The 72,089-nt window shown below is 37.3% G+C and overlaps 3 protein-coding genes and 1 long non-coding RNA gene across 7 annotated transcripts; 2 read left to right on the plus strand and 2 right to left on the minus strand.

Annotated features, from left to right (window-relative positions):
* Positions 1-4,230: 4,230 nt before the first annotated feature.
* On the minus strand, positions 4,231-22,414 carry LOC116179864 (the record flags this gene model as incomplete). 3 transcript variants are annotated; one of them, XM_031499727.1, is given in 3 exon segments in its annotated part: positions 4,231-4,513; positions 4,563-6,812; positions 22,162-22,414. In XM_031499727.1, coding segments are annotated over 2 exon segments (2,374 nt in total), but the record flags the coding sequence as incomplete, so codon positions are not given.
* On the plus strand, positions 10,586-25,469 carry LOC116179867. The gene is made up of 12 exons (XR_004147060.1): positions 10,586-11,014; positions 11,063-11,156; positions 22,938-23,035; positions 23,096-23,196; positions 23,257-23,358; positions 23,419-23,520; positions 23,737-23,838; positions 23,899-24,162; positions 24,223-24,459; positions 24,843-24,944; positions 25,005-25,262; positions 25,335-25,469. It is a non-coding gene; the product is annotated as an uncharacterized LOC116179867 (long non-coding RNA).
* LOC116179865 lies at positions 25,420-28,315 on the minus strand. 2 transcript variants are annotated; one of them, XM_031499731.1, is made up of 4 exons: positions 27,685-28,315; positions 27,551-27,639; positions 25,936-26,102; positions 25,420-25,887 (listed from the first exon to the last, which is right to left on the minus strand). In XM_031499731.1, the coding sequence occupies exons 1-4, from the start codon at positions 28,175-28,177 to the stop codon at positions 25,497-25,499; spliced, it is 1,140 nt and encodes a 379-aa protein (XP_031355591.1). In that variant the 5' UTR covers positions 28,178-28,315; the 3' UTR covers positions 25,420-25,496. The 2 variants fall into 2 exon arrangements, with proteins under 2 accessions (XP_031355591.1, XP_031355590.1); XM_031499730.1 differs by having other exon boundaries at positions 27,335-27,639; positions 27,685-28,314.
* A 2,034-nt stretch (positions 28,316-30,349) lies between these two features.
* Positions 30,350-33,214, plus strand: LOC116179747. Its single transcript, XM_031499567.1, has 4 exons — positions 30,350-32,059; positions 32,107-32,408; positions 32,453-32,622; positions 32,671-33,214. The coding sequence occupies exons 1-4, from the start codon at positions 31,468-31,470 to the stop codon at positions 33,062-33,064; spliced, it is 1,458 nt and encodes a 485-aa protein (XP_031355427.1). The 5' UTR covers positions 30,350-31,467; the 3' UTR covers positions 33,065-33,214.
* The last annotated feature ends 38,875 nt before the right edge of the window (positions 33,215-72,089 follow it).

A 72,089-nucleotide genomic window follows, 5' to 3' on the forward strand; every position in this document is an offset into this window, starting at 1 on the left:
CCTTCCTTTTTTTACCAAAAATCGAATGCACCAAAATTTCTCGGGAAAACACTTTTTCTTATTAATTTTGGTGCGTAGAATCCAAAACAAGTCGTACTTTTTCGATCAGACTTCTCAATCAAAAGTTATGGACTAGAAACCAATTTCCAAAGAAAATTCAAAGGGCTGTAACTTTTGAACTAGTAGCCCAATCTTGGAACTGTTTGAAATTATGGATTCTACAGGCCACATTCTATAAGAAAATTTTTTTCCGGGTCGATCTGAGACAATTTTTTTTTCGTGGCTCAAAAAAAGGCAGTGTATAACCTTCCTTTTTTACCAAAAATCGACTGCACCAAAATTTCTCGGGAAAACACTTTTTCTTATTAATTTGGTGCGTAGAATCCAAAACAATTCGTACTTTTTCGATCAGACTTCTCAATCAAAAGTTATAGACTAGAAACCAATTTCGAAAAAAAATTCAAAGGGCTGTAACTTTTGAACTAGTAGCCCAATCTTGGAACTGTTTGAAATTATGAATTCTACAGGCCACATTCTATAAGAAAAATTTTTTTCCGGGTCGATCTGAGACAATTTTTTTTTCAGGGCTCAAAAAAAGGCAGTGGTATAACCTTCCTTTTTTTTTACCAAAAATCGACTGCACCAAAATTTCTCGGTGTCTTAAGGGGGGGGGGGCCTCCCCATGAATTATTTCCTGAGAAGCTGTTTTAAAAGTAAGACATGCGACAACCAGTTGATCACAGATTTTGCATCCGTAATGCCTTTAGTGGGGCCAAGTAAAACTTACAAAATGAGAGGAACTGTTTGAAATTATGAATTCTACAGGCCACATTCTATAAGAAAAATTTTTTTCCGGGTCGATCTGAGACAATTTTTTTTTCAGGGCTCAAAAAAAGGCAGTGGTATAACCTTCCTTTTTTTTTACCAAAAATCGACTGCACCAAAATTTCTCGGTGTCTTAAGGGGGGGGGGGCCTCCCCATGAATTATTTCCTGAGAAGCTGTTTTAAAAGTAAGACATGCGACAACCAGTTGATCACAGATTTTGCATCCGTAATGCCTTTAGTGGGGCCAAGTAAAACTTACAAAATGAGAGGGGGAGGGAGGGGGTAACACACATTCTACCGCTCATGGTATTCTAATGAAAGGTCTCATTGAAATGAATTGGTTTGTACAAACTATATAACTTTCCCGCGCGACTCCTTTTCGCGATTAGTTACTTTTTTATTTGGAAAAAAAAATCAGGGAATGAAAAAGAGGTCCCCTATTTAGGCAGAAATATTTTAAAGCGTCCAGTACACTTTCAACTCAACTCAAGATCAAGAAGAATTCCGCTAAAAATAGTTTCAAACTGCAGAAGTTTAGGACGGACAAATCGCAAGTAATAGAATCCCATGTACTCGCTAGCGGCATTTTTGGAATATTGTATTACATATTGGTTTAGTACCACTTAGATACTATGGGCAATAATGGCACCTATTTATGTAGTGGGTCGCTATCCCATCTAGTGACTAGTGGTATTTGGTATAGCTACACGCTACAGTACAGGCATATCCATAAGGTTATGGCCTTTGTTTTGCAAGTACCTGGGAAGTAAGTAATGTTACTCTTGCTTGCCTATTTATACGTTAGACATCAATATCCCCTGTATAATGAGGCTGTGAAAAGATATTTATCAGACGGATACAAGCACCAAATTTTGCCTCAGATTCTAACAAACAAATTCTGGAGGGTTACCTGCACTTCGAGGGATAAGTGGGAACCCGTTTTATAAGGGTTCGAATTTCTGAAAATTGACATTTTGCCATTTTAAACATATGTCCACAGAATAAGACCTTCACAGAACAGAAACATAAATGGCGCTAAATTGTCACTGATTACAGCGTTTCCCGTGGTTGTACGGAGAACTATTTATCGCAGACTCAAATATTTTTTTGCAAAACCTGTAATTTTGCTCGTTACAGGAAATATTTTTACCGTCGATTTTATACGTACACAGGTTTTACACATGTCAATTTTGACTTTTGAAAGATTTAAAAATATGAACAAGTTATGTGACCGTAAAAAGTGTTGTGTGGCGGATTGTAACAATAAAATATCAAAAAGGCATCGTTTCCCACATTTTGAAACAGATTGTTTTGTGCTTGAAACGCGAAGAGGGTTAAAATGTGCTGTTATTTCTTTTCTATTTATGCAAGGTAAGTAACAGGTACAAATTGAGGCAGAATTATTACCAACTGTACCTATAGCCGCAAAAGGGTGTAGACTTGAGTTTTATGTTTATATAGATGTAGGTAGATACTTATATTGTAATTCGTTTTAGATAATTCAACAACTTCCACCCTCGCTTCTCAAGTAACCAGTAAGCACCAGGATCAAGTTAACATTTGTTGTCAAAAACTTGTGTGACAATTTGCTGAAACCGTTTTATCACCTCTTGGAACAAAAAATTTAGTTCTAAAGATATTTTTTAACAAAAATATGTAGTCCAAACAGCAATTAAAACCAAATATTTCGTAGGACAACTCGTTACGTAAGGATCTTTTTGCAAAGTGTTAACTTACAAAGCGTAAGTTGCACTTACTTCTGAGTTTTATATGTAATTTGTAAACATGTAATTTAAGATGTCTGTGTTAAATAATGTAATGTGATTGTATCTAAATACACTTGCAATTTAACAACTGTGTATTCTTTATCTATATTTGTGATTTAGATCGAATTAGGGAAATTACTTCATGGATTTAGAAGCCGGTCACCAGATGGCGCTACTCTGATTTTGATGCTTTAGTTCACAGTACACCCACCAGGGTCCGCCAAAATACCATACAAATTTGTAACATTGCTGTTTCTATTCTGAGAAGGCCGTATTCTGTGCATATGTCTACAGTCCAATACTGATTCCTTAATGTTTAGTCGTATACGGAACCAGTACTGCATTATACAGGGTGGTGACATGCGTCACGCATCATAGGGATTTCAATGTAAAATTCATAACATGCAATGCATTCAATAAACCGTATTAGTTTTCAATTTTTTACATAGTAAAGACGGAAAATTGAGAAAATAAAACCCGCATCTTTTTGAATAATCTGCGATGCCATGGAATTTTCTAAAACAAAAAGATGTCAAGTTGTCAATTAGCAGCTGGATTTTATTATCAACTTGGTTACTGTCTTGCAGTTAATGGTGAGTTATTCGAACATTTACTGTCAATTGTTGTATTAGCAAACCGTTTTTAGTAATTTGGTCTTTCTTTATGTTGAATTCGCTGTTCTAAATATAATACTTTTTGATAGAATTTGATTTGTTTTATAGCAGACATTCCATGGCATGACGGATATTGTAGTTTTTGTATTATAAAATTCCATGGCATCACAGATTATTGAAAAAGATGCAGGTTTTATTTTTACAATTTTCTGTCTTCATTATGTAAAAAATTGGAAACTAACGCGGTTGATTGACGTAAAAAATTTTTGTCTATAAAAAACCTTAATACATTTTTGCTCTAAAATAATTTGGGGAGCCAATAATGGCATATTATGAATTTTACATTGAAATCCCTATGATGCGACGCAAGTCACCACCCTGTATAATATACTACCTACTGGAAGCACTCTTTAAGCGTCATTATGTGTTTCTCTACAAATCATGACTTTAATTTTACTAGTTTTGCTCGCCAAGAGAGAATGCCGGTTACAGAACACCTGATGCTGGTCTACAATAGTATGTTTTGCATATTAAACCATACTATTGTAGGTGTTCTGTGCCCGGTATCTGCCGCCTGGGTGCGAGAATAATCAGATAACAACACAAACAAACAAATATAAGAGTGGTAGTGAATAGCGCGGCACATAAAATATTGCGAAAACAATCGTCAGATACTCGGCAATCGGATATTAAACTGGAATTAATACCAATCAATAATTCAATTCACGTTCACTAACCAAAAGCAAAAATTTGACTCGACCACTGATTGCTAGAATTTTGAATATGATTTGAAAAAAATTATTGCTAGAGCAATCAGTTATAAATTCAAGAAAACTATTTCACAATAATCCAAATGTAGATCCAATTTAAATTAAAAGTATGTGGGGGATACAAGGCTTAGAATTTTGTTAAATTCTGAGTGACGTCTGTTGTCTGAAGAAATCTTTCTGCTTACCACGAATTACCACTTTTTTTATATTTTGAAGTTGCCTAACTACGTAATGAAAATACTTAGATCGCATACCTGCAATTGGTGGTCCTATCAGATTAGCAACACCTTGTACAAGTAATAAAAGTCCATAGGCATTTGTAAATCGTTCCAACGTTATCAGCTCGACTAATATAATACAAGTCAATGAATAATTGGCTGCAATAAAAAATCCAAATCCTCCGGCGACCAAACATAGCGACAAATAGCTATCCAATAGCGGCACAAGCGCAATAACCGCACCGCACAAGCACATGCAAATCGCGTAAACTACGCTAGGATTAATCCAAGGACGATCTCCGGCCCATCCTAGGATAATCTGAAACCAAAATGGTTAGTCATATAGTCGTGTAATATCCACCGATTACCTCTCCAAACATATTAACGATGCCTATAACCGAAATGAGCATCGAAGCGTCCTCCTCCGAGATCTTCAAGCCCAGCGCGTGATCGTTTAAGTACATGTATTCGACGTCGTACCACGTGTACAAAAGGAAATTCGAAATTGCGAACAGTAAATATTTTGCGTTGGCGAAATGGGAGAAATCGATTATGTCGACCACCAGATCCCAAAGATCCCACAGTCCCGCGTACCACTGCATTTTCTCCTTGGCGATCGTCGTCATCGAATTTCGGTAAATGTCCGGACAGGAGGAGGCCCTCAAGCGGTACCTGTTTATGTTGAGCATCGCCCCTCGGTAGGTCAGTGACAATCTGTGCACTCGCAAATCTTTTAAATAGGCAGTGGGCAGTCTTTTTTGCGGAGGTAATCTAGGTGGTGTTATTTCGTTCCTCTTCAACCACCATAGGTAAGCACCGTCGGTTGTTGTCGGTGATATTGAAGGCACTGGAGGAACTTTATCGGTAAGAGGCGAAGGTGGTAGAGGTGTTTTAACAGCCAAGTGAGCTTTGTGTAACCTACCGGAATCACTAAAACTCCTCGATGGAGCTAGAAGGCTCGGGTAATTTTGTAGAAGAACGTTGTAAACATTTTTGTGGGTCGACAGTAACTCTAAAACTTCTATTGGCACTTTTTCTCCATTGCGTACGAAAGTGGGCAAGTTCACCAATGAGCTGGACATTCGATCTTGTTCAGTCTGTTTGTCTTCGTCAGTTTCACCGTTTTCGTTACTTTCAACTATCGGCTGTAAAGCGCTGGCAGTGTTAGTGCTGTTGCTCACTGAAAACGTATCCGCCGATGAGTCGTTTCTTTTCCTTCGTATGCTACGCTTCCGTTTCCGTTCGCGCGCGGCGGATTTGTTTTTGTAGGAAGTCCAAGGCAAGTCTCGCATTAATGCTCCGCACACAGCCAAGTTTAAAAATATTCCGGCTAAAATTAAAGTTGTACCTCGCCATCCGTACTCCTTCAGCAACCCTTGAATCAAAGGCGCGAAGATAAAAGTCCCGATTCCGCTTCCGCAAACGGCAAGCCCAGTCGCAAACGATCTCTTCTTGTCGAAGTAATAGGCGACAATCACGACGGAAGCCACGTAACACAAACTCAATCCGCAACCGGCCAGCACTCCGAAAGTTAGATACAGAACTTCGGTGCTGTTCGCGAACGAGCTTAAGACAAACCCGGAGGATGCCAGTAGAGAACCGACAATCGTGACCGATCTACATCCGTATCTGTCCGTCAGGAAACTGGCAATCGGACCAGACAATAACGGCATTGCCATGAATAAGCTCCCAATCCAAGCAGTTTTGCTACGATCTTCCCCAAAATAATTCAGAAACTCAGGGAATATGACACCGAAACTAAAAGTGATCCCATCGGCAATCACGTTGACTATAAAAGAAACTGCGACTATCACCCAGCCCCAACCTCCATCTGGCGGTCGGGCTTCTGATAATTCTATGGATTCGCTACTGGAACTAGAGCTCGAACTAGAGGATACGCTAGCGGTGGGTGTAAGGCATGGTTCCTTGGCCGGCAGGCTACTATCCGCCTCTCGCTCTTCGCTGTCGAACTGCACGTGAAGAACTGGCCGATCTTCTTCGTCCGCCGCTTTCCTTTGCGGGCTCTCCCGTGCACGATGAATGGGATTCTCGTGAATCGTTTTAATTACCAGCTTCGGCTTGCTACTGACCGAGTTTTCGTTTAACTGCAGTTTCAAAGCGGCGCGATTCTCCTTCGACTGTTTGCCAGTTTGTAGGAGAGGTGCCATTTCCGCCGAGCTACTTAGTATGTTGCTCGTGTAAAGACTGCCGTTAGATTTAATACTAGGTACGTTACTTTCAAGATCGTTATTGCTACATTTAAAGCTTCTACTAGATAATTTAGAATTAGCGCACGTGCTGGACTCATGGAAGGCTTCTGTTGTATTATTTACACTAGAATTACCAAATACATTTTCACTACAAGCACTTTTATTCATTTGCTTATTATTATTATTATTCACTCGATTAATGTCGGAAGCCGAAAGTTGAGATATAGAGTCCATGGTGTATTTGGCCATTCTAGGAGATCCCTACGAAACTGTCTGCGCAAAAACGCAAGACGTATTAGAGTTATCAGTGATATCATGCGGCTGATCATCGGCGGACGCCGATTTTTAATGCTTTGAGGATGTAGTGCCATACGTGGGACGGTCAAACCACGGAGACTGCAGGCTATCCTGAAACAAGAAAAATCCTTATTAATTTTCGATATCCTATACATTTCCTAATATTGACACATCAGAAGATAAATTATAATTTGGGCTCTTCGGTATTAAAACAAAGTCTGATACTGAAGCTGATTATTAAATTTAGAATTATGTGTGTTTAAACCTAATTGTTTACCACTGGAGGTGTGGTCTGACTATTGGAAGCACCAAATGGCATTCAGTGAGTGTGAAAATGTTTATACTTTTTACAGAAGAAATTTAGACACAAGAAAGAACTTCTTTCTGTTTTAATAATTAAAAAAAACCAATTTCTACAGTGATATTTATTGTAGACACAGGGATTTACGTGTATTGTTTTTCCCTATGTCTACTTTTAAAAGACAAAATCCTTCTAAAGGGCGCCTAATTTTATGCAACCAAAATAACTTCTTAAAAAAAATAAAGATCTGGCAGTCATATATTAATTAATTTCAATAATTGCTCTGGCTTCACAAAATCTCTTGCGGTCCTTAAACTGTTACCGGCACTATGCCAATTAACACTAGGCCCTTATTTGTTTTAAGAAGTTATTTTGGTTGCATAAAATTAGGCGCACTTCAGAAGAGCTTTTGTCATTTAAAAGTAGAAATAGGAGGAAATAGTACATGTAAATTCCTATGTCTATTTCTTAATAAATATCACTGTATATGTTCTACTTACAAGGAAAAACTTCATTTGTTCATTAACCGCTTTTTCTTATTTAACAAAATTTCCACGCTGGTTTGTTTTTTTTTTTCTCAAAAAATGTGTGCTCTCGAAATAATTGGGTAGATTACCCTACAGCAGAGCGCAACGCCGCGAAATTTTTTTAAATTAAACTAAATTGTAATGCTAGCTAGTAGTTGCTAAGAAATCGTTTACTGAGGACTAATACTAATTTGAGTCAAAATAAAGGTCAATAGCAAACTGGAATCGATAAAACTTCTCGAGCCCGAAATACGTTCCTTATCAACGGACTGGTGATTCGTCAAGATGATTTTTGATAGTACAAGTCAAGTATTTCAAAAACTAAACACTTCACTTGATCTCCCACACGTAGGTAGGTACCCACTACTCGACTAGATATCAAGTAAGTTATTTTAAGGTACTTGACTACTTGATATGTAAATAATACAGAATTAAAATACCTACCCATTCCCTTATAGCCCAGTGTAGGATTGAAATCCAAATCAGATTTAAATCCTACCAAAAGTCTCTCCCGGGTATTTTTGTGATTTTACGGTTATATCTTGTAACAGACTCACAATATCGAAAACATAGCCCTATTAAAAGTGTTAGTGCATTAAATTCTGCATTGAATGAGACCAAATCCAACTTATTTGGACCCAAACTCACTTGCGACGTAGGAATTTTCGGAAATCCTTTTTTAGTGCTCCCCTAAAATTTCCATGGAACTTACATGCCACATTTCAGCTTTCTACCCCTAGTAGTGTCAGTTTTGCAGACCTTCAGAAGATTGATTGAGTAGTTTCAATTCCATGAATCTTTCCCTGTTTCCTACTAACAGGTGATCAAAAATGAGTTGCTATCGAGACGCATTTGTAAGTTCAAATTAAGTACGATTTCCCATGTAAACAAAAATTCCAAAGCTGACTCGACAGCAACTCAATTTTGATCGCATTGTATATCAGAACAGGAGTCGTCGCCTGAGCGCCGCCGCCGAAGCAAAAGACACACTACTCCTGAGGTCAACTTTACCGGGTTAATGGTAGTGACTATGACATGGGAGATACTTTAGATCAGGAATGTCAAACTCGTGGCTCCCCGTTCTGAAACCTGCGGCCTTGCCTGCGGCCCATCACGATTTTTGTAAATTATAAAATTTAATTGTACCGTGTGTCCTATTTTGGTTGAGACTGCAGTGTATCTCAGCTGTTTTTAAAGATAGACTTGGGGTTTTGTGAAACGTATAATACCACAAACAGAACCAATCTAGCTGCGTCTCAGATCGACCCGGAAAAAAATGTTCTTATAGAATGTGGTCTGTAGAATCCATAATTTCAAACAGTTCCAAGATTGGGCTACTAGTTCAAAAGTTACAGCCCTTTGAATTTTCTTTCGAAATTGATTTCAAGTCTATAACTTTTGATTGAGAAGTCTGATCGAAAAAGTACGAATTGTTTTGGATTCTACGCACCAAAATTAATAAGAAAAAGTGTTTTCCCGAGAAATTTTGGTGCAGTCGATTTTTGGTAAAAAAGGAAGGTTATACACTGCCTTTTTTTGAGCCCCGAAAAAAAAATTGTCTCAGATCGACCCGGAAAAAAATTTTCTTATAGAATGTGGCCTGTAGAATCCATAATTTCAAACAGTTCCAAGATTGGGCTACTAGTTCAAAAGTTACAGCCCTTTGAATTTTCTTTCGAAATTGGTTTCTAGTCTATAACTTTTGATTGAGAAGTCTGATCGAAAAAGTACGAATTGTTTTGGATTCTACGCACCAAAATTAATAAGAAAAAGTGTTTTCCCGAGAAATTTTGGTGCAGTCGATTTTTGGTAAAAAAGGAAGGTTGTACACTGCCTTTTTTTGAGGCCCGAAGAAAAAATTGTCTCAGATCGACCCGGAAAAAAATTTTCTTATAGAATGTGGCCTGTAGAATCCATAATTTGAAACAGTTCCAAGATTGGGCTACTGGTTCAAAAATTACAGCCCTTTGAATTTTCTTTTTAAATTTGTTTCTAGTCTATAACTTTTGATTGAGAAGGGTGAAAACGAAAAGTTTCCGAGGTTTGACCCAAACTTGGTATTTAGTAAATGCAACACTTTGTATATCTTAACGTCAATTTCTTATCATTCCTTTTCCTGATTACATTGATTTATCACAACCTATTTTTTTAATTTTAGCGATGAAACAATAAACAATAAAAACCTTTTTTACTTCTTTAAATAGTCGGCCATGGATTCATGGAGATTTTGTTTTGTTAATTGTCTCCATTGTAACTAAAGCAGTCGCTGCCAATCGACAAAAATGGCTGACGGAACACGTCATTTCAAAATTTTGAAAAATGGTAAATAAATATAGGATGATGCAACAAAATTGACGTTAACATACAATACAAGGTGTTGCATTTAAAAAATATCAAATTTGCGGACAACCTTCACTTTGTCAAGGGTTTTATTAACTAGGGCGATCATTGAAGAATTGCCAACTTCAAAGGCCCTATGGCAGTTGCTAGAGAAATGTCTGATGACTTCTATGCTGATACATAACAAAATTAGTAACAGGGAAAAGACTCAATAATCTTCTGAATTTGTAGGGGAGTTCCTACGGGAAGGGGAAAAATGGCATTTAAGGTTTGACATATACAACGTGGATTTCTTTGAAGGTTTTAAGGTATACTCCGAAAATTCTTTCCGAAATTCCCACGGAAACGAGGAAAAAGACCGAAGCTAGTTTTTCATGGATATGTAAAATTTGTTCAACTTCGATGAGCACTAATGGGAAAGGGTGGTCGAAATAATATGCCGAGTCTGGTCTTATTCAACGATACCTTAAAACTTTTAATAGGGGCACGTTTCCGATATTGCGGGTCTTTAACAAGATATAACCGTAAAACCGCAAAAATACCCTTTTTGTAGGTACATGTTTACCCCCCACTTAATCACAACTCCGCCGAGGGGGAAAACGTCGGATAGTTATATTGAGCAACAAATGCGGCCATTAAAACAAAAAATCTTTTGTACGGTTTAAATCCGATTCGTCTAATTTGATGGTTTTATTCTAGGTACTGGCCTACTAGGAAAGAAAGAACATTTGCTCGCAGTTTTTCACAGATCCTCTGCCTCTTGTAGAGTAGGTTAAGGCGAGTTCGTAGTGACCGTCCCAGAAAGAAATGGCCAGGAGACGTCCCGGTATTGACGAAGAAATTCATTCAGGTTAGGTATGTTGTATGGATCCAGTTGTATTGGCCATTATTTTTAGGGGGTTCTTGGCGGTTTGAACATATCTCTCGACTTGGCCGTTGGTAAGGAGCAGTGAACTTATGGTACTTAACATTAAGAAATAGAAATGCGTAAGATAGCCAGCATTACTTGCCATACGACTGATGCAGAGCACGGGAAGCAAGTGGTTTTGTACAGTGCAAAATGTGCATATAAATAAAAAAAAAATTTCTGTACTGCCCATACTATGTCCAGTGCCTCTTTGTCGATTTGAGTGTACCTTGGCTTGGTAATACATAGTTGTCCCAGCGTCGAAAAATGCCTCATCAGTCTTTAGTTTTAGCAATATATTGGATGGTGGAAACGGAAACACACGGCATAACGCAGAAAAGTAAGGGCATGGTTGGTGTACGATATTTGCGGATAGAAAAGTAAGTGAATTTTTAAGAATGTTTTTTTTAGTCACAAAAAGGGGCCTTTTAACCCACACAATGGCCCGTATGAATAAAAATAAGCAAATGCTTATACTTGCAAAATTCAAAGTAACTACTCGTAACTGTCCCTTCATACTGATTTGTTTAGCAGTGCTGCACTGCGTCCTGTCCTGCTGCTCAGCAGCGCTGCTAAGTCGCCCAGTGCGAAGGAGCACTTACGAGTATTTACTTTGAATTTTGCAATTATAAGCATTTGCTTACTTTTATTCATACGGGCCTGTATCTCCCACCTTTCCGGAGATCCCAATGCTGAAATTATGTGCTATGGTACACACTGTCCGTCCGTCCGAACTTCTGTTTACTGATAGAGGTATCGATCGGAAATTCTCTGTAGTGATGGACTATAGAGCGTGTTGCTAACTCTTCAGGTATAAGAAGCGCAAAAATGAAAATAAGCTGAAACTCTGCCAAAAGTCAACGAACCTTATGTAATAAAAAAATACATACGGCGATGTTCCTCATAAAAAGTGAAAGCAAAACAGGTCTAAAATTGCAACCTCTCACCTTGAGGATGGACGTCATTCTTCCAGATTATAGTTGCCTACTGGATTAGAAAACATGTCATTTAATCGACGATATCAGTTTATTGGGAATCACATTATAATTATAGTGATGCCATCAAGCAATTCACACGATCCACTAAGTTTAAACAACATAAAGTTACATTATACTCGTACTGATTAAATGTTATAAATAACGTTAACAAAGTCACGCTTTGATGAAAAAAAAAATGACACTGCACCCTTAACGTAGCTTCACATCCGAACAATGCATATGCAAAAACGAAAATATAACATACCGCAAATGAGCGAATTCTATTTTTTCAGATTAAAAAAATAATAATCGAAAGGTTGAATAAACTTTATAAACTAAAATCGCCAGCACTCTCAAAAACGCACCCCCAATAATGCAAACCGATGCGCGCGAATTTTAATTGGATTGGTATTTTTATTAATTGTGAGTATTTAAAACAACCTTTATGAGCACCAATGTCAAATGTTTGGCAACTCTTTTTTGGCATTATTGACGTCGGCTATAAAAAGGGGTTTTTGCCAAAATGCTCCAAATAAACATCGACGTGCAAAAACGAGGACTAATTAAATACGATCGATTTCAAAATATTTGTAGGGACACGGACTTTGTTTTATTAGTTTAATTTTGGGCCATTTCGATACTACGACGAAAAAATTGAAACCCTGGAAAGGCCCTGCATAGTCCATATATGGTTCCTATCGAAATTTTCTTGTGGTCCCTCCCATGTTCTGGATTCTTTCTTATGAGAGCACAGCTTTCACTTGATTTGATTGTTCAATTTTTTCAATAGCGGTATTTTCTTGCATTTTCTCATTGTAACTATGCAGTTCCTTTAGTACTTCTATAGACGAAGGTTTACCATTCGTTTACCTTTGAATAGTATTCCACTTTGCACACTGTATTCAGTAGTTTTGAAATTTCCTTCAATGATGTCGTTTTTTATTTTAGAAAGTTCTTTATTTTGTTGCTATTGACGTAGGTAGGCATATGTGTGATTGAATGGGTGGATAATTTGCTTTATAATTTGATCGCATAGTAGTTCTTCATCTAGCAGTGTTTCTATACCTGGAACTTTTGGCCGATGTGTTGATCTTGACAAAAATCAACATTTTGATGGTCTTCCGCTTTGCTATGTTGAACATTGTGGTTAAAATTGTGTAAGAATGTTGCATAACGCAATGAACAGCTTGATGGTATGGTCCATAATTTAGAATCTTAGTGAAAAATACGTGTTAATGGCTTATTGTCCGTGATTAGTGTAAATGATTGCCCATAAAATTTGTTCACTGTAAAGATTATTACGAGCGTTTCTCTGTCGAGTTGGCTATGGTTTTTTTTGTTTTGAAAAAATCACATTTATCTTTGTTAAGTTGTAGATTATTTGCTGTTAGCCATTCCTGGCCTTTCTAAACATCTTATCAGTCGTTTACCATGTTGCATGTATGGGTATATCTAATGATATCGTTAAAGTAGGTCATGGTTTGGTGTAGGTCTTGCTCTTGCAAAATTTCATTAAAATTCTTAATTGGTGCTGGTGATCTCTGATTTTTCTGTAAGTGCATAGGGTATGTCCCGATGTTTGATAAAAGTTGGTGTAGCGTTTTCTGTTAGGTATTCATATACCACCTTTCCTTTGGTTCAAATATATCCTTATACCATTGAATTTATAAATTCAATGCTTATACCCACAAAATACGTTTGAAATAAGGTTAATTGCAAAAACGTCCGACTTTGATAAATTTGCGTTATTTTTATCGATTTCCGCTAAATTAATTTGTAAGTGGCGTATCCAGACCCTTCTCAAAATTGGGGGATATTTTGAAGGTATTATATATGTCGTAGTCTTTTAGTGAAATCCGTCATTTCACGAAACGCCTAGTCCGAGGCCTAGTCATTTAGTGAAACGCTGAAAATTTGTACGTGTGGGGTAATTTCCCTTCCCCTTCTAGATCGATAAGGATACCATTTATCGATTTCCAATGGGAACGGAATCCAATTGCTTGGCCCTGGAAAGTACACTGTGCCACAGTTTCATATAAATGACTAGGCGTTTCGTGAAATGACGGATTTCACTAAAAGACTACGACATATACATCTCTTCTCCTGGTTTTCATCCTACAACCAATTGGGGTGAAAACTTCTCTCATATATGAGAGAAGGCTGAAGTTTTTTATTATAGTTTTTCTTTTAGAAATCGATTTCGGGACTAGTCCCCATCATCAGGTTTGGCTGAAAGTATTTTGCATATTTACAGTCGTAGTAATATAAAGCATGAAACGAAAGATAGTGGTGAGTAGTCTCAAAAGTCATTGCTAAAAGAAAAACTATAAACTTCAGCCGGGTTTTTATTCAACTTTTGATCACTTTTTCTAACATAACACAAGTGCGTCGAAGTTGGAACTGAAGTGCAATGCGATTTGCTTAAGCTTCATGAAGTTATCTGTCAATTTATTGAACAATTTCTTGCGCAAGTTACTTGGCTTTATATTGCTGTTTACTTGATCAATTTTTTGATGTTTTAATGTCATTGCACAATTTCACCAACCTTTAATTATTATTTTAAGGGTAGGTTCTCATTTTTACTTGTGTAGAAAAAAAAGTAAAGTGTCAAAAATGTTTCCCTGTCTTGAATAGAAGATTACGGAATAAAAAAAAAAGATCGCTATATTCGCTATAATTATAAATATGAAATAACCTCATTTTTCATCTTGTTTTTATTATTTATATTGGTTCACTGTTGGTACTACCGAATTGACATGAAATCTAATCCGACAAGAAATTGATCAAGTTATTGTTCATATAAAAGCAGCTTTATACAGGGTGTTTTTTGGGAGCTTTAGTTAAACGTTTCTGGGAAAGTAAAATAGGTAGGTAGGTTTTTAAAAATTTGTACTTAGGAGTTACTCTGAAGATCGAAACGATGTAAAATATTTTCAAAATGGCCGCACTTCCAGAAATCCCGGAAGTAGCTAGTAACTTCGTTATTTTAAATGTCAACCCCTATTTTTCGATTCGATTGTTATAAAATAATGGCCAACTACTAAAAACTAAATGCGAAAAAAAAAATGGTATCAATTCAATGAAATGGGAATAAGTCAGAAACTGTTAAAGATAGCTAGTAATATCAAAATATGCCAATTTCGATTCTCTATCTCATGCAATAGTAAGAACATGGTCATTCCTTAAAAAAAACTGAGTTTTTAGTCTTTGAAGTTTCTTAAATTTGGATCTCCATAGGTGCGGTTGTACGCATCTTAACTTTTTTTTAAGTAGGTACACTAAACGAAAGCCCTATTTATTCTCTATAAACTGATAAAAATCGGTTGCCATGACTACAACCGTTTTCAAGTAATCAATTATCAAGGTACCATCTGCATCCGCCATTTTTTTTCTTAAAGTCAAAATAACTTAAAAACCATAAATGGCAGATATCGATATGTGGGTATCAAAACAACTGAAATTTCATGTAGAATCCAAAAATGCAATAAAAATAGGAGTTGCCATTTAAAATAGCGAAGTTTCTATCTACTTCCAGTATAGTGCAGCCATTTTGAAAATATTTTACATCGATTCGGCCTTCAGTCAGTACAAATTTTTTAAAACCTACTTATTTTACTTTCCCAAAAACGTTTAACTAAAGCTCCCAAAAAAACACCCTGTATAGTAAACTCGAGTCTTCGCGAGTCTGTTCGAATGTTCTAGAAGAAAACACGTCATATTTCCGGGAAAGATTACGTTACATCTGCCTTCGTTCCTTATCGCCGATGACCAATCTTTTACGGCGCCTCGATGGCTATCGAGATTTCTGGAATGTTCGCTACACTGACCACTTCTCTTCTAGGATAGCTGAGCACTGGAGCAGTAACGAAAGCTTAGCTTTTGGCTGGGGCCATTCTAGTACTGCACGAATTTTGTCCGGGACCCACTGTCACTCCATTATCCGAAACCAGATGACCAAGGTATTTAACTTCCTTTTGAAAAAGGTGATGTACTTCTTTGTACTAAGTTGCAGTTTGGCACTGCGCAACCTCATACGTCTTCGAGATTCTGGAGGTGATCTTCGAACGTTCAACCAATCACAATTACATAGTCCAAATACACAAGACACGTCATTCCGGATAAACTTTTCACAAACTAAAGGGGTGGAAAACCATGTAAGTGAATATAGCGTCATCTATTCGGGGCAACAGATAACTATATTTCTTTGTTAAGTAGTTCAGTTGCCTATAATCTACGGCAGGCTTGGACAACCTTTTTTCCAAGGTGCCCAAACAAAATTTTTCATATGGGCCACAGTGAAAAATTCAAAACGGGTATATTTAAAGAAATCGCTAATTATTTATTTCTTTTTGGTATTCGGTCCTATCTAAAATTCTTAATACTTATTACTTTCGTAAAATTAATTTTTGAAAAAACTACTTCCAAAAAGACACGATTTTGCATACAAAATTGGATAATAAATCCCCCATATTAAGCTATATCCAAATTTTCATTTCCGTTCCTAAGATTTGTCGAAATATATTGCTAAACAATGTTGCCGTGTGTGGTTTTAATCCCAAAAACGTATCGTTTGACTGCTCCACCCGGTATATATTGCGACGAACATTCTGGAAAATTACTGAATTATCTCGCAGTCACAACTGGCAATATCTCTGCAACAAGAAGCACATTTTCAAAGAGACCTTCAAATGTATTGGTAGCTTTGAATCGCGTCCACTAAATGCTGCACGTGTCTATTAATCTATTAATTAATTAATCTGAATTAACTATGAATTATGTTAGCGGGCCGGGGTAAAAAATTTTCGGCGGGCCGCGTTAGGTCCGCGGGCCCATCCCTGAGCTACGAAAAACATCGTTCTGCCGTCTTTCTTCCTCACTAGTACCACAGGTGAGGTCCAAGGGCTGCTGGATGGTTCAATTATTCCTTCTCTAGCCATGTGGCCGATGATCTTCACGGCTTCGTCGCGTTTGGTCCATGGTAGTCTTCTGGGATGTTGCTTGATAGGTTGGGAATCTCCCGTATTTATTTTATGGGATGCCAAACAGGTCTGATCTTTAAAGAAATTTCGAGTTCGAAGTCAGAATTCTGAGTTTAAAGTCATAATTACGAATTTAATGCAACTTAAAAAAAACCTCAACTGTTTTAGCGTATCCAGTCACGTTGACGTCGTTGACCATTGGTCATTGTTAACGAAAATTCTTGAATCAAAGTGCCAAGAAATACACACTATCACCCATTGTTTTTATGATCATAAAAGGGTTATTTCCATAGTGCAAGCAATAATAGATATTAACTTTTAATGGGAAGTTGCGAATGAAATATATACTTATGATACCATGATAACATGTTGAAAGATATAGTTTGGACAAAAACAAAATACAGTTCGCATGAATCTACCCTATTTTCGTCCGGGAAAACACGCCCTCCCCCTAATGAGTAAAGTTCTCGGTAAAGTTCGTTTGAAATTGTTGCCATTTTTACTGACAACTATGCACAAAGGCAAATTTGGTCAAAATCAAGGTGAGCCATTAGGGTTGTTATGGGTACGAATTACTTTTTGATCGTTTTCGAATCAGATGAAAGGACAGACAATGTATTTAAAAGTCAAGTGTTGGGGTAATTTAGTGAACTATTGGAATAACCACGAGAGTATTACATGTCAGGTTTTGCCAACTGGTGTTATCTACAGAACTAGGAAAAACATAACGTAACGGGTCTATTATTTCTATCTTTCATCGTAAGGTTATCGTGGACAGCATCTACAGGGGTTAAACTGGCGACCAGACAAACCGGCAGTTCGTCGAATTTCAGTAGAACCGAGGGGCGCCTCAGGGTTCGTAAAGGCGTCCCCAACTATTTGTAAAAAAAATTAACGCATCGTTAGTGAATGTCGTCCTGTGTTGTTGATCTTGCTTTTGTTAGTTAATCAAACAATGATTTCGGCTTATTGAGCAAATTAGTAAAGAACGGGAGCGTAACTTTGCAAAATTGTTTAATTGCCTAATTAGGTTTCGCGAAGTGTTCTTTTCGGATGATGGAAAAACGCTCGGGCGGCAAATTGTCAAAGCAACGGCATTACCTCATCCATTATTTTTTCCCTTGGAGCCACAATTTTTCACACACGCACAACTATACCTTCATTACGAACTTCCGGTACTTATAATTATGTCGAGACGAGTTAAATTTTGAAAGACCACATAAACGCGAAGATGCCCGCATACTGATTTAACAATTCAAACTTTTGCTCCCAAGACTCTGTAATCAGTGGCGTATCCGTAAGGCTAAAGTTCATAGTAACAATATAGTAACGTTATCACTTCAAGGAACCGGTCTACTTTTAGAAATAGTTCTTATCGACTGCGTGGTGATAAACGGTCAGTTGGTGTTTACAAACATCTCTGATGGTAACTTGCACCTCGTCAACCTCCGCCGTTTCGCACTGACTCAGTATACCATTAAAATCAACCTTATCTAATCTAGACCATACTCAAGAGACTATCTGAACTGAAAGAGTGCTTATCAGAGAGCACTACTGACCGTTGTGCATGCAACCCGCCAAACATGGACGTAATGCAAGATCGGTGGTGCATTGAACTTGTTTCGCCACTTAAGTTCGCGACTATCTATCGTGGTATGATATGGAGTAATTAAAGCAATTATTTATTTGCCATATTTTTTCGAACTTTTTTGTTTATCTCGGTATCGCACGTGTGATACCGGTCGGTCCCAAAATGTTAATGCAAAGTAAACAAATACGTCATAACTCATGATAATTATCTAGTATAATTTGTAAATGTGTAGAAAAACGGTCGTTAAGTAATTACGAGAGTAATTATCACAACTTACACTGCAATAAAGCACATATACTTTTCTGATAAAGAAGTCTTCTTACTTTGAGCACTTATAAATAATTTTGAGTGGTACTTTTAAACCATGGGAGTGCGCCTCGTGCATCAATCCTTGGTCCGTTGCTATATCAGAACTGCCTCCTTGGTCTTTGCAGCTTTAGAATGAGTTTTGAAAATTTGCATATTCGAGAAATGCGCACCTGGGATATTATTTAACACACTCTTTCGATTTCTAACGATTAAAGGTGTCCTATTTCGTTAATAAGAAGCCATTTTGTCGGCGTTAACTAATTAAACGTTTTTTTTTAATCGGTGCTGCGCTGGGAAAGTATTCACCGTAGAATTCGCAATAAAAATTTAATTTCGAGATTACTAAACGAAGTATGACTTTTGAGCCTACTCGACCTATGAACCTCCACTTCAACCCTCTTCCGAAAATCCGTTCTTGAGGTATAAGGGAATATATCCGATCACGATAAGAGGTCGAGGAGGAGAGCTATGGTTGGTAGAAATTAATTCCTTTCGTTGAGACCTTTCATTAGAGTACCATGAAGGATAAAACTAGTTCCACTCCCCCCCCCTCCCCCTCCCCCGTACTTTGATAAGAGGACAGAAAGAAGGGCAGTAGTTGGTAGAAAACGGTTCCTTTCGTTGAGACCTTTAATTAGAATACAATGAGAGATAAAATTAATTTTTAACCCCCCCTCCCCTCAGGCCCCGTCGCTCACTGACTTTTTATTTCGATGACACCTTTCATTAGAATACCATGAAGGGTAGAACATGTCCCCCCCATTTTCTAAAGTTTAACTTAGCACAACTAAATGCAAAATCTGAGACCAATTGGTTGTCATATGTAAAAGCTATGCACGTTTTACTTTCAAAAACAGCATTTCAGGAAATAATTCGTGGGGGGGGGGGGGGCTTTTAGACAGCGAAATTTGATGGCCGTCTGGCACACCCTCAAGGTATAGGACTCTAGGACCATTCCCCTAGAATTAGTTCAAAACGGTAGAAGTGGGTCCGGACGGACAAAACGCAAACAATAGCACATTTTTTTTAATTCTTAAAAAATGCGCTAAAAAAGAATACAAGGTTTGTTAATCCTCGGGCACCAGTGGGTATAAAACCTCGAGTGTAACCATTGAGTAATTAAAATCCTTCACTCAACGGTATAACGTTTGTCTTGGCAAAGAATCTACATACACACAAAAGATATTTATTTGCATAAAATAGAATTATTAGTTCTTGACAAGGTTACACTTAACTAAATGTAAAAGTTCAGTACAGCTGATTACTTAGAAGCTAGATACTTAATTTAATCTCATTTACCGGCAGGAAGATAAATACATTAGCTACCGGAATTACTTCGCGTTAGTTTAAAGTTGATTGGACAGTAAGTTGTACAGTAACGGAAGATACGACAAAAGCTATTAGAGTTAGATGCACTTGGATCGTTGCTCGAATCATTCACACATTGCATTGCAGAACTTCTGATCGTGAACCACCAGTTCCAGCTCAGCCGACATATCAGTTTACTTAGGTAATCCAAACCCCCTTAATCAATGGGTTTCGGATTGCGAAATAAGTAAAACAAAGACAGGTGATTAAATTAAAACATATGGCATAACCTAAAAAGAGACGTGTTAACAAAGAGGAATTCTACGAAAGTAACTTTACCTAAAGAGGATACAGTCACCGTCCCATTCGCGTGAAGACGCTTAGATAATTAATTTAAACAATTTTAGCGTGATGACACTGGGATAGTGTTGCGAATATTCCCGAAATTCCGATAAACATCGAGGCGCTATCAATGATTAGTAATCGACGATAAAGATCCAAGGCGGACCTGACGTAATCTTTAATGGGAATATGACTTGTTTGGTCCCGAACATTCCGGACCGTCCTTGAACACTCGAGAAAGAATGTTGTTTGCTATAAACGCAAACCGAATTGGGTTTCGAGTCAGTCCCAACTTCGATGCGCTTGTGTTGTTATAAATTGTAAGTGATAAATAATAGTTACATTTACGTTACAATATAAAACAATGACTTACGTGGTATCCCATCTAAAATTTGCACGTTCTAATGTATCAGTTCCCGGATTAACAAAATATGATTCATTCGGATTAATTGCAAAGTAAATATTTGTGTAGTAGTAAGTAGTTAATGGACACTTTACTCTTCCGAGTAGCTTATATGTAAAACACCAAATTTGTCTTTACGACTCGCTTTACGTTGTATAATGAACCATATTCACCTCAAATGAGTAAATGAAGTAAAAACATACGCCGCGGCGCCTGAAATCTGAAACTAAGGACAGAAGAGCGTGCCACCCCTCTATATTGCTACTGCTACGTATCTATTAAAACAAGAACAATAAACCCTGTACCTACCCTACACAATAGAATTCAATTCTTTGTTTAATTAAAATGTTGAAACCTCCAATGATACCATCATACTCTTTTAACAAAGTGCACGTATTTAAACAATGATGCAAGCTACTTACGTCGACATATTTGCTAAAATAACAAATTTATTTATAGGAGTAATCTTAATCCGTTAAGATTACAATCTATGTAAAAAGAGGTTAATGAGCGCATAATATATTATTTGATAAACGATGGGTAGGTACGATGGTAACATAAAAAATTTTTGAATTTTGATAGATTGTAGACCAGTGTAATTTGTAAAATATCAAGATGACCTTCGCACCTTTTCACGGCCACCCTATTTTTACTTTGTTCGCGTTAAGGTCATACCTGCCCAAGCTCATAATGGTCCAATCAAAATGCTTAAGGAAAAAGTAATTGAAACTCCTTTTACGTTAGAAATAGATACAACTGCAACCCGATTTATGAAAGTAACAAAGCCACGTAGGTATCTCAGGGGATGCTTTTTATTTGCCCCATTTTCGGTGCTGCAAACTGCAATGCAACATCCATGACCGAATTTCGAAAAGTGGGTAGGACAAAAACGCGCATTTTCGCGGGTCGTCTAGGTAATATGTTATTCAATGAGGAGTCATGGAAATTTCCGTTTTTCCGCATTGCCAGTGTTTCCCTCAACCCCTAGCTTCTGTGGTATCGATTTACTACGCTAGCTTTTCAAGGGCACGACGAAAGTAGGTACTAGAGCACAATTTATTCTTACGTACTTATTCGACGTTTTCCACGCGTAATTGTAAAACTTTCCGCTTAATTTCAGCGGAAGTTTCATTACCAGCGTGATAAGATTAGGGTTTGAAGATTAACATATATATTAAAACGTTGCCAATCAATTATTGATTGCTTGCAGGGATGTGTACATAATTCAGGCTAGCGTCAAGTCAATTTAACTAGGTATCTACCCTATTTGCATAACGAGTAAATGACGGGCTAGACTAAAATATGAGAAAGCCCATCGTTCAAAGAAAACAGATTCGCAACGTTTTCAAAGCTAAATTTAAATTTACGAGGACATAAATAAATACAATCCGCTACAAAGCAAGCAAGGCGCGAAATTACAATAGACTCATTCAAATACAATTTCGCGCCGATACGAATAAATTTTAGGCAACTTACCACAAACGAGAATGCAGTCGATCGCTAGAAAACTAGGAACATCGCGTTTCAGCACAGAATCGCGGTAAATAATCGAGAATTCGTGAATTGCACGCAGTTGACCTTTTCAAAATGAAAGTAATGACAAAACGCGATATTGCAAAAGGATGAACGAGGAAGTAATAGCAATGCAAATGCGTGATTTTAATAGGTTAAGCAAAACAAGTTCAAAGAAGCGGACACTGACTGATCTGATCTACTAAAATCCAAGTGCAAGTCCAAAAAGCTATTTTTTTCTTGTATTGAAGTGCGTGGGGCGCATGTCATGTCGCTTCTGTGCCGACAAAAATGTTTGAGCGCTTGCCCTAACTTTTGAGGTGTATTGTGTGTTGCCTAATTTCCACAGGAAATTCTGCAATCTGCAATGAAAAGGAAATACAGCTTCCCGAATCCCAGTTGCCATCCTTTGGAATTTTTAAAACTAAATTTATTGAATTGTCCAGATGAGATGCTCCACAAATTTACCACTCTCCGCTGTCGATTGTTCGTACTTCCGACTTAATGACATTCAAAGACACATAATATAAATACCATTGAATAAAATTACTTATTCAATGATGCTACCCTACCGTACTCTTGTCCTTATTGCAACCCCCGACAGTATCGTAGTGTGAAAGGATGACTTCCGGAGTACTTTGTATTTTGTCTGCTCTCCTGCTACTTTAATCTACACAGAGGTAGGGTTGGAACATCTGGCGATGACCCAGCATGTAACTAGAGCATTTGTTTTATTTCAGGCCTCCCTTATTGCAACCCCTGATAGTATCGCAGTGTGAAATGATGACTTCCGGAGTGCTTTGTATTTTGTCTGCTCTCCTGCTACCTCTACGCAGAGGTAGAGTTTGAATACCGCGCGATGACCCAGCATGTAACTAGAGCATTTGTTTTATTTCAGGCCTTCCCTATTGCAACCCACGACAGTATCCAGTGTGAAATGGTGACTTCCGGAGTGCTTTGTATTTTGTCTGGTCTCCTGCTACTTTAATCTACACAGAGGTAGGGTTTGAATACCTGGTGATGACCCAGCATGTAGCTAGAGCATTTGCTTTATTTCAGGCCTCCCTTATTAGAACCCCCGATAGTATCCTAGGGTGAAATGGTGACTTCCGGAGTGCTTTGTATTTTGTCTGCTCTCCTGCTACTTTAATCTACACAGAGGTAGGGTTTGAATACCTGACGATGACCCAGCATGTAACTAGAGCATTTGTTTTATTTCAGGCCTTCCTTATTGCAACCTCCGATAGTATCGCAGTGAGAAATGATGACTTCCTGAGTGCTTTGTATTTTGTCTGCTCTCCTGCTACCTTAATCTACACAGAGGTAGGGTAAGTGGAAATTATAAAAGCACTAAACCTTCCCCATACTTCATACTTCAAAATGAAGTATGGGGAAGGTTTAGTGCTTTTATAATTTCCACTTAGTCAATTTCACCCCGTTTTGAGTCGTTATAAGATGGATAGCTACCAATTAACAGAGGTAGGGTTTGAATACCTGGCGATGACCCAGCATGTAACTAGAGCATTTCTTTTCTTTCAGGGCTTCCTTATTGCAACCCCCGATAGTATCGTAGTGTGAAATGATGACTTCCGGAGTGCTTTGTATGTTGTCTGCTCTCCTGCTACTTTAATCTACACAGAGGTAGGGTTTGAATACCTGGCGATGACCCAGCATGTAACTAGAGCATTTCTTTTCTTTCAGGGCTTCCTTATTGCAACCCCCGATAGTATCGTAGTGTGAAATGATGACTTCCGGAGTGCTTTGTATGTTGTCTGCTCTCCTGCTACTTTAATCTACACAGAGGTAGGGTTTGAATACCTGGCGATGACCCAGCATGTAACTAGAGCATTTCTTTTCTTTCAGGGCTTCCTTATTGCAACCCCCGATAGTATCGTAGTGTGAAATGATGACTTCCGGAGTGCTTTGTATGTTGTCTGCTCTCCTGCTACTTTAATCTACACAGAGGTAGGGTTTGAATACCTGGCGATGACCCAGCATGTAACTAGAGCATTTCTTTTCTTTCAGGGCTTCCTTATTGCAATCCCCGATAGTATCGTAGTGTGAAATGATGACTTCCGGAGTGCTTTGTATGTTGTCTGCTCTCCTACTACTTTAATCTACACAGAGGTAGGGTTTGAATACCTGGCGATGACCCAGCATTTAACTAGAGCATTTCTTTTCTTTCAGGGCTTCCTTATTGCCACCCCCGTGGAGTGCTTTGTATACTTTGTCTGCTCTCCTGCTACTTTAATCTACACAGAGGTAGGGTCTGAACACCTGGCAATGACCCAGCATGTAACTAGAGCATTTGTTTTATTTCAGGCCTTCCCTATTGCAACCCCCGATTAGATCACAGTGTGAAATGAAGACTTCCGGAGTGCTTTGTATTTTGTCTGCTCTCCTGCTACTTTAATTTACACATAGGTAGGGTCTGAATACTTGGCGATGACCCAGCATGTAACTAGAGCATTTCTTTTCTTTCAGAGCTTCCTTATTGCATCCCCCGATAGTATCGTAGTGAGAAATGATGACTTCGGAGTGCTTTGTGTTTTGTCTGCTCTCCTGCTACCTTAATCTACACAGAGGTAGAGTTTGAATACCTGGCGATGACCCAGCATGTAACTAGAGCATTTGTTTTATTTCAGGCCTTCCCTATTGCAACCCCCGATAGTATCGTAGTGTGAAATGATCACTTCGGGAGTGCTTTGTATTTTGTCTGCTCTCCTGCTACTTTAATTTACACAGAGGTAGGGTCTGAATACCTGGCGATGACCCAGCATGTAACTAGAGCATTTCTTTTCTTTCAGAGCTTCCTTATTGCAACCCCCGATAGTATCGTAGTGTGAAATGGTGACTCCAGAGTGCTTTGTATGTTGTCTGCTCTCCTGCTGCTTTAATCTACACAGAGCTAGGGTTTTATTACCTGGCGATGACCCGGCATGTAACTAGAGCATTATTGTTTTATTTCAGGTCATCCCTATTGCAACCCCCGATAGTATCGTAGTGTGAAATGATGACTTCCTGAGTGCTTTGTATGCTCTCCTGCTACTTTGATCTACACCGAGGTAGTGTTGGTATACCTGGCGATGTCCCAGCAGAATTTCTCTTCGGTTACATGTTAAATGCTGTAATTTTAGGTACAATCATGTCATAATGGTAGCAAAGCTGAAAAAATCCAACTCCAATTTATTAAAGAAAGTGGAATAGATAAAAACGAAGGGATCCACCATCATCAGGTGCCATGTCTTTTTAATTATGATAAAGATACAGACGTTATGAACATAGTAAAAAAATAAGAATTATGAGGAGACACACTTATGAGACCATCGATCTTTGGACAAAACTTCAATTTCAAATTGTGCACGACACTTTTGGCACGTGACAGTCTGTTCAGATTTATGCCGTTCACGAAAGTGGCCAACGGCGGAACGATACGCATCAGGTCCAATGAAACGTAGCTTGCACTGAAGGCATTTGTAAATAATACAGGAATTATTTACCACTTTCACAAAATGGTCCCACTCTTTATTTGGACGTTGACTGATTGTTGTTGACAACGAATTTAGGCTTTTGAAAGTGACCGTCTTACTATAAACTCTGCAATCTTGTACAGCGTTGAAATAGTGCAAAGCAATATCAACTTGAGGTACGATAATTTCATTATAACTAGTCGATTCGTTGCTGTTGGTACTAAAAATATCGTTACCTCACAATTATTACAATTCTTTCGATACATACTCCGGAATGGTGTGTAACCGTTTGGTTCTGGTATATTGACACTTTCCGATGTTAAATCCCACACTTGCGTCTGGCGACATTGTCACATCGTAAACCCCCACTTCCCTGATGTCCTTCAAAAATTCCGCGAAGATAGCGGAGAGCTCTCTCAAGCGATGCTCTTTTACCTAAAATTAACGGGTGCAAATTACAGATCATCGTTGCACACACGAGAGGTGGTTAACTTATATGAATCTGTGTATAAAACTTGACACCCAAGCCAAGAAATTTTAATTTCCTGTTGTGAAGACAGACGGACATAAATTAACAAAACATGATTTTTTAGTACATTGTTTGGACCCCAATAGGGAAGGAGGGAGGTTAGTAGAACTGTGTAGTATAGTCAATGGGAGGCGCGTAAATGAACGGCATTGAAGACCTGGCCCATTCCATCCTGGGATACCAGAAGAGTCACAGGGTTTTCCGAACAACCATAGCAACTGTGTATAGTATATTGGTAACATTTATAGAAAAATGCGATTTTAGGTTTTTTTAAAATTTTGAGAGAACTACGCGGCCTGCAGACCCCGCTTAATCTGAAACTGATTAAATTACCTACAACTTTTATTCTATGAGCTCTACTCGTAGCATCAATAGTTTAGCCGCAATTTCGGTCTAAAATCAAATGTTCACTTTTTTGGAAAAAATGACTTATTTAAGTGCCGTAATTCGGTTAACTAATTGGCCCACAGAGCTCTGGTTGGGCCTAAATTGTCACACATTTAATGCTCTTTCGTCTAAAAATGCATAGTGTAGGAGATATAGAGCAAAAACTGAAAAAAGTCCAGGTTTTTTGTGTGCTACGCTTTTCTCACATCCTTTAAGAGTTGCAAACTTGGGTATACACTAACCTATTGAGTCCAAACAACATACTATCATGTTTTGCGGATTTAGCGATTTTTTGTGTCGATTTTAACTGGCCTATAAAGACCTTCAAACTTTTGTTCACAACAAAAGAGCGTTTTGTTTTTCCAAAGCACTCTTGGTAAAAAATGAAAAATTCTAAACATATTTAAGAGAAATGTGATGCCTACTGAACTACCATTGCATTTTTTGGGATATTTTCAAAACTATTGAAGATATTTTAAATTTCATTTTAGAAATATGCCCCCAGAGAAGCGAGATCCCAGTGGCACCCAGAAAATGGACACCCTGTACATACTTACTTTGAATATTATATGCTTCGATCATAGATGTGGTATATGATCGAAGATTATATGTATAATGACAATTTTTTAAATAAATTCAGACAGAGGGCGCTTCATAGGTATATCGACTCAAAAAGTTGATTATTTAAACATTCCTTTAAACCTGTATACACACGTTACAGTTAACCACCCCTTGACCTCACCATACGTACATTTGGCTTTAACCGCCTAAGAACGACATTTAACTGATGAAAATAATGGAAAAAATAGAGATAGGAATACGGTTGAAACTCCTTTTCCTTGGAGAGTTTCGTAATGTGAACGATGTGGGGCGTGTCCGGGTACGGTGGCTTTACCCCCTTTAACGCAATGAAACGATGAACCTGATGCACGTTCGACCTTGTCAGCGAAATATCAGGCAAAGTTACCTGAACGTCGACGTTGGGCCAATTTAAAAATTGACAAAGGCGCAGCGGTTGCCACGCCTTTTCCGGATGTTTCACTATGATTAGACCTCCTAAACGTGAAATTAAAATTAACGCCTATTGCCGTAATACGTTACCGTTATGTCCATTGCACGCAATGTTATTTATGAAAGTAGGGGGACCGCCGATGACCAAAGAATAAGGTGCCAACACCTTCTCGCCGTCGGTCTGCGTCCCCTGATCACACACGGCCTTTTTCCCCTCGAACTTTGCCGAGTTCTTCACGATGAACTGGCTCTTAAAAATGAGATACTGTCGTAACCGTTCCAGCCACTCCTTACGCTGCAGTTCGAGACCACGACACTCGCTATTCCTCTGCCAGCCGGGCCACACGCTCATATAGTAGACTAGGGCTTCGCATAGTACGCTAACAAGTTTTGTGTTGAGCTCTTCGGTTTTAACGTTTAAATCGTTGGTGAGGATGGATTCCATGTGCCCCCTGTTTACTTCTAAGGGCGAGTTGTGGACAATGGCCTCGAAAAACGTTTTTAAATTTACTTCATTGTCGGAAGTCCTTCGGTCAATGTAGCGGATGTTCGACAACCTTTTTTTTAATGTTTCCGGGTTCATTGGTGATTAAATGTTAAACACCCTGTGCACATTAGGAACAACAAAATATAAACAATAAACAACCAACAGCTGATTTTTGAGGTTAACTGTCAGAAAATTAGAGCGACCTCTGTCGTGATGAAGTTCAAACTAAAATTTGACCAAGAACTACACAAAGAAAAGAAGATATTTGTATTTCTACAATATCACTCCCTTCTCCATGTCATTTCCACTTCCTTGCAATTGATAGCATGTGTTCTATATCCTCTTCTCTCTCCACAGATTATACATTTTCTTTCTTCTTCTGGTCTCCATTTGTCCCTTCCTCCCTCCTTATTTTCACATGAAAATCTCGCCATTGTTTTAATATTTTTCCTTCCCTCCCACAAATGTTTTGGTAACCATTCCCTTATTAGGTTCTTGTAACTACTCCCCACACCTGTCTCATTGCCATCACCCCTATCTTTTTATAGTTTATTTCTTTGCATTTGGTACCCTAAATATTAAACTTCTCTGATCTCTTCTATTCTTTCCTCTCTCCAACTTTCGTATCTGTTCAACCCCCTTCCCATCAGGTTCGACTTTTTACATTTAGCTCAATTCCTTCCCTTGTCCAATACCTCTCCATTCTTCCCACGATATTTACCTTCATCTGTTCTAATAATTACAGGCAGGCCCGTAGCCAGAATGAAGTAGCAGGAGTGGCCAGTATTTTTCTGGGGCGGGGGGGGGGGGAGGCTTAAGAAGTTTTTGATAGACTTCCCCTGTAATTTTTGTAAAGGAACCATTAACCGTGGGCAATACCACGTTCTGGGTGGAGCCTAGCCCCACCCGACCACCCCCTGGCTACGGGCCTGATTGCAGGTGGTCGCTATCCATAAATTGGAAGGCTTTTATAAAATTTCTAAAGGCGACTTTAAGAGAAATTTAAAGAAAGTGATTTAAAAAATACAGTCACTAAAATTTTTCGATCGAATAACAATAACTATTAACGAACGACAAAAAGCCAGTTTATGATTATTGGACTTTCTGTCCGTTCGTCCGTCTGTGTACATGATAACTCAAGAACGGTTTCGAATTTTCCAGTTCTGTTTTGAGTAGACAACGGTCAAGGGAGCAAGTGATTAAATTTTGTTCAATACGCGTCAACTGGAAATGACCTTGTCGCTCGTTGTTTGTATTGGTGCAGTTTATTAACGAGTTCCTAGCGAGTTCATGATTTTGGACTGTCTGTCCGTCCGTCCGTCAGTCTTCGTACGTGATATAGATAACTCAGGAATTGTTTTTTCAATTTTCCAGTTCTGATGTTTCGAGGAATAGGTACCTACTATAATTCCACTCGCATCCTCTTTCGCTATTCCAATTCCTGACGTTTAAAATTAAACAAAAAAGGATATCCTTGGCTATCCAACGTGGAAATAGCGCATGTATCCTGGGCTCTCTCCCAACTGAGAAACAGTTCGACTAAATTTATTTGTTTAATGTTACACAATTTTAAATAGTTCGTTTAAATAAAATTTTATATTATTTATTACTAACTAAATTTACAATAATTAGAATACCAGGCTCTTGAGCACCCGAAGTACTTAGTGGGTGCACTACATAGCTATGGGCAAATGGCTATGGTTAGGCTCAGGCATTGTTTAAACAATTCCAAGATTGGGCTACTAGTTCAAAAGTTACAGCCCTTTGAATTTTCTTTCGAAATTGCTTTCTAGTCTATAACTTTTGACTGAGAAGTCTGATCGAAAAAGTACAAATTGTTTTGAATTCTACGCACCAAAATTAATAAGAAAAAGTGTTTTCCCGAGAAATTTTGGTGCAACCGATTTTTGGTAAAAAAGGAAGGTTATACACTGCCTTTTTTTGAGCCCCGAAAAAAAAATTGTCTCAGATCGACCCGGAAAAAAATTTTCTTATAGAATGTGGCCTGTAGAATCCATAATTTCAAACAGTTCCAAGATTGGCTACTAGTTCAAAAGTTACAGCCCTTTGAATTTTCTTTCGAAATTGGTTTCTAGTCTATAACTTTTGATTGAGAAGTCTGATCGAAAAAGTACGAATTGTTTTGGATTCTACGCACCAAAATTAATATGAAAAAGTGTTTTCCCGAGAAATTGTGGTGCAGTCGATTTTTGGTAAAAAAGGAAGGTTATACACTGCCTTTTTTGAACCCCGAAAAAAAAAATTGTCTCAGATCGACCCGGAAAAAAATTTTTCTTATAGAATGTGGCCTGTAGAATTCATAATTTCAAACAGTTCCAAGATTGGGCTACTAGTTCAAAAGAAAAATGAGATAACCAGGGTGATGGATGTGTTAAACAGGCTTCGCACTTGGTGGTCTACTCAAACTCTCCAGTACGACTCGATAAGAGGCTCCATCTACCACGGACTGGGAAGTACTCAAGATCGCTGAGCACAGGTATAAGGACCATATTCGAAGGTCTAAACAAGGATCATGGAGAACTTTCTGTGGTAAAATGGAAGTTCAAACACTCCGTAAGATACTTACCTACCTAATTTTGAAAATCCCTTGGGCAAAAAGTGGGGACACTGAGGTTTCCCTGCGGCAGGGGCTCTCACATTTTTCCTGGAAACGCAGTTCCAAGGCTCTGGGGACTAAATAATTTCGGACCCACCTATCCGCCGCGTTGGTATAAGGCCGATCGACTGGAAAGTAGCTGTCCGGGTGGTTACCGACGGACCTCTGATATGACTTAGTGTGTCTTGCACACTTGTCGGCGATGTGGGTATGGTCGACGAAGTGGGCATTGTCGGCGTTGGTCCCGTCGACGATGTGGGGACTGTCGGCGGACGGCGTGGTGTCCGTCGGCGTAGTGTCCCTAGTTAGCGTCTACGTAGCTGAAAAACAGTAGCAGCCTTTCTTATATCCTTAAGAACATGTGTACCTAATCTCATTTTAGATAAATTCATGATTTTAGTCATTTGCAAAGCGATCTGACGTTCCTAAACAAAGTCATCGGTGCACACGGACAAAGAGTCGGACAGACAGACAGCGAAACAAAATTATAAACGATCTCGAAGATCGTTAATAAAACTATGCACATTTCATGTCTGCTTATGTTTGTGAATCTATGGAACAAGGGGGATTTTCGAAAATTCAACATCTGCATTTTACGTGTTCTACAATCACACAAGAAAATCCGCAGTTTGGGTATTAGGAAAACATAAATAAAAGGAATACATTTTATTGCATTTGAAAGTTTAGTGTCGCTAGCGACCTCTGTTGCGATATACATTTAACTAAAATTAAATTCCTTTAACTAATTAATCTACTATACGCCCACTAGATGTCAGCACTCACAATTCATATAATTCATAACCTCAAATTTTTAATAAATAAAAATATAACCAAACATATTTTTACTATTTCTAAACAAATAGCAATGAACGTTGAGAAATTACAAAAAAGCTTGTCACAAATTCGCTATATTCACGAACGCAGATCACATGGAAGCCTGAATTTATACTCACTGTTTGAGACCATTGTCACGGCACAGCCCTTGGAAGTAAATCGAAGCAAAATGGAATCCATTCTTAATTGTGATTTAAAAATCATTACAAATTACTTGGACAGAAGGCTTGTTAGCGTCTTATGCGAGGCCCTTGCTTACTATACAAGCATGTGGCCCGGTTGGTTACACCTCACCACCGACTTACCCCTCCAAGAGTCATTAGAGTTTGAACAATTTCGACAGCACCTTATTAATAAATGCAACCACATTTTGCAACACGCATCGGAACACTACGATAACAAAACCTTGCTCGATAAAGGAACGCAGACTGACAGCCTCATCGGCAAAAAAGAGTTGGCTCCTTACGATTTGGTAATTGGCGGCACTCCAACTTTTATAAACAACCTAGCTTTCACAAAGCGTGGCGGTGAGTATCCCTATTGCACGTACAACTAGTAACAACATCGGTTTTAGACGATATCATAGTGAAACAGCACACAGAAAGGCCCTGGAGAGATCTAACCGTGCCCCAATTTCTAAATTGGCCTCACGTTTCTGTATCATTAAAACTACCCGATATTTCACTGACAAGAGCCAACAGACACAAAGTACATCGTTACATTGCACTTGACGGCGACACCGTAGTCTTCCCGGAGATTCGTTTCATAGATTACATCACGAAGATCAAGCCCGGTGCCGACTTTAAACCGTACTCGTACCTATTCTTCTTCTACTACTTCCTCCAGCTCAACATCGTTCTACAAAAAATACCAAAGGTCGGTATTACGCCATCGCGACCGTTTTAAATTGCGAGTTTTAGGTGAGCCGCGAGCGGCTAAACGAGTTGGCGATCATTAGCGCCGAATTTCTCAACGATATTAAGGAGATGAGCGTTTGCAATTCGACTATGTCGACCCACACGAAGGTCGGCTTTAATATCGGAAAGTCTCACTATATCCGAAGTAAGAAGATGGTCTCCAGATCTAAACAGTAAGTGACCTTTAAAGTGACCCCCCAGTGCCCTTATGCTGTTTGTAGAACTGCCGACGCGACCTCGCTTAATTTTTACGAAGTTATCATACCGCAGGTGGACGTTTCGTTAAACCACTTCACGGCGGTGCAAGATCAAAGTGATTTGGTGAATCAGCAAGTGACCTTTCAAAGTTTAAACGCACTGGCGAACAAGCTGAACGATAGCTCAAATCCGGAATTAAACGAGTTGGCCGTTATTATAAATAATTCGAGTGTTTCTTATGGCTGTGTACTTTGCGATAAATGTTTTGCCGGGCCCTCAGCGTATACCTCTGTTGTAAATCATTTTAGGAAGACGCACAAGTCGGAACAGATGGTTTTGTGTTATACGTGCGGCGGGCAGTTTTATGTAGAAGATTTGACTGATAAACGATGGACGCACGATTGTGTGCCTAAATAATGTTTTTATCCAGTACTTACCATTTTTGTATTATTTATGTTACAGTTCATTATTTTTAGGAAAATTGTTATTTTGTATGATTGTGGTGTACATATCATTTGTTTTGTAAAACTTATTTTTGTATTAATCAATACCTGTAAGAATGCTGTATTTTTTGTGTTCCTCCACACTGTAGCCAGTTTCATTGGTTATCAGGGTATGATGATTAGTTACCCCCTCACCAAATTTTAGTTGTATTTGTGCCCCAGCTCCTTCATAACTTTTGATGTTGTATAACAGTTAACTAGAAGTTAGGAACTGTTGTGTTGTTGGATTCTGTTGCTTCTTGTTAACAAATTCAAACTACACGGTTTTCATATCATTTTTAATAATCATAATCATTATTAATCCAATATATCCAGTTTTGTATGTGGGACAAGTCGGACATCATGTTACAATAAATTTTCATGTAAGAATAGACTTGAAAATAACAAACATAACAGGAAAATTTATTAAGCAACACAATAGAAATTAATACCTAATTTGCTAAAAACTGCTTCGTAAGTAGTGTCATCAAATCGCTATTATAGCTGGGGGGGGGGGGGTATTCTATACCTCTCAGAACCAACTTCCCCAAAACGATTAGCCTTCACAACTCTCATGCACAAATATTGTAATAAATTTACCATCAAACTTTAGGCTTTAATCAAATAAAAAATATGACATTAATTAATCAAAGCTGTCTATATAATATAAAGTGAACTATTTAATATTAGCACATTCTCCCCTGCCCCTCGTTATTTTGAAACGTAGTCTTGTAGATACAACGGTAATTTTCTTTCTCGTTCCGATCTTCTTTGTTCTTCTGTTAATACTGTGTTGGGGAAGGAATTGGATTCGATGACAGGAACCTCTGATACCTACATAAGGAACAGCCTTAGACCATATAGTACATGGACTGCTAATTGTAACTAAAATATGGTCAAGGACATCGCCTGGGTATGTGAGTTTCAGGGTAAACGAGTCTGTCCGAAGTTGTCCGATGAGACACGATTTGAGATTGTCAACCTATAAATTAACAAACGTCAATTAATTAATCGCCTAGATATCCCAAAAAAAGCAAACTTATTCTTATTTGTGGACGTATAGCAAATAATGAAGAGCATTTAAAGCTTCCCGTACTACGCGGGTACTATAAAGCTGCTCTTTAAGCGATCCTAGTGGTGTTTACACGACTTTAGTTTACCCTGAGATTCACATACCCACGACTACAGTGCCCTCTATCCGTGACCATCCATTTTGTATTGAAAGCATAGGGCGAATAGCAGTCCATGTACTATATGGTCTAAGGGAACAGCTGGATCAGATTCAAAACTGTGATCTTGACCTGTAGATTCTTCGCGACCAAAAATTGAACTGTACGTCCCCTGTTGGAGCCAAATGTTTTAAAGAAACCGTAACTTCCTTCCCATTTGCCCGTCGGATTAAGGATATTCTGGATTTGCCTCAATCAGATCCACTTCTTCTACCAATGGACTGTACTTGGAAGTTCGTACATGACTCTTCATTAGTACCTTTCCTGGATTTGCTAACCAAGAAGGTATATAGCTATTCCATTTGTCGAACGACGTGCATGGAAGAACATCCTTTCGTGAGGAGTGCAATTTATAGATGTAGGTACATAAAAGGGAACGTATGGCATGTAATGATTCTGGAAAAACTTCTTCCCATCGCGAAGTCTCTAATCCCTTATTCTTCATAGCCAAAGACATGGTTTTCCATAAAATTCCATTATACCGTTCGACAAGTCCATTGCCCTGAGGGTTATATGGAGTAGATGAACTCGTAGCGATGCCTTATGTGTATGGAGATAGTTAATGAGATCTTTTGAGAGAAATGATGTTCCTCTGTCAGAATGAATATATGCAGGAGTCCCGAATATGGAGAAAAGATTGTAAAGGTTTGTTTTAATCGTAGCAGAAGTCATATCCCGACAGGGGTAGGCAAAAGGAAATCTTGTATATATTCGTCAACAATAGTCAAAATATACGTATTCTTAGTGTTAGAAGGGACTGGTCCTTTAAAATCTATATTGAGCCTTTCGAATGATAGGTTTCAATTCTGCGCAAACGGGACATGCAGAAGTGATTTGTTTAATTTCTTCTAAAGAAAAAGGTAGATTCTTTGAATTGATCCAGTGATACATTCTGGTAACTCCTGGATGACACAGAGATTTGTGTAAATTATACAATTCATCGTGATTTGTGGCTCCACAAATCCTCGATAACGCGTCAGCTACTTTGTTGAGAGAACCAGGACGATATGAGATATCAAAGCTATAACAAGACATCTCTAGTCTCCATCGCTGAATTTGATCGTTTTTGATTTTACTTGTATGTTGCAAATTGAACATAAACGACAATGCTTCCTGATCAGTAATAAGTTTGAAATGTCGATTGCACAAAAAATGTCTCCACTTTCTAATACTCTCAATAATAGCAGTAGCTTCTTTTTCTATTGCAGGGTACTTCTTTTCACTTTCGGTAAGAGTTCTAGTAAAGAAAGCAACAGGACGTCCGTTTTGTGTGAGAGCTGCAGAGATAGCAACATCTGAAGCATCTGTTTCGACAACTAGAGGAAATTTCGGGTCCACACATACGAGTAAAGAGTTGGCAATGTCTCTCTAGTTTTGAAAAAGCTGATGTGGCTTCTTTTGATAATGGAAACGATTTGCTATTCATCAGGGGACGAATCTTTTCAGAGAATCGTGGAATCCATTTCGAGTAATAAGCAAACATACCGACTCTCTGTAAAGATCCTTTATCACTAGGCGGAGAAATTTCCAGCAAAGGCTTCAAACGATCGGGGTCCGGTTTGATCGAACCTTCACTTATAAGATGTCCTAACAGTTTAATGGAAGTAGTAGAAAATTTACTCTTCTTCTCGTTTAATTTGATATTGTATTTCTTTGCTACTTCAAGGAATTTATTAAGATTTTCGTCATGTTCAACTTTATTGCGTCCGCCAATTGTAATGTCGTCAATGTAACAATGAACGCCGCAAAGTTTTTCAGTGTCGACTATTTTATCATTAAATTTTTGGAAAGCCGGTACCCCGTTAGTGACACCAAAAGGAAGTCTTGTAAATTGATACAGTCTCCCGCAAGCTTCGAATGCCGTAAACGGTCGTTCTTCAGCACAAATTGGAACTTGATGGTAGGCCGACTCAAGGTCTATTGTGCTAAAATGACTATATTTGGCTACTTCCGAGATCACCTCCTCCACACATGGTGCTGGGTAAGCATCTAATTCGGTGAATTTGTTTATAGTATTTGAATAATCTATGACCATGCGTTTTTTATGATTAGCATTTTTAGTAACTATTACTTGGGCCCTCCATGGAGAGGAACTCTCCTCAATTATTCCAGCTTGAAGGAGCTTGGTTACTTCTTCCCTGATGAATTCATTATCTTCTGCTGAATGTCGTCGTGACTTTGTTGCAATAGGTTTCACATTAGGGGAGAGGTTTGAAAAAATTCGAATTGGTTCTATATTTACATGAGGACACTGTAGCGCTAGATATAGAAAGGGGCGGGTTGGGACCACCAAAATTAACATCAAGTCGCGAATGCGATTTTAAGATATCATGGCCCACAATAATATCAGCACATAAGTTTGGTAAGACTAATAATTTGGTGTTTATATACATGTGATCTAATATTTTCAGATCTATTTTAACACATCCTCTTACACAAGATGACAATGAGGTAGATGCCATGGATACTGTAATTGTACCTTCAGGGAAAATTTCAAACCCATTAATAATTGTAAATTTCTCATTGATATAACTGTTGGAGCTACCAGTGTCAATTAGGCATTGTGCTATTTTTCCATTAATGTTTGCTACTATAGTAGCTTTAGATAGAGTTGATAAGGAACTAGCCCCAACAATACTTGCAATGAATGTTTCTTCCAAAGATGATTTGGTTTCAATTGAATCATTAAGAGCTGCAGAAGTTTTAACAGTTCTATTAGTCTTCTTGGAAAGGCATACTTTTGGATAATGTCCAACTTTAGTACAGTTCGTACAGATAAAATCACGAGCTGGGCAAACAGAGCGCGGGTGACGAGATCCTCCACAAAAGTAACATTTGTAAGTAGTTCCAGAACGTGTTGAATAACATTGGTTATTAGATATTCCATCAGAATTTGATGTACATGTGTACGTTTCTGAATTTTTAATGGCTCTTTCAATTGATCGAGCCTTTTCTTCTGCTTCATCTAGTTGAAGGGACTTGTTCTCTAAAAGTCTCTGTCGTATATTAGATGAAAATAAACCTGCAATAAAGGCATCTCGAACGTAATTTTGTTTGTTTTGTTCAGCAGACACGGCCTTAAAAGGGCACGCCTTGGCTAATGACTTGAGAGCAGTCAAATACTGATCAATTGATTCTGTTGAGAGTTGTTTTCGAGTTGCAAGTTGATGTCTAGCATAAATCAAGTTTTTCGGTTTCACATAAAGAGCTTTAAGAATATCTACAGCGGCTTTGTATGTTTTTACAATCGTTAATGTATTCAAATACGTTAGAAGATAAAAAATTTGACAGTACCTGCAACTGATCTTCGTCTTTCACTACATATTCGGATTTTTCAGTGAAGTTTTCGAATAGTCGAATCCAATGAAGCCATTCTTGTTGAGCCGTAGGACTATCAGGGTTTGAAGAAAACTTGTCTGGTTTAAAGAGCTTTTCCATTTTATTTTATTTGATTAAATTGTAATAAATTTACCATCAAACTTTAGGCTTTAATCAAATAAAAAATATGACATTAATTAATCAAAGCTGTCTATATAATATAAAGTGAACTATTTAATATTAGCACAAATATCTTCCAAAAAAGAAAAAGTTGACCACAATACTCATTTTCTTAAAGATGTTGGGGCAGTAGAGCTGTTGTGTATTCAGTAGTTGAATATAGATACATCAGTAAACTGTTGTTAGAGTTGCCAAACTAACATGAATTTTCCTTAGTTTTAAAGGTAATAAATCACTTACAATAAAGCGGGTATTTAATATTGGCGACGAGGATCAAACACCAATGGCTTCCTTAGGCTTGGGAAGTATTGAACAATTTAATGGACTGTGTATCGGTCAATTTTTATTTCGAAGCAAATGGAATCACAGATGGGAGTAAGAAATGTGCGGTTTTTGTGGTGACCAGACTTTTGAGATAGCGCCAAGCTTGTCTATACCAAATGAATTGGCCGACACTAAGTACTTTCGATCGCATTATTGATTTGTTGACTACCCATTTTAATCCTAAACAATCTGAAATCGTACAGTACCGAGGTTTTTATTTAATGGAACGCATCAAAAAGAGGGTGTATCAATTTCCGCGTGGTTTGCAGAACTTCGCAAAATTGATGGTTTGTGTTGTACTTGTATTTTGTGGATTCTTGCTTATAATGATTTATGAATGGAACAAATGTATTTTATTGACAGTCTCCATACTCTTTTTCCAGCGCAATTCTGATGTAATTTTAAATATATATAACAGTTTGTGAAATTATGGTAATGATCTTGAAAACCAAATTCGAGACCGTATCGATGAATCAAGAGACTTCATTCATAAGGTAAAAGACAATATTCCTTTAAACGAATTAAATCTTTCTTTCTTTCGAAATTCGTTTCTAGTCTATAACTTTTGATTGAGAAGTCTGATCGAAAAAGTACGAATTGTTTTGGATGCTACGCATCAAAATTAGTAAGAATAAGTGTTTTCCCGAGAAATTTTGGTGAGTCGATTTTTGGTTAAAAAGGAAGGTTATACACTGCCTTTTTTTTAGCCCCGAAAGAAAAATTGTCTCAGATCGATCAGGAAAAAAATTTTCTAATAGAATGTGGCCTGTAGAATCCATAATTTCAAACAGTTCCAAGATTGGGCTACTAGTTCAAAAGTTACAGCCCTTTGAATTTTCTTTCGAAATTGGTTTCTAGTCTATAACTTTTGATTGAGAAGTCTGATCGAAAAAGTACGAATTGTTTTGGATTCTACGCACCAAAATTAATAAGAAAAAGTGTTTTCCCGAGAAATTTTGGTGCAGTGGATTTTTGGTACAAAAGGAAGGTTATACACTGCCTTTTTTTGAGCCCGGAAAAAAAAAATTGTCTCAGATCGCCCCGGAAAAAAAATTTTCTTATAGAATGTGGCCTGTAGAATCCATAATTTCAAACAGTTCCAAGATTGGGCTACTAGTTCAAAAGTTACAGCCCTTTGAATTTTCTTTCGAAATTGCTTTCTAGTCTATAACTTTTGATTGAGAAGTCTGATCGAAAAAGTACGAATTGTTTTGGATTCTACGCACCAAAATTAATAAGAAAAAGTGTTTTCCCGAGAAATTTTGGTGCAGCATTGAATATCTTGAAAGCACCTTCTAGACGTTTTACCCACCTGGTCCATGATGTTGTACTTGGGTTGAATGCTTCAATTATAAATGAATGTTGTACTGTATTCAATGACTGATGTACTGTATTTGTAGATGTGGTATTCATTTTACTTTGAAATCTTCCTTTCTCTTCCTCGTCGCCACTTGTTGTGTTTGTATTTCGTGGATTCTTGCTTATAATGTAATGTATTTTATTGACAGTCTCCATACTTGTTATTTCTGTAACTAGGATACTCTTTTTCCAGCGCAATTCTGATGTTATTTTAAATATATACTTATAACAGTTGCAATTGTGCAATTATGGTAATGATCTTGAAAACCAAATTCGAGATCGTATCGATGAATCAAGAGACTTCATTCATAAGGTAAAAGAGAATATTCCTTTGAACGAATTAAATCCAACGGGGTAAGTATTTTAAAACTCGCGGTCATTTTACGTGAAAATTAATGAAATTTAATTTACGACGCTCGAATTTAACCCGGGAACTGAAGTGCTAAAGTATTTTCCAAAATTAAAATTGTTTAGATAGATTAGGTCTAGGTTTTCTTTAGGTTCAACGTAGCTGTAATTATTTGCTTTATTTGTGTGTTGAGTTAAAATAAATGTATTCTAATCTTTTGCAATTGTAATTATTACAATCACTAATCTTTACTCACAGGAACAAAAAGGTTCTGAAATTCAAACGCACACCGAATTATGACAATTGCGTATTTCCTCCAGGCATATTAGAGGATCAATTTCTTGCCCAAATTTTGATTATTATTTGTGAAATTAACCAAGTAACTGCGAAGATTAAAATTGACTTAATTATTCCTTATTACTTATACGCTTATATCCATTGAGCTAGCTGGAAGTATAAAAGTAAAATTAAGTAAGGCAAGTTCCAAAATACTTCACACCGACATCGATACCGAGAAACGAAGGATAAGACACGGTGAATCCGAATCCAAAGATTCCAAAAAATCTGTTTTCTGTTTTAGCAGCAGCTCAAGATTATTGGTGATAATTTTGGCAACTTCATTCAAGGTTTTAAGATTTAAGTACCTATCTACTATTTAAGGGGTTCGAAGATTCTTGCATCAGGATTTAATCGTTGGCTCTTGAAACATTTTGGTATCTAGTTCTAAGCTTCAAGGAAGTTGAATGGCAAGAAACTAAATTCTCGTTTATGTTTCTATAAAAACGATCGATTTCGGGTTTCAGGTCTTATCATCAGGGCCAGAGATGAGTTACATCCCTATGCATGTCCATACCAAGTCTTCAACCGTGTGGATATTTGCCAACAACAAAAAGATGAATCGGCAGCTGTCTTTCATAGAGATTCCAAAGAGTAACAAGTCCGTCAACGATTTGATTTATTGAAAATTAACATGGGAAACCACAGTTCCGTCTGGCATATCTACTATAAACCTATGGACTTTGCGTACAGTATTACATACAAAACCTAATGTATTTAATTAAAGTGGATGCCTAAAGAAAAATGCGTGGAATCATTAGTCAAGATAATGAAAAATGATTAATCCACCCGGACACTGATTAATCTTGCAAGCACAATAAAATGTAATTAAAAGGCAGGATCTATTATACTGACAAATTATAATCCAGCAAGGAATCGCGAGCAGAAATCATTCACGTCAACACTTAAAAGTTGAAAACAAGAGACAAGCGAAACAAAAGACTTAGAGGCCCTTATGCGAAACAATAGGTGGGTGCATCAAAGAGCGAAATTTGGTTTGATTGCTCGCTCTCCTTTTTTCGCGTTTAATGAAAACGACGCTCGCGCTCCCTCCTTTTCGGATTTACCTGCGAACGCGAAGGGCGAATAATTCAATTTCTCGCTTCTAAACGTGGCCAAATATAAGTAAAACATTCGTTATTGAAAATGTAAAAATAATAAATTCGTCGCACGCGTTTCCTGATATTCCTTAGCGAATCTGTTATCAATTCTGTATATTCCCATCCGGTAGTAAATTATTATGTTCTTTCCACGTCGCTCGTTGGCACCCTTCTCTGTCTCGCCCCCGTGTAATAATGTCTCTTACATATGCTAATTCATCTCTCTTCATCCTATTGAAATGTTTGAGCGAATAACTTTGATAAATTTGAATGGAATTTTTGGGGGAACCTTTTATGAGTTTTTACTGAAAAATATTAGCTCCATTTTTTCTCCGCTAAAGACCAACTGTCTGTGTTATTCATAGTAGATTAATGTTGTTATTTTAGCAACTATGATCACAATTCAGTCGTGCCATTGGAAGTAAGATTAATTAAACTTGAATTGCAAAGTGCACTCCTGTTTAGAAACTGAAAATTTACTATACTCGACTCAACACACCTGCATTTAGTCTGTGCAATTCAAAATATGCGACTATCTTCATCAAGTGAAGCGTACAATTTTATACCTTAGTAACATAATGACGCTAGCATGGCGCATGACACTGGAAAACGAAATTGTTGTAGAAGATAGTCCAATTTGGTCGCGGACGTTCTAAAACTACATACGAATTTTGAGATACATATGCATCCCTAATTCAAACAAACGAGTCTATTAGCTCAGTTCAACAATTTCAACATTTGCGAGCATCGCTAGATGGAGCAGCAGCCCAAGTTATAAAATCTTTCGAAATTTCCTCTGTTAATTATAAGCTAGCTATGATAAGGGTAGGTGAGGTAGAAGTAGAAGAGGTTAACATTCGGGTTAAGTGGCAATCCATCCATACGTCCTTCCAAACAAGTTATCATTTTTTTGTGAGATTCCATTTCGAATAATTTGCCAATAGTCAATCAATGCTGACGTTTCCAAATTAAGGCTGCTAGTTCAGGAAATATATAATTTTATGATGCAAAATTCATGGTAGTTCTGGACATAGGTTGGTGTTATGTTTTCCGCGTGAATCCGAATGTTCAACTTCCCACCAAAAATTCCCCCTGCAACCCCCCAAATTTTGAAAAAAGAAAAAATATCGTTTTTTCGCCTTTCATTTTCAATTTCTTGGTCCATCCCCTTCCCTGTTACACCTGTTCAACAGTCGTGTTAGTCGAGAATTCTACCCAGTGCCATTTGTCGTGTCATATTATATACTCCGTTCAATAGTTATTGTCCAAGTAGGTAGCCATGGAATTTTGTTTTTATGTTTAATAAAATTAAAACTCCCTATCAGAATCGAAAAAGTACGAATTGTTTTGGATTCTACGAACGAAAATTATTAAGAAAAAGTGTTTTCCCGAGAAATTTTGGTGTAGTCGAATTTTGGTAAAAAAAGGAAGGTTATACACTGCCTTTTTTTGAGCCCCGAAAAAAAATTCTCAGATCGACCCGGAAAAAAATTTTCTTATAGAATGTGGCCTGTAGAATCACTAATCTCAAACAGTTCCAAGATTGGGCTACTAGTTCAAAAGTTACAGCCCTTTGAATTTTTTTTCGAAATTGGTTTCTAGTCTATAACTTTTGATTAAGAAGTCTGATCGAAAAAAGTACGAATTGATTTGGATTCTACGCACCCAAATTAATAAGAAAAAGTGTTTTCCCGAGAAATGTTGGTGTAGTCGATTTTTGGTAAAAAAGGAAGGTTATACACTGCCTTTTTTTGAGCCCCGAAAAAAAAATTCTCAGATCGACCCGGAAAAAAAAAATTTTCTTATAGAATGTGGCCTGTAGAATCCATAATTTCAAACAGTTCCAAGATTGGGCTACTAGTTCAAAAGTTACAGCCCTTTGAATTTTTTTTTTCGAAATTGGTTTCTAGTCTATAACTTTTGATTGAGAAGTCTGATCGAAAAAGTACGAATTGTTTTGGATTCTACGCACCAAAATTAATAAGAAAAAGTGTTTTCCCGAGAAATTTTGGTGTAGTCGATTTTTGGTAAAAAAGGAAGGTTATACACTGCCTTTTTTTGAGCCCCGAAAAAAAAATTTCTCAGATCGACCCGGAAAAAAATTTTCTTATAGAATGTGGCCTGTAGAATCCATAATTTCAAACAGTTCCAAGATTGGGCTACTAGTTCAAAAGTTACAGCCCTTTGAATTTTTTTTCGAAATTGGTTTCTAGTCTATAACTTTTGATTGAGAAGTCTGATCGAAAAAGTACGAATTGTTTTGGATTCTACGCACCAAAATTAATAAGAAAAAGTGTTTTTCCCGAGAAATTTTGGAGCAGTCGATTTTTGGTAAAAAGGAAGGTATTACACTGCCTTTTTTTGAGGCCCTCAGAAAAAATTGTCTCAGATCGACCCGGAAAAAAATTTTTCTAATAGAATGTGGCCTGTAGAATCCATAATTTCAAACAGTTCCAAGATTGGGCTACTAGTTCAAAAGTTACAGCCCTTTGAATTTTTTTTCGAAATTGGTTTCTAGTCTATAACTTTTGATTAAGAAGTCTGATCAAAAAAGTACGAATTGATTTGGATTCTACGCACCCAAATTAATAAGAAAAAGTGTTTTCCCGAGAAATTTTGGTGTAGTCGATTTTTGGTAAAAAAGGAAGGCCTTTTTTTGAGCCCCGAAAAAAAAATTGTCTCAGATCGACCCGGAAAAAAAATTTTCTTATAGAATGTGGCCTGTAGAATCCATAATTTCAAACAGTTTCAAGATTGGGCTACTAGTTCAAAAGTTACAGCCCTTTGAATTTTTTTTCGAAATTGGTTTCTAGTCTATAACTTTTGATTGAGAAATCTGATCGAAAAAGTACGAATTGATTTGGATTCTACGCACCCAAATTAATAAGAAAAAGTGTTTTCCCGAGAAATTTTGGTGTAGTCGATTTTTGGTAAAAAAGGAAGGTTATACACTGCCTATTTTTGAGCCCCGAAAAAAAATTGTCTCAGATCGACCCGGAAAAAAAATTTTCTTATAGACTGTGGCCTGTAGAATCACTAATTTCAAACAGTTCCAAGNTTGTCGGTGTTTCTTGTGAGAACTCAGGTCTAGCCTGGTTAACTAATCGCACGGATTAAAATCAAGTAACGATTAGTGTCTGTGTCTGGTGAAGTTATGTAGGGTTCTAAAGAAAAATAAAAATAAAATAAATATTCACACACTCACATTGGAAATCTAGAGATAGTATGTAATTCATACTTACCAACATAGCTATTAATGGCCACAATAGTCAACGCTATCAGGAAAGAAGAAAACAAAACAAAAATATCATTATAATTCCTGTAATTTTATTAAATAGAGTTTATTGTGTAAGTGTTTCTTTGGCTTTGCGTTTGGGTTGAATACGAGTGGGTTGTGATAACGTGGTGTGTTTATGTGAAAAGGGAGTTTTGTGTTTTTTAATTGTATTTATGGTGTTTCTTTGTTCCTGAGGTCGTATTTGTGAGGTTGTTTGGGTTTTTGGTGGAGATATTGCAGTATGTTGTGAGCCTGTGGTGCTGTTAAGGTTTTTGCGCTTCGGTTGTATACGAGTGGGTTGTGACAATGTGGTGTGTTTCTGTGAAGAAGGAGTTATGTGTTTTTTAAGTGTGCTAGGGCGTGTAACTTTATTGGGTGGACCTGTCTTTGTAGTGCATGTTGCGTTACTTGTATTTATGGTGTTTCTTTGTTCTAGAGGTTGTGTTTGTGTTGTTGCTCGCTTATTATTATTATTATTATTATTATTATTACACTAACTAATAAAGTCGCACACACAACACAGTTAATAGACATAGCCATCCCAAACGACGCTAATCTCATACACAAAGAGCAAGAAAAGATCATAATGTATACCCTAGTGGATAGTAATAGAACTCAAAGAACTCTGGAAGCAAGAACAAGTAACAATAGTACCCGTCGTACTCTCAGTCACAGGACTCACAACAAAAACATTTACATATCACTTACAAGCACTATAACTCAGCACACATATACACACAAACATACAGAAGGCCATATTACTAAACACGGCAAATATGGTCAGAAAGTTTCTCAACCAATGACACTGAACGCCACACATTACCACATGCTGACTTGGTTAAGACCCGTCTCATGTGAAGCATACCACCATGAGTGAGTAAAAAACGACGATAATAATAATAATAATATATGTTTATTTGCAAAATGTACATATAGGTAATAACATAAGCACAGGAAGTAACATAACGTCAATATACAGTAAATACAAGAAGCTGGAAGACGAAGACTCAACGATGAAGAAATTCTTCTACACTATAAGGTTCAATATTTAACCCTAGGTGGTGCACCGATTGTTTGAACTGTTTGACGTTTTTCACCTTTCGAATGTCAAGAGGAAGTTTGTTGAACATTTTAATGCACGCGTAGTAGCACCCTTTTTCAGTCATTGACAATTTATGCCCTGGATAGTTATATAATGCCGCATTTTTACGAGTATCGTAGTTGTCTTATTTTGTTTAAATTGAAGATATTTTTATTTTTGAATATAAACATGCAGATTTCGTAGATGTAGAGTCCGAATGAAGTTAGAATTGCATGATTTCTGAACACTCCCCTACACGATTCACGATATTTCAACTCGTACATCGTTCTAATGACATTTTTTTGTATAGCCACACATTCGGCATGATAGACAGAAGACAGTTTATTTAATCTAAATGAAACTCTAAAATTATGTGTCGCCTCAAAAAAGGCAAAATTACGCTTACGCTTTAGTCTATCGCGCGAGAGCGACGGTTTTACCACTTGCTTAATTTTAAGTATAACGTGTCTCTTGGAGTGCATTGGATATCTATCAAAGTATTGTGCTTTGATCAGTCGGGTTCTTTATTCCCGCTTAACAAAAAGGACATAAATTATAGAAAATTTCACGAAGATTTCTGTTGAAAAATTAAACTTTTTGAGTTATAAAAAAGCAATACAAAATTAAACTTTCTAGTAGGCAAACTGCATATTCGTGTTCAGGTCTCAAAAAACAAACGACATAAAAAATTAGAAATATGTACTTATGTAATATCAAAATTTGCAACGCAGCCAAGGCAAAAAGTTTCCATGCCTATACACAGGACATTCAAATTCCCGTTTTTGTTCACGAAGTAAAATTTCTAGATTCAAAAAAAAATTGGTTCATTTTCTGGCTAATGGGGGGGCTAAATAATGAACGGACCCATCACGCTCGCATTGTAAAAGATCAACAAACAAACCATTACAGATTCTTGAAAGTGCTACCCATTTGCATTGCAAAAGTTTACACAACAATCGCCGACATGAATTTTTATTTTTTACTGAGGTATAATAGGTAAATTTGGCATTATGGGGATCTTTCATACATAAATATTCACAGTGCGGGCAAGGATACATTATTGCGGTTAACAAACCAGTTTTCAAGAGAACAAATGAGAAAAATAGATATTGCTGATGTTTGAAAGACGTAAAGAAAGAAAAATTATAAAATTATGATTTCATCGTAGCGGACATTGACATTCTCTGTTTTGTTAATCTGTAAGTAGAATAGTAACCGCTAAAACAAAACATATAAGTACGTTATCGATACCCACACATACAACATTAGCAATTGTTTATTTAGATTGTTTTTCACTATACAGATTAGAAGCGAAATAATTTGATGGCTATTAGTCTACTGTATTTTATTTCAATAAACCCATGGTACAGACTTTTAGAAGCCTTTACGCATCGTGTTCGTGACCAAATTAAGTATTGCAAATAATATGTAATTACTTTTAGGTTTACGATTTCCCGCTTCCCAAAGAAATTAGTAGGTACATAAATATGTGTTTCCGCGGTGAGTTGTCCAACAACATCAATACAGTAATGGCAGCGACAATGCGTTTTTCAGTTTCCACAATAACAATGATTTGTAAATAAAAAAAAATACAAGTTTCATGTGACGTGAATTATAATATGTATATCAAAAATGTAGAACCCAAGTAATTCCTGCTGTGGTTAAACAGATGTTTGTAAATATCGTCAACGAATACTAACTGGAACTACAACTACTGGAAGAGTATGAATAAAATCATAAACCGACTCCTAACTCAAAATAAATGGCCTATTTTACAATTTCTTTGTTGGTATTTTAATTTTCGATTTTAAAATAACGAAAAATTAGGTACAATTGCAATGACAATAATTGCAATCATTCAGTGTAAAATGCAAACTCCAGTGTATCTCATTCAGACCGTTGAAGCAACAAGTTTATGATCTATTTCCTTCAAATGGAAAATAATGAAATATCAGTAAGGTTCTAAATATTTATGCCCCTTAATTCCTTATTTACGTTTACAAAATTACAAAATAAGACGGAGAAATTGGCATATGCATTTCCTTACGGGACGTTTCCATCCTTATTCCTAGCGAGTTGGCTGCAGAAATCAATCATAAACCACTTGATGCGATATTTAGAAAACCAATTAGTATAAGTGCCTACGTCTTCTGTAGTAGGTACAGCGATTGCTTATCAGTTTGCAGTGTGTGACATTCATATATAACCCCGTAATTAGCCGTACAAACTTCATGATGAATTTATTTGATTATATTTGGAATATGTGTAGTCTAATCTAATTAAAATAGTGTAAGGCGAAACATTTAAACAATCATAACTACTCAACTCACCAAGACTATAAAACGTTAACAAAACACCCTTCTAGGTGCTGTATTTTAGCAAAAGCAACCCATTCAACAATTCACATTTCACAAAACGTATGACTTCGGTACTATGTATAACCCGCCATTGTATTTCTATAGAAAGAATCATAGATGAATAACGTTTGCGATGGACATAATTGTGTTCATTTATTATTTTACAATTCACCCACCAACCTCATTAATAAAAGGAACCGACCCTGCCTGCTGCCACCATGGAATTATTTTTGTGTGCATTGTAATGGAACCGAATTTGCCAAATATTCCTTAAGACGTTCCTGTCGCCACGAAGGAATTCAAGATTGCGCTTTGTTTCGTTTCCGTGGAACACGTATTTTTTCTTCTCTGCTCTACGTTGAAATGGGTCATTATGCTTTTGTTGAGGACAGAAGTAATTTTTACGTTTCAAATAGTGATTGATTAGTGAGTGCAGCTTCGACAATTACAAATAAAAGGTGACGTAGTCTTTATCTTTCAATTATTGCATCCAGAGCCGTCCTTAGCTCTGGGGCGAAACATTTTTGAACAATGATTGGCGAGGGGTATGGAATACCCTCGTGGGAGGCGGGCCCGGGAATCCTCCTCCGAAAATTTTTGCAAAATTATACTTGCAAATATAGGTCGTCATTTTAAGCACTTTGAAAAGGGAGGGGAGGGGATTATCAGGCGAGAATAATTCACTCACAGGCGAGCGCGACGCTCGGGCTCCGTCACCCGTCACCCCGCCACCTCTATCAAACGATGTTTTGCATTTGCATTCTTTTGTTCGCGACTAATGACTATCTCGTACGAATGAGAATCTCGTTCGTAGGTTTTTTAAATTAATCAATAATTGAACATATTGCGCGGGTAATCAGACTAATATTTTAGGCACGTACCTACTGCTGTACAGGGTGAGTCAACGATTGCGCGGAGTACCTTAATGCCTTGAAGATAAGATTTTTCGATAGAGTGCTTTTGTATTATGATATGGTTGAATATTCTCCACATTTAAAAATTTGGAGTTATACAGGATGCGCCCACAAAGTAAGGCCCAAAATGGTACTTTTATTAAATAGAACCCCCTGTATTTGAATACATTTTTGAATTCTACGTGTAATTGTACATCTTTTTTATTATATGGTAAATGTTCGAAAAACTAGTAGTTTTAAAGATAATTCGATTTGTAAGAAAAATTGGGCATTTGCAAGCGTCAGTGTATTGTCAAAATTATTACTTAAATTTTCGATTCCAGGTTTTATATCTTCTATTATGAAATACTACAAAAATAGCTTTGAGGGTGTTGTTTGGTAGGTCCAAAGTTGCAAAACTTCATGTTAAAAAATCTTACTTTTTTTTTAATGGAACACCCTGTATATTTTTCTGTCATCTTTTAGCTCCTCCAAAAACCTTCAACTTTTGATAATAATGTCCTATACCTATCTCTGATATTTTTCAAAATATCTTAGTTTTCCTGGTTTTTATATTCAAATCTTAAATCAGTTATATTTAATTTACATAATAACGAGGTGGCCATCCAAAAAAGGGCAACTTTTATCTATCTCGTCCAAAACGAAAATCATATCGATTAATTTATTTTTCAAACAATTTATTTTAAGTCCAAAAACTGGAGAATAAGTAAAAACATTTGACTACAAAGCAAATTTAATTTAACTCCTGATAGTCATCTAGTCAGTGATATTACTTTCACTTTTTTTCTTTTTCACCTCGTTATTATGTAAATTAGAACTAATATAAAAACTAGGAAAACCAAGATATTTGTTTATGTTTTTACTATCAAATTTATTCTCCAGAATGCTCAAGAATGAAAAAGCTCTTCACAATTAAATTGTAAGTCCAAATAAAGGTACACAAAACCCACACACATGACGGAGCAAACAACCCGAGTGCTATATTTTATTAACTGATCATAAACCGAAGTCGGTGGCGCAGTGGTTGCGTTGCCGACTGCTATTCGGGAAGTTGTGGGTTCGAATCCCGCTGCCGACTGCTCTGTCTGGGGTTTCAGAGGGTTTTCCTCAGATGTACGTACTACGTAGCTTCGCATTATGTTGAAATCTACAAGGCGAATGCTGGAGTAGTACTCTTCCCTCTCAGTACCCTAACTCCATTCCTTCCCTTCCCATCCTTAACTTTGAAAATGTTATTTAAGTAGAGTTCCATTACAATCAATAAGCATTATTGCAAGTATTGTAATATCGACTTAAATCGTAATTTGTTTGTTATTTGCGACATTTTCAATTAACTACATGCGATATTAGATCACGCACTAGTAGGCGGGGGACACTATGACCCGAAGGCCGAATCTTCAAAGAGTAACTTTTGTTTGAAAAGTGATTTGAAACTGTTCGACAATTTTGTTCCAACGAATTTCGTGGAATTCTCTCTATTTTCGTTGTCCGGCCAAGAATTGCAGTGAAATTTTTATTCGAATTTTCAAAAACTAAATTCATATTCGTGATTTTCATGTTCAAAAACCCCCAGATACCAAATTTCATCGAAATCAGAATTTTTTTCGCCCCCCATTTAGGGGTAGGCTCTTTCCTGGTAGGAATTTTTAAAATTTTTTTTGTAAAATCGGAAAGGGCATACCCGAAAACCTATTCAAAGACGTGCCACCACTCTTTCTAACTCTTATGGTTGCTGAGAAAAAAATTAAAGAAGAAATGCAAATTTCACCACTTTTTTGGGGGTGACTGCCAAACGAAACACGTTGGACCATCGTTTTATTTGGAAAAAGTGCAGCATTATGTTGAACACTACGAGGTAAATGCTGGATCCGTACTCTCTCCTTGCGCCATTCCTTCCTTTCCCATCCCTAACTTTACCTATTCTTACATTCCCGTTCTCTGGCTGAAGAGGCTCTGGCAAGCCTGAGCAGCCCGCCTTCAGCGTCCCTGTAGTCAGGGACGTCGGGAACAGAACACGATTACCTTTTCCTTTTCCTTGAGTTTGCTTCCAGAATCCTCCAGACAGGTAGAAAAAATGCATAGTTCGCGCTCACATAAAATATCTCATATTAATTTGATAAGGTAAAGCTATATCTTCTGACAAATATTTCGTTACGTAAAGCAGACGCTCGTAATGAACAAGAGAGCGAAATGTTCATGTTCATGCTTGCCGCATTTTCCCGGAATTATATTAATGGTCTCTAAAAACCCATACTTGGGTAAGCACGTAGGCACTAATTTTGTTTAAGATGTAGAAAGATACACTTTATCCAGGATAAAAAGCCGAATACTGTGTCTCACAAGTAATAGTTATTTATTATACAAGACGATAAAGCGATATTTTAACCATTGAGTGAATTAACTTTCACGAGATGGTTAGTTTCCCTTTATCGTCGGGTATAATACAAAACTTGATTTTATAGCAGAAGCCATATAAATCATCGAAAAGCTTCTGACAATTCTGAATTTAATTTAGCGGCGTGAAAAATAGCAAGCTTAGGTTCTGTCGACCGTTTCCATAGAAGCAGAATTGTGATATGTTCTGAATGTCATTTTATAACGTGCACTTGAAATAAGAAAGACAGATGTCATTAGAATGCACAACATTTGTTTCACTTTATCTACTCTTGCCGTTAAAGTGATCACTTTATCTATCCTAACAGTTAAAGAACGGCTTAGCCTACTCTTTCAAACCTATTAAAAATGTTTATTTAAAATAATATGCTAGGCTAGATCGCGCTTGCCGATCTTCCTGTGAGTTTTAAAGTTTTCTTGTTGGGTTGGGTCACATCACAAAAAAAAAGCACGTAGCATGCGATTGCGTACCTACATAATTTCGAAAAACAAACATCATTTTCGTACAATCGCGTAATAGTCGCTTTGGGAAGTTCAAGTTAAGTACCATGTCCTTAGACCATATAGTACATGGACTGCTAATTGTAACTAAAATATAGTCAAGGACATCGCCTGGGTATGTGAGTTTCAGGGTAAACGAGTCTGTCCGAAGTTGTCCGATGAGACACGATTTGAGACTGTCAACCTATAAATTAACAAACGTCAATAAATTAATCGCTTAGATATCCCAAAAAAAGCAAACTTATTTTTATTTGTGGACGTATAGCAAATAATGAACAGTATTTAAAGCTTCCCGTACTACGCGGTTACTATAAAGCTGCTCTTTAAGCGATCCTAGTGGTGTTTGCACGACTTTAGTTTACCCTGAGATTCACATACCCACGACTACAGTGCCCTCTATCCGTGACCATCCATTTTGTATTGAAAGCATAGGGCGAATAGCAGTCCATGTACTATATGGTCTAAGACCATGTCCCATGTAAACAAAAATTCCAAAGGTGACTCGACAGCAACTCATTTTTGATCGTTTTGTACCAGCGCCCAAAATATCGATGCATTGGCATCGATTCGCGAAACTGTAATTTTTCTGTAGACATTTTGATGCGCGGGATGAATTTGGAAGCGTTAGCGAATCACGGATCATTTCATACGCTTATAAAACAATGATTCAATGAATAAACCGAAATTACAAAACACAAGTTGGTTGTGGGGTATTGTTCATAAAAATAATTTCCCCCAGTAAAAATAGAAAGAAATAAAAATGTCTTTTCAGTTTCTCATAGTTATAAAAATTCTTATAGATCTGTAATGGCAGCAGGATGATTATTATCGCGAAATAAAATCTGTAATTTGCTTTTTGAGTAATAAAATTACTAAACGCACCAATTTTAATGCATAATGGCACTCTTCAACATTTAAAGTACCCCTAGAGTAGGATTAAACAACTGCAATTATTCGTTTAGGTAAGTGGGTTAGTTAAATGCGCCATTTATTTCTCTAAATTGCAGCACGTCAGGCAGATCAGAACTCAGAAGCCCATAATGTAATTGTTATTTTATTCAATCCCGCAACGGTGCACATGCACACGCATGATATTATAACTAAGTCATAAGATAAAGACAAAAAATTATAGAATGGTCGGTTACCCAGGTACAATAAATAAATCTATTTATACCTCGAATACCTACCTAATCGTGATCAAGGAAAAATAACGTGACAGGGCGTCTGTCGATGGCTTTAATCTCGCCTTAATCATTGGAGTTTTAAGGTGTAAAGATTTCGTTTTTCCGATACAACTGAGTGGCAAGATTAAACTCAATGGGATACGAAAAATAACTTGAAAATATCGATTGGTTTGTGTTTTAAAGGTTCGATGTTACAAGAATAATTCTGCGCCTGCGTTATTGAGTAAGGTCAAGGTCTGTAATATATACACGGGCGCAAACTATCTTTTTCTCAAAACTTCATAAGCATAGCTTGCAGATCTTACGTTGTGAATTAAGGATTACGTGCTCTCGCGTGATAACTACATGACTCCGCACTTTTAATCCAAGCATCCCAGATAAATTACATAAAATTTAGAATGGCAGTCAGTAACTCAGTACCTACGCATTTTCTGTACAAAATTTAAATAAATTTACATTAAAAAAGCGACTTTTTGTATTGTTACTTGTAGGTATAGGACATGGCATTTTTTGTCACGACATTAAACACGTGGTGCACATGATTATTACGAAATTATCATTTTGCCTACATATCTATGGAAGTACGCACCTAGATTTTGATTTCTGGTTTTGACAGAAAATCGTTTCAGATGGCACTTCGGATTTCAGCCATACTAAACATTCGCCCTTGCATGAATGTCTTCCGATTATATACAAATTTATCTTACTACGCGCAACACAGAATTTATCTTTTTTTAGGTAAATGGATCTGAGCACAGTCCACGCTTGATATCAGGTTGGAGTAGGTAAGTGCAATCAAGTTTCCCGAAACGCTGTGCAATATACCCGCGTAAGTATGACCATTGTATGTATGACTGTAGATCCCCATGATCAAAACGGGTTAATTCATTGGAAACAAACGTACAAATAAGCGAAATTTATTTTTAGTTAATTTTATTACCCTCCTACTTAATGGACCACGATCGTGAAGTTAAGCCCCCTATCTTCAAAATAAATACGCATTTTTTTAAAATACTAATTGACGTAAAAAGTTGCAATGCAACCCCAAGAAAAGGTTAATTGTTTGACCAAACTTAACCGGGACGTTTAAGGCGCGGTTACACGGCCCGTGGTGATTGCAATGGATCGCATTTTGGCACGTGTTTGTAGATCCCCATGATCAAAACGGGTTAATTCATTGGAAACAAACGTACAAATAAGCGAAATTTATTTTTAGTTAATTTTATTACCCTCCTACTTAATGGACCACGATCGTGAAGTTAAGCCCCCTATCTTCAAAATAAATACGCATTTTTTTAAAATACTAATTGACGTAAAAAGTTGCAATGCAACCCCAAGAAAAGGTTAATTGTTTGACCAAACTTAACCGGGACGTTTAAGGCGCGGTTACACGGCCCGTGGTGATTGCAATGGATCGCATTTTGGCACGTGTTTTGACGATCCATGAACCACCTCAAAGCTCGTATTATCGTCAGAGCTGTTTAGTACAAGTCCTTGTGCTCCGGATGCTTAGGGTTCCATATGACCTCATGCCCTTGCAGGTCTTCGATAAATTCCAGTGTCTTCTCCGAATTCCACGCCATCGCGGTTCTGATTTATTTTAATGCCAACACTGGAGATTGCACAAGTGCACACTGCTAAGTAAAACAGGATACAGGAAGTAGGCAAAAATGCATTGGCGAGCCACGAGCAATTGCGATCCAACGCGAGCCTACCGATCCTACCCCGAGCTTTCCTTTGACTCGCACCATAATTACCGACACCGAATGGATCGCGCAAGCTTGGCACCCCGAGCCACGAGCTTTGGCGAGCCTGTTGTGTTACACGGCGCGTGGATCGTGGTTCGCCGTGCCAAACTCGCCGAGCCACGCGCCGTGTAACCGCGCCTTTACTCTATACCGGGTGGTGCCTAGCGCGACGCAGCATAGGGATTTCAATGGTAATTTCTTTATAGTCAATTACTAGCTTCCCTAATTATTTTAGAGCAAAAGTCTAAATAAGTTTTTTTTAGAGAAAAAAATACTGAATCTGTTCATGCTATTACTCATAATTTTCCGTTTTTCAAAACCGTAGAAATCGACAAAATAAAAAGGTTCGTTTTACAATAAATCAAATATGCCTTGGAAATACCTAAAAAAATAGCGATCACGTTTCATTATTTGCCTTTGACGTATATTAAATTTATACTTGTTTATAAATTACTTTTATGTCTTACTAACCTATCATAGCACATTTTATATCTGTGATACGCGGGCATAAAGTACCACTTTATGCCCAAGGGCATTAAGTATCACCATAGTAACTCATTTATACTTAATGACAAAACAAACAAATATTTGTAAGTCATTGAAAATTAGAAAAGTCAATTATTAATTGTCAATACCTACTAAATCACAATATTGGCCTTATTTCGTATAGTTTCTGGAACTTCTTGCTCATTCACGATGAATTGAATTATTTAAAATTACGTTTGGATGGCTTCAATCACATTAACAAATTCGAACCACGCATTCGCGATCAAACATAATGAATTATTTTGTACCTAAACGAATTTTGACGAACAAAACTATTTGTAAGACATAAAATTGTGTATGTACCACGAGCATAAACTGATGTTTATACTCTCGGGCGACTAAAAAGCTCTCGGGCCATAGGCCCTCGAGCTTTTTAACTCGTCGCCCTCGAGAACATAAACATCACTATTATGCCCTTAATACATAAATAACTAAAAGAACTGCAGGAGTAATAACGTTCAAAATGTCCGTCAAAACCATCAGGAAAACGACAATACATTCAACGTTTTGGATGCAGTAGCGGAAAATCCGAATATAAGTGTAGGAACAAATCTGCTTCAAATCAGTTTTTTTTCTTCGATTATGTAGGTACTCTGATTCTCTCTGATAAACAAATAGTATCTGATGCAGATGCAGCATACATTCTCTAAAAAAACATTACCCAATTGCCGCTTTTTCTTGCATCGGATAGTTGTAACAGAATTAAATATGAAAATCGTTCGACGTCAAACAACGATAACTTAGATGCGATGCGCTTGTACTTTGTTAAAAGATTCCAAAGCATCACTGATTTATAAAAATGTAATTTTTTATTTTGTCGATTTCTACGCTTTTGAATAATGGAAAATTATAACTAAAAGTATGAACAGATGCAGTATTTTTTTCTCTAAAAAAAAACTTATTTAGACTTTTGCCCTAAAATAATTAGGGGAGCTAGTAATCGACTATAAAGAAATTACCATTGAAATCCCTATGCTGCGTTGCGCTAGGCACAACCCTGTATACTCATCAGTCATCACCGGTATCAAATGATTGCAATGCCAAAAGTACTGTATCTATGGACGATGAAAATAAAGGCCCTTATGTTTGCTACGGTCTAATTGATATTATTGGAGATTTAAGTTGTTTAGATGTTTTGGTGTGATTCACAATAATATTAGAAGTGCTTAATAATGGCCCATATGAATAAAAGTGAGCAAATGCTTATACCTGCAAAATTCAAAGTAAATACTCGTAACTGCCCCTTCACACTGCAGCGCTGTTGAGCAGCGGGACGGGACGCAGTGCAGCGCTGCTGACCATCCCAGTGTGAAGGGGCACTTACGAGTATTTACTTTGAATTTTGCAAGTATAACCATGCTCACTTTTATTCATATGGGAATGGGCCAATGTATGATCCAGGTTCAAGATTATTCGGTAGTAGTAGTTCTTGATACATAAAGGTTCCCCAATTTTCCCCATATTCGCAGCCTTCAGCATTTTGACCTTGAGGTCCCAAAAGGTCAAGTTATCCTAGATTTTGCGGCATCTCCTTTATAGCGCTAACGTGAATCCGTCAAATAATTAAAAAGTATTCAGTAATTCATATCTCAATTAATATTTCTAAACGACCGATTTTTAACGCGTTGCAGACCTTCCCTACTTCATATACGGGTCACCTCGTTTAAACCGACGAATGACGATATTTATTAACTATCCTCGAGATCGTTTATAATTTTGTATTGCTGTCTGTATGTCCGTCTGTATGTCCGTGTACACGATAACTTTGTGTAGAAACGTCCGATCGCTTTGAAAATTGAATACATGTTCTCAAAAATATAAGAAATGCTGCTGTTGTTTTTTGGCTACGTAGACTAACAAACCAAAAAGTTACAGCCCAAAAACTGCCCAAACCTCCAAAAAAGGGTTTGTTTGATAACTCTTGTTACAAAGAACATATGAATGTCCGATTTTCTGTGTTCGTAAATATTCCTTAAACCCCAGGTAATACCATCGACATGCGACATACAAGCACTGCCACAGCAATGTCGACCTCCACAAATGCGATAGAGAGCGGCTACATCTTAGTTTTAACATCTCCCTCACCTGCAGTATCCGCACTTAGCATTGGGACGCGCAGTCAATCTCGATCTGACGATGGAACGAACCTCAATCACTTGTTAGACAGACCTGTCGATTTATGTAGAGTTCTGCATTCTACGTTAGACCGATCGCTCCTGATGAGACAAGGCCATTGTCTAAGGTTACCTTTTCACACGTCATGCGCACTTTCAATCGACCAACGGATGAAATCCGCACGGGCATCAGTCGAGCCCTTGCGTGTGCAGATGATCAGGACACCGGGCACGTAAGGGCCCTTGAATTAGGCGCACTTTTCACATGTATGTGTTCCATCATCATCAGTTGCGTATGGAATACCAACGTTGCAACATTTGACAATAGCTTTCATTGTCATTTAAAAAATGATGGCATAAGACAGGTTCGATACCGAAAGATTAATTAGTGCGGTAGAAGATATAAGTATAATTGGGGATACGGGATCAGAAGATTATAAAACAAGTATAAATTGTGCACAAACTCTTGTGCAGATGAAGCGCATTTTTTTTACCGTAGGTAATAGCTTAGTAAATGGTCGAGTTATAAGGTAGTAGCATGCTAGCGATGCTTACTTTCTTGGTAGATGATTAATTGGGAGGAGGCTCGTTATACATAAACATTTAAAGACCGCCTGGCATACATTCGAAATCCTCCGACACCCCATTCTGCAAATATTTGCACTGAAAGCTTTGACATCAACAATAGGTATGTCTCGTGCTGACGTTACACTTACCTTTTATGAGTTCTCTCTTCCGTCACTTCGTTGTCAAAGTATTTACTTCGACTTTACCAACAAATATGTCTCGTCCGGTCGATTCATTTTGTCTTTGAGAGTACTTTCCTCCGACAAACCAATGGATATATTTCTTCGAGACGTCCCAATCGCCGTTTGGAAGTGGTGCCCTCTTTCGACAATTTGTTCTGGAGATATAAGGGAATATATCAATATATCCGATCACGATAAGGGATCGAGGAGGACTACGGTTGGTAGAAATTAATCCCTTTCATTGACACAGAGTACCATGAAGGATAAGCCCAGTTACAGATAAGAGACCAGTAAAAAGGGCGGTAGTTGGTAGAAAACTGTTCTTTTCATTGAAAATACCATGTAAGATAACATTAATTTATTTCTTAGCTATTTTAGCGTTTCCCACAGTGGCGTAGCTAGGCCCTTTTAGGGGGGGCTGAATTCTGTATCCAGCCCCCCTTTATATATTTCAAAGTTTTTATTATAAGCGTCTTTCGGTGCCCTTAATGTTTTTAATGGTAAATTTCTGACAACCGCAATACCGCATACATTGTGCAGTTGTATGCGGTGCAGGGCTGCAAGTGTAGCCCTATATCCCTTTCAATGTCGGGGACCGTACATTCCCTTTTCGTCTCTATTTACTGCTCGATGCGACGCACGATACGCGTAGGTCTGCCCGTCGGTGGCTCTCAGCACCTCCGTGGGCGTAGTCACTTGAGTCACTGCATTTGCATTTTGGTTTCTGTATGGGTGTATGTAGATTGTAGAATAAGCGTGCAAGAAAAACGTGAATCTAACCTTCAAACTGATTGTAAATATACTTATTCAGCGATGAGTTTATTAAATTGGTTAATTACGAAAACCAACCCTGAACTAGGAAACATGGCAATTCAAGTAAATCTATTAGTTCCAATGCTACAAGTTGTAAAGCAATAAAACAAGTGTTAACTTGGTGCTAAAAATGGTAACGGTGACAATAGAGACATGTCGGTCGACGTCGCATCGTAAACTCTACAGATTTGACTTTGTAGTTCAATGGCAGAGCGTTGGGCTATAAATCCGGAGGTCGGGTGTTCGAACTTGGGCTGAGGTAAGAATTTTTCATCTGTCACAGATTTTCCTTAGACCTGTTTCGAGCATTCTGCCGGCTACTCCGAACCGAATTAGGTTTTCCTAGTTCGTAAGGTAAATACCGGAGCACTATAGAACAACTTAAGACGTTCTGCAGGAGCACCTCTAAAAAGCATTATGCGGGTCACTCTGTAATTGGGCGCAAGCCTGAACAAAAGAGGATTAATAAATAAATAAATAAAAGAGGAAGGGGCAGCAATCGGCACTCGGCAGGTACATTTCCAATTTTCCCTACATTGTCCTATTGTGCAGAATCGCACGACTTTTTTTCTACTTTGATATCATAATGCCTTCATTATGACACCGAAAACAGTGTAATAATGACCTTTATCATTCCATTCTAAACAAAAATCTGTCTGAATTTTTGCCACGTTTCACTAGGCATTGGCATTATATGAAGCATCATGGTCTTTGTAATACTTTGCTTCGCGGCATCTTCTACCCATGTATTTATTGCATATTCTAAATTAAAAAGCTAAAGAACAAAATTATTTTCCCATGGTGCAGTATCTGCAAAAGTATTTTCAAGAAATTTTATCATCAAAGTAATTACGAAAATGATTGTTTTAATTTGATTAAGCTTCTACATACGTATACACTCCTATGATTAACATTTATGTTAATAATTGCTTGAAAACTATTATGTACGAAAGCGTGGCAAGTTTGCAGTAACTGGTTCTAACGCAGAATTTATTAAAAAAAAAATATATCTAAACTAAGAGTTTTCGAAAGAAAGTTCTATCGCAAAAAGCGAGTGTTATCATTTTCTTCTGACGCGTTTATTGCAATAATGAGTTGCTATAGGCAAATTTTACTCATAAGTCGCATACAAAACACATACGGAAACCTCTACTAGAACCCACTATATTGATACACAGGTGATGCTGAGCGTTCAATCAACGTCTTTAGTCACACCTCACACCATGATCGAATTAACAGCATTATGTATAGTACATAATTATATGTGAACGGATTGGATATTTCTATCAAATTTGAAAGAAAATGAAATTCTGAATAAAAAGTAAACTAACTATGTACTCCCAATTGAAAAATTCGATGAAAATTACCTTAACACATCCTCAACAACAAATTTGGACTAAAGCGGAAATATGAAAACTAACTGAAATTAAACACAAAAGAATTAAAATCCGTAGAAGATATATGTAATTTGTTGAACCTCATGGTGAAACTTGAACTAGCTTAGGTATTTAATTACAAAGTTTGTACCTAATGAGCAACAAGGTCAATAATATCGACTTTAGTTTAAACACTGTATTTTGACCTAATAAACCCCTAAAGAGCATCTAAAAAAGCCACATAGCACCTCGGTGTGACCCTACGGGTTCATTGGATTTGACCCATTTTCAATTGGCTTGTTACATATATTGTGCAAAGTTTGAACCGAATAGGTTTCAAGCGTTTGCCAAAGACCGAGAGGTGTGACCCTGCAGGGTCATTGGATTTGAGTCCTTTTCAATAGGCTTACTACATGTAGCATATAGGTCATATGTGCAAAGTTTGAACTGCATAGGTTCAAGCGTTTGGCAGACACAGAAAGGCGTGACTCCAAGGGATCATTGGATTTGACCCATTTCCAATAGGCTTATTACTTGTGGCATATAGGTCAACTGTGCAAAGTTTGAACCAAATCGGTCCAAACGTTTGACAGTTATCGTGCTCACGGACGGACGGACAGACGGACACCATCGACTCCCCTATAAAGCTTGCATCGCTTTGCTCTGCCGCTTAATAATGAACATTGAAAGTAGCTCGATTCATAAATTATCACGCGTCTCATTGAAAATCTTGATGGTTTCGTCTATTTTGTTTTTCTCTACACAACATAAACGACAATAAGATCAAGAAGTAATCGTTTACAAATGACTCATAAAAAGCTCATTTCCATAATTAACAAACACAAATAGTTATTTATGTATTAAGGGCATAATAGTGATGTTTATATTCTCGAGGGCGACGAGTTAAAAAGCTCGAGGGCCTATGGCCCGAGAGCTTTTTAGTCGCCCGAGAGTATAAACATCAGTTTATGCCCGTGGTACATACACAATTTTATGTTTTACAAATAGTTTTCTTCATCAAAATTCGTTTACAAAATAATTCATTATGTTTGATCGAGTATGCGTGGTTCGAATTTGATATGTGATTGAAACCATCCAAACGTCAAACGTAATTTAAATAATTCAATTCATCGTGAATGAGCAAGAAGTTCCAGAAACTATACGAAATAAGGCCAATCTTGTGATTTAGTAGGTTTGACAATTAATAATTGACGTTTCTAATTTTCAATGACCCGCAAATATTTGTTTATTTTGTCATTAAGTATAAATGAGTTACTATGGTGATACTTAATGCCCTAGGGCATAAAGTGGTACTTTATGCCCGCGTATCACAGATATAAAATGTGCTATGATAGGTTAGTAAGACATAAAAGAAATTACCGGTTATGAACAAATTTAATGGTAAAATTAAATCTTTACTTAGTCGGTCATACAAATGACTGTCAGGATCATAATCTTTCTACATAACCCTCCAAAGATTCATCGCATTAACCACTAAGCGCTATCTAAATAGAAATCTATAAAGCGCGCGCGCCCTTTTTAGGATAATCAACACTATTGACCGCACTTTGTCCATCTGTACCACTACTAGTCGTCCAGTTTAAGCTTGTTCGTTGTGGTTTCTTTCTTATACAGTGTAGCACAGCCCCGAGGCCAGAACGACAAAAGAATGTTTGGATTAGTCCCTTTCCTAGTTATTACTGATTCTGTTCGGGGGAAATGCGCTCGTCGATCGCGAGTGACCACGTTTTTAACCCATTCTAAAATTTTGTGCAACACTCGAAGGGCCCATCAAGTATCTACTACATAACTGTTAACCTAACAATTTGCTATATATTATCGCCTTCCTACCATTGGAGGTATTCGTATTGAAGATTTTACTCCACAGACAGATCATCCAGAGTTCCAGCCTACCACGTTTGCTTGATGAGTAGGTCCTTTTCCTACACTCCGTTCTGATGCTATAAGCAAATTGAATGAAATTTTAGTCTTTCGGTCGAAGAACTAATGTGTCCTTTACAAATAACAATCAAACTATAATGCGAGCTTTAATGGACCCATACGTAAGTAACCAACTGAAGAATTACAGTTGACATGAAGAATTCGGTTACACTATATTATTGAGTAGGTAACTATCTACAACATTCCCATTTGGATAATAATATGGAAAAAATCCTCGTCGCTACATATCTAGTTAGTCATGATTGTTTAGCTAGAAAAACTGGAGGGTCCATTTAATCGGCTCTTTATCTGCGCTAGTTTATTAATAATAATAATAATAAATTGACCTACTCCCACCTTGGAGATCGTAAAAGACGCGATCAATGGATAGGAGACGTGACGAGTCCAACCACCTCTTCTTCTCTCCTACCAGAATCTCCTGCTCCTCAACTTACCATCCCGGTTCCATTCCTCATTTGTCCATCGCTTTATCCCGAAATCCTAAGGTGTGAGCGTGCCGAGAGCATGCATGGTTCTGTGTGAGTGAGCCATTAACGCCGGTTACTTCACCTAAAGAGGCGTATGGAATAAGGAAATTATACCCCAGGTGGGTATGGGGCTTGACCCTCACTCCTATCCCGGACCGGGGGGGGGGGGGGGGGCACCTATCCGTTCTCTTCCACTCAAGAAAAGAAAGGTCTTGAAGTGAACCTCCAAAACTCAACTTCGAGTGGTATTTTCGCTCGAAGTAAGCTGTGTAAAATTCCTCCCGAGGAGTTGAGTTCCACAGTGGAAACAAACATCAACCCGATTAATATAAACATGGAAAACACAACAATTGAACATTTAATCGAAATGGCACAACCAGAAACGAACCGAACCACAACAGATGATAAGTCAGACGAAGAAAGAGAAACACCAAAAGTAACGCGGAAAAGGAAAAGGCATAAAAAAGATATGGTCCAAAAAAGAACCAAACTCAGAACAAACAAAACGACCCAACATGGGCGTTCACCAAACAGTTTAGGTAGCGCTTCATCTGGTGAACGCGCCCAATAAAAATAAAAAATAGACCATGTGTCAAAAACTGACAAGAGTGGTGTATTGTAGTCAGAATGTCATTTTGGAAATAAATATAAAAATTCAAAGTGTCCCCTTGAAAAATCGAAAAGTAAGCCCAATTTTCGGCTAAACCGAAGGTGACAAAACTGAACTTGCACATTTTTGCCTTATACATATCTAATTTCCAAATTTTTTTACTTTTAAGATTCAAATTATAGAATCACTCGGTATAGGATTTGTCCAAAAAGGCTCTCTGTAAATTTACAATGGTAGCCGTTAATTTTTCTTTAACGCACTCTACTGTATTTTAATTGCGCTTATCATACTTTCCATTTGAATCAACTCAATCAACCCTAATGGTTGTTGAGACATATCATGTAATGGAAACAATTTGGGGTTCACTGGATTACGAAAGACGATGCATTGGTATATTTATGAGAGTTTACGTTCCAAAACAAACTTCAATTATTTCAATTTAGAGGAAAACAATTTGGAGAGGACAATATTTATGGCACTCGGTACGAAATATCATTAGGTAGGTACTCGGTAGAGTAATTGCTTCGTTGCCCTTGAATATGCGAGCTTTTATTTTACATGAACAATGAAATGACGTGCCATTTGTGAAATTGGTGTATTATCATGATTACTACGCAGTTTTCTACCAAATGAAAACTTTTCAAATCGAAACTAGTGCTATTAAGTTTTGTTATTTTTTAATCAAAATAATCTCAAAATCAATTAATACAATAATTATATTGACATGTCTTAAGGTGGCAATAGACCAAGCAAACGTTGTGCAACAGTTGAACAATAGATAGGCAACGGTTGGCTAACTTGTTTCCGTGGGGAGCAAACATTGTCGACAAACTGTTGGTCAACATCGACCAGCCTGCCTTCTCCGGTGTTTGTTCAGTCAGGCACCATGCTGTTCAATAAGGACACACGAACACGTACGAAAAGGATTGTCGGTTCAGCAAATCAACGCAAATATCTTAAAAACTAGTGAATAAACATTTTTTTGGGATGACCATTTTAAAGGAAATGAAATTCTCTTTCATTTGTTTTCTATAAACATATTGCCCATAACTCCAATATAACTCGTATCGATATTTAAAATGAAAAAATTGACGTTTTTAATAAGTTATATAATTTTAACGAATTTTTTTAGTACTTAATATTTTAATTAAAAATTTGTATGACATAATATAATTTTTAGGCTATCATCACAAAAACGTTGATTTTGTGGACGCTTTTGCGGCCATAAAGTTTAACTTTATTGTACGCTTCTGTCAAACTTTACTTTATTGTACACATCTGTCAAACTGTACTTATTTGAAACTGATGTTTGAGAAACAGTAATCTGTTTAATACAAAGCGTCTATCTGGTCTAGCCCCATCAAGGATTGGGCCATCCACGTGCGTTTTTTTCATTTTCGGACTTGTATGAATGTTTCACACTATTTTGCATAATCACAATGTTCACATTTAAAATTATAGTTTGACGTTTCAATCTTTGCTGCTTGCAGACCTTTTTGAAGTGTAGAACCAAAACATGAGGAAGATGTTATTGCTTACATTATTATGCGAAGAATCACCAGCAATTAACCGAGAACACAAGTAGCTACCTATACCTGCCATCAAAGTAGGTAATCAGGTTTCTAATAATTGTAGGTACAGCATGTTAACTATAAGGTCTTGGAAGCCACAGTTACGAAGGACCTATTGCATTTGACATTATTAAAATCTTGTGCAACGGAGGAAGTTGCGATTGTACTTTTACTCTCAAACGCCTGCTCATCATATATGACTTAGGGTCGCAACGCTTGCAGCTTCCAAAATTTCATTTGGGGTATCTGAACTGTCGCTATCACCCATTTTGATACGCACAAAACACACGCAAAGGTGCTAATTATAATTACATACGACAGGAAATGCTTTGTTTTTAATTGTCTAAGATAACTATGATTTTCAGAAAAAATATGTTTATGAGCAAATTTTTGAATTCTTTTTTGATGATCGCCTAAAAAATGTTGTGTGCCCCTTGGCCAAAAGTGATTTGTTAGGCCTCATCTGAATTGCGGCCTCGGCTACCGCCTCGGCCACAAACAGCAGCTTCGGCCAAAAAAGATCACTTTTACGGCCTTGGTACACAAATAACTGTTTTATTATACCTGAATCACAATCTCCGTTTTAAACACTCAAATGCGTGCGAAAAAGGGCCTTTAAAACACACGTGCTTTAAAGTTGCTAAGTAACGATACTTCAAGTATGACTTTTGAAACTGTCATCTCGATGAAATAAAAAATCCTCTTAGGTCGCTTTCTGTAAATGCAGAACATTTCTTTGGCTTTTGTACCTATCCTTTGGTTGTAGCTTTCACAAACGCGCGTAATTTAGGGTATGCTTCCAAATCTGTTCCACTTTTTAATCGCAGCATTGCTTTAAAGTTTTGAATGAATGCACCAAAATATAGAAGATTTAAATACTTTTGACATTTCCTTCATATATGCCAGCATTATGGATGCATTTAAGACTGTATTCGTAAGTAACTTCCTATTCATCCATGGAAACAATTTTTCATATTCTTTATAATAGGCTTTACTGGAGTTGGATTTTACACCTACCAACGTTTGTTTAGATTTTACAACAATCGATTTAATGGACGGTGTATTATCTTTTTCAACGGAAATCGTTTAATTCACAAAGACGATGATTTTTATAAGCAACGTCAAGTGACATTTCCATGGCAATCGTGAAATTACGAACACCCAGCCCACTTAATTAGACATGTATATTTGAGTATAACGTCAATATGACTTCATTGTATTTCCTATTTTTAAATTATACTGCAGGTATAATAAAAAATACTATAAGATACACGTGTATAATTGGTCTTTAAGGCACTTGCAACGTTAAAGGCACTCCGCTTTGCGTCGTGCCCTTAAACTCGTTGCGCGTGCTTTAAAGACTTGATTATACACTTGTATCTTAATATACTATTTAGCGCATTTCCCAACTCATGTTGGAATACGCTATTATGGCCACTTTCTCCGTCCGTGTGTCCATCCGAGGCCTTAACTACCACAGTTTCCAAGGTATTATTTAGTTCATTCTTTTTTATTTTGGTAGTCCATAACTCTGGCACATCAAACAAGAAAAATTCTGACGATTTGTGTGCGCTGCGCAATGTGAACTTTCTTATTTATAGATATATTTTTTTAAATTTTAAACACAGATGCCTCTAATAGACAGGCATATCGCATATTGTAAAAATCATATGGGCATATGCGCAAAGTCAACTAGTTCTTATTTACGCAGGAATTTTTTTGAAATTTTAACCAAACAATCTTCTAGTAAAGGCAAACATATCGCATATTTTAAACATTATGTGGGCGCATGCACAATGCAAAGTTCCTTATTTATACGAATATTTATGCCATAAGTTATTAGCGTATTTTTCTGAAAAATCCTACATTAATATTATTGGGAGGAAAATACGCTCTCGTCATGTATGTTTACATAATGATTTTTTAACTTGTTAGCGTATTTTCCTCAAGGTGAATAATCGCTATTCGCTGTACTTTCTCATCCGTCGGTCCGTCATACGTATCCACTCCTCCTACACCACTGAACCAATTTGGGGATATAGGGCTCATTTGAAAGGGCTTGGTCCAAGGATTCCATACATACCGATATTTTTTGGTGTCAAAAATTTGGATTAACGCATGTGCAACTCTTTATTTATGAAGATATTTATATGAAACTTTTTATGTAAACACTACGAATATAAGTAAAATAAACGCTTTCAAAATGTTGTTTTGCGCATGCGCAATGCCAACTTTCTTATTTATGAAAGCAGTTAAATGAAATATCATAAGGCTCCTTGAATGATTCAATGAAATTTCTAATTTAGACAATGCGCAATAACTTCGAATAAAAGTAAAACTAATATCCATTTCAAATTTTTTGTATTTGTATATACTCTCCACTATTTTTCAATAAACTTTATAGACTTCGACGATAGGCAGCTCATTTAAAAGAGAATGGGGTAAGGATCTAGTGCCTACCGGTATTTTTTCCCGGTCCTAGCATTAATATTATTAGGAGGAAAATACGCTTTCGTCATTTATGTTTGCATAATGCCGATCACTTTGACATCTCCGTTAGTTATCAACTGAATTGCATGAAATTCAATATGGGCATAGCTTCAGCCATATAATGCAATGCCAAAAGTTGAGTCAAATAGATTCAAAATTCACTGTGCCCTTTTCGCATCTTGACCATTGATAAACCGTATTGCAAACTTTTTTATTTATAAAAGTATTTGAATGAAATTTGATACATATAATAGGCACTTGGAATAAATGAAAATCTAACGCCAGTTTCAAAATTTGGTTTTGCGCATGCGCAGTGCCACCTTTTTTATTTACGGAAGCATTTAAATGAAATTTGATACCTACATAGCCACTTAGCTTCAAAATTTAGGTTAGCGCATGCGGAGTGCCAACTTTCTTATTTAGGAAAGTATTGAAATGAAATTCTTATAAACTGAAATTAAAGTAGCACGTCAAAAATGGATTGCACATGTGCAACGCTATCTTTCATAATTGTGGCCGGATTTTCACGATTTTAACAGAAGTTGCATCTTACAAATTAGAAATGAATGCAAATGGAAATGCACTTTTTGTAAATCGTTTACGATTACTTTTCAGCGCATTTTTTAAGAATTAAAAACATGTTCTATTGTTTGCGTTTTGTCCGTCCGTCCGGACCCACTTCTACCATTTTGAACTACTTTTAGGGGAATGGCCCTAGAGTCCTGGAAGGTAGCCAGACGGCCATCAAATTTCGCTGTCTAAAAGCCCCCCCCCCCCCCACGAATGATTTCCTGAGATGCTATTTTTGAAATAAAACGTGCATAGCTGTTACATCCACGCAAATCCTGAACTATTTGTTTTGTTTACTGAGGACAAAAAAGTACAGAAAAGTAATGTATGTGGTGAATATTCAACTGTAACGTTTTCCTTGTGAAGATCCCGACTAATTATCTATGCTACTGTGAGTCGTTTGATTTGATCATGTGAAAGAGAATGCATAAATAGGGTCAAACAAATCTATCATTAATTTATAGTGTTCTCACAACTGCACTCACATTTTTCAATACTGCATAGACAGAAGTTCAGTAGAGTAGACTGCATATTAATTTTGAGCTACATAATTTATTGTAATATGTTCCAAATGCATCAACATATGGTACGCTTTTAAGGCTACCAGAACAACAAAATATTCAAGCTCATGATATATTCTATGTATAACAAAATTATGTTACGCCTGACAGTACAAGCTGTTTGTAAACGTACGCTAACTTTTCCATTTCCACCTTCAACAGTTTACATAAATTCTACACATGCACACAAATTTGCATATTTTCCTATTTTAGTTATGTTATCACATGATTATCTAGGATAAAGTATAGGAAATAAAAAAGGAGATGCGGATCAACTATTGTCACCCTATAAAATACAGGCAATATACGCACGTGCGTCACTACTGAACCTATAAACCATTTAAATATGACTAACAAAACACAGAATACCAAAATCAAGATATTGCATAGCATAGATAGAGGATTACGACGTAATATCAACTAAGCATTTCCACACGATTCATCCAGCTTGGAAACTACATATCATGGTGGGTATTAATAATCAATGTATACCGGATTCCAATTCCCATCAATCAAACGTACGGATTCAGGAAGCAAAATCGGCCACTGCGTGAAATTTGAGCAACTTGACTTATGCATCAGCGACGAGCAACCAAAAGGGCAAAGAAATCTTATAATCGACAATCTATAATTTGATACCGTTGATACCAAGGCCCGGTTTTCGATAGGCCTGCAAAAGGATTAAGTTGTTATAATTTTTAAATTTCTGCTTTGTTCGGGCTTCACTGAATATGTACCTATAGTTTGCCCTAATCTGTATTTGGGGTGACATGTTTGAACAAAGGCGTAGGCATGTCACTTGCAACTCAAATTACAACATGAAATTGGACAGGCTTTAGATTTAGCTGATAATTGAATTAACACCAACACAGTGCATTTTTAGAGGCATATAGTGGTATTTTTCGTATGTGAAATGACAACACTTATAATACCTGAAAATGTAGTTAACACACAAGTGATGCCCAAGTATGAACCATTAATATGGACTGTATTAAATTAATGATATAACCATTTGTTCCCCTCTGATATTTCGCGTTATTCATAGGTACTTCATCAGGATACCATAAAACAATGTAAATAACATACAGTCAGAGACTTGCTATAACTAGACTGCGCCTTCACTCAACGACTGCGCCTAACGTATCTAAGGTGTTGTCGACACAGTATGCAACACACAATGCACCGCGGGGCAAAAATCGCTGAGATGATATGCAATATAATGAAATAAGCTGTTATTTTAGATGTTCCGTTCATTAATCATTCTCGCGATTAGCTCGAATTAGTGAACAGATAAATTTCTGTTGAGAATAAACCAATAAACTTAGGATAACTTGTGCCTATCGACATGTACTCTGTCGATAAATTTTTAAATAATATGCTGATTTTCAACGGATAAAAGTTTAAAGGGCCAATGGATCAGAGCCATTCGAAGAGAAAAATTTACTCTCACCATAGTGCATTTGCGGGGAATGAAGCCGATTTTAGAAAGGTACCTACGAAGGTGTTAAACAATAATGCAATACCGAGCGTTTTCGACTTTCCCATCCACTTAAAATACCGTAGAACTATTATTCCACATCCTTTACCAGCAAGACAACGGCAATACCTATTTGCCTATTAGGTATAGACGTAACTAAGTACTTACTGGTACTAAGTATATTTCAGGTTTTGTTACAAGAAAAATAGCCAAGTCTGTTAAATGTTCCATAATATGTGCAGATGCGATATTCGCATCAGAGAGTCATTCAAAGCTTTTAACTACAAAAAATCGTGGAGGATTGTTGCTCGTATCAAGCGATGCATTAAAAATTTGCCAAATTGCTGAAAGTGTGTTTAGGTTTTTCATTTAATCCACACCACAACGCGTTGTAAACAAAATGGTTATCAGCAGTCTAAGAAAAATAAATAACAGTTACAGCCCATTTGGGTTTTTGGATAGGCATTATATTGAATCAAAATCCGCTAAATAATCATATCTTACTACTTACATCTTTAGTTTTAAGAGTATATTTTCCCATACGTGTTCACCACCAAAATACACATATAAATCAAATTAGGACTAGAGTAAGGCAGTTATATACCAATTTAGTTCAAATAAAATACCAACAAATTCGATTGAAATAGTTAACAGCTATATGTTATCTTTTTTTGCTACTAAAATTTAGAATAAACATGGCTAAAGCAAGCTGCAGAACGTACGTCTGCCCCGCGATGAACAGTTGCCTATCTTGACAACAGGCGTTTATAGTAAAATCTACGTTACGCGCGGTCTAGTAAGTTATAACAAGTCTCTGCATACAGTTAATAATTAAAGACACGTAGTTACCAAAAATTAATCACAATCCACATGAGAATGTATGTTGCCAGTTCCAATTACCTTTCGTGAGTACCGTCTTCCGACATCTCATTTTCAAGATATTCGAATTTGAAGTTTCCACCCCCCGACGGATACATCGCGTTTCTACTATTCGTTTCCTTGTGTAATTACCCCCTACTCGCGGATCTGGACACTGCGGCTTCGCCGTTTCCGTGTACTTACTACTCGACTCAAGCTTGTTTTATGTAGTATGTAGAGAAGGGGCGATTTTGGGCATTTGGTATTCGTTTCTCCGTAACTATATATATGTTACCGGCAAACTGCGAAATCCGACATTTTGCAAAATCCCTAGGCATTTTGCGAAATGACCAATGCAGCAGGCAAAGTGAGAAATGGAACTCGACTTCGCACATCGCCTGCTTCTCTTTAGGGATTTCGCAAAATGCCTAAACATTCAGGCAAAGTGAGAATTCTCGGTTATTTTCCACACGCGCGTACAGCTGTGCCAAACGTAAAACCGTCGCTTTAGTACCTTCCCCCATTTGATAGATTCTCCACAGTAAATCCAAAGCGTGACTCATCAGAAAACCCATAGAAGAAATGCAGTCTAAACGTGAGCGAAATATTTAGCGGGTACTTAAATTAAATCGCAATCGTCGCGTCGTTTACCATCCAATGGCAAGGCTGTATGCGCAATCTGTGGAAAATGACGAAGCCTTCGCACTTTGCCTGCAACCCTGCATGTTTAGTCATTTCGCGAAATCCCTAAGGAGAGGCAGGTAAAGTGCGAACTGCAGCTCCGTTGCTTACTTTGCCTGCTGCATTCGGCATTTCGCTAAATGCCTAGGCATTTTGCAAAATGCCGGAATTCGCAGTTTTCCGGTAACACTAACATAGTAAAAAGTGTAAACACTGTTAGAACAATTCAACTTAACGTAAAATAATATTTAGAACGTTGACTTTATTCGATGTGTTTGAACGCCGCCACATTTTAGCGGGCTTTGGATGACGTCCAAACTACTCTTATTGGGCCATGGTCCAAACCACCAGCAGTGTTATTTTTTACAGATTTTCAGTTGTAATAGCTATTCAGACCATGGAAAAGTTGAAAAACCATTTTATAGGTATTGTCTTGTACAAAAGTGCAAAAACACTATTAGAAAT

This window comes from Photinus pyralis, unplaced genomic scaffold (genome assembly GCF_008802855.1).
Source record: "Photinus pyralis isolate 1611_PpyrPB1 unplaced genomic scaffold, Ppyr1.3 Ppyr1.4_LG8, whole genome shotgun sequence".
Lineage (NCBI taxonomy): Eukaryota > Metazoa > Arthropoda > Insecta > Coleoptera > Lampyridae > Photinus > Photinus pyralis.

Excerpts from the sequence above, each read along its gene's own strand:
- LOC116179865 (XM_031499730.1), bottom strand. The coding sequence starts at position 28,177 with ATGAACCCGGAAACATTAAAAAAAAGGTTGTCGAACATCCGCTACATT. Across the intron at positions 27,640-27,684 it reads TGCGTGCAATGGACATAACG|GAGGTCTAATCATAGTGAAA; the intron begins GTAACGTATTAC and ends TTTCACGTTTAG. Across the intron at positions 26,103-27,334 it reads TTAGGCGGTTAAAGCCAAAT|GTAAAAGAGCATCGCTTGAG; the intron begins GTACGTATGGTG and ends CGTTAATTTTAG.
- LOC116179747 (XM_031499567.1), top strand. The coding sequence starts at position 31,468 with ATGTCAGCACTCACAATTCATATAATTCATAACCTCAAATTTTTAATA. Across the intron at positions 32,060-32,106 it reads AGCTTTCACAAAGCGTGGCG|ACGATATCATAGTGAAACAG; the intron begins GTGAGTATCCCT and ends CATCGGTTTTAG. Across the intron at positions 32,409-32,452 it reads TTCTACAAAAAATACCAAAG|GTGAGCCGCGAGCGGCTAAA; the intron begins GTCGGTATTACG and ends TGCGAGTTTTAG.